This window comes from Hakea prostrata, chromosome 10 (assembly GCF_041222555.1).
Source record: "Hakea prostrata isolate BN-2017 chromosome 10, UWA_Hpros_2, whole genome shotgun sequence".
In the NCBI taxonomy this organism is placed as follows: Eukaryota; Viridiplantae; Streptophyta; class Magnoliopsida; order Proteales; family Proteaceae; genus Hakea; species Hakea prostrata.
In genome coordinates, this window is record NC_142609.1 from 17,775,451 (window position 1) to 17,847,539 (window position 72,089).

The 72,089-nt window shown below is 38.1% G+C and overlaps 3 non-coding genes and 1 pseudogene across 3 annotated transcripts; all 4 read right to left on the reverse strand.

The window, feature by feature from the left end:
• Positions 1-13,395: 13,395 nt before the first annotated feature.
• LOC149002201 (uncharacterized) lies at positions 13,396-31,981 on the reverse strand (annotated as a pseudogene).
• LOC149002202 (small nucleolar RNA R71) lies at positions 22,795-22,901 on the reverse strand. Its single transcript, XR_016170541.1, has one exon. It is a non-coding gene; the product is annotated as a small nucleolar RNA R71 (small nucleolar RNA).
• Positions 31,982-67,952: 35,971 nt separating the features above from the next.
• On the reverse strand, positions 67,953-68,148 carry LOC149002203 (U2 spliceosomal RNA). Its single transcript, XR_016170479.1, has one exon. It is a non-coding gene; the product is annotated as a U2 spliceosomal RNA (small nuclear RNA).
• Positions 68,149-69,487: 1,339 nt separating this feature from the next.
• LOC149002204 (U1 spliceosomal RNA) lies at positions 69,488-69,649 on the reverse strand. The gene has a single exon (XR_016170603.1). It is a non-coding gene; the product is annotated as a U1 spliceosomal RNA (small nuclear RNA).
• Positions 69,650-72,089: the final 2,440 nt, after the last annotated feature.

The following is a 72,089-nucleotide window of genomic DNA, read 5'->3' on the forward strand; positions in this document are numbered from 1 at the left end:
CGTGGACTGCTTTGTTGGAACAAGTGGGGCCCAACAAAATTTGAATGGAGTTAATCAGTTGGTTGAGAATCAAGTGGGACCATGTGGGGCCCAACAAAATTAGTTGGAGATAATGATCCGTTGGCCAAACAATTTTCGAATTGAATTCGAATTTGGATAAAGCTCCTTCAAGTAGCATGGACTGCTCTACTGGAACAAGTGGGGCCCAACAAAATTTCGGTTGGAGATAATGATTTGTTGGCCAAGAAAAATTTGGAATTGAACTTGAAGTTGGTTACAACTCTTTCAAGTAGCGTGGGTTGCTCTGCTGGAACAAGTGGGACCCAACGAAATTTAAATGGAGATAATGATCAGTTGGTTAAGCATCATGTGGGACCATGTGGGGCCCAGCAAAATTCGAATGGAATTAATGATCTGTTGGTCCAACAAAATTCGGGTAAGCTCTCCTTTCCTAGTCTTTCTTTCTCACTTGGAACGGGTTCTTTTCAAATTCAAAACTTTTTGAATAAAGAATTGAATTCGAAGTTAGTTACAACTCCTTTAAGTATGCTGGACTCCCAGCAAAAATTGATTGTAGATAATGATCCATTAGCCGTTTTGTAGCAAATAAATAATGACATAATAATAGTATGATGTACTTGTTTTGGTACAATAATTGGTATAAGATAAATTTATTCGATATTATAACATATCGTACCATACTGAATTAACAACTTTATTAAACACAGACAATTTTACCAAGACTGTAAATACTTTGATAACATATTTGCTTGTTTCTAGGTGGTTATGGAAAGCGGGAAAGACATGTAGTTTAACTAAGGGGAAAATATTAAAACACATGAATTTACTATGAGCAAATTTATCATGTGGTATGCATATATTTGTTTTATTATTCATTGTCCAAAACTTTTAATCCATTATTGTTATTTTGAGTTTTCTTTTGGTCACAAAAATAAAAGAAGCATGGTGACGAAATTTCAAATGATAAGATTGAGACATTGGGGTAAACCATTATGCGATTCATTCCAAACCCCGCTCTCAATGTAATTTAATCTAGTACAAAAGACAATTTACCTATAAGATGTTCACAGATTCCAATCAAAATTACAAAAATTCAAAAAAACACATCTTGGATCATGTATTAATATAAATTAAGAGAAGTAAATGAAGTATTAATCATTAGTTTTTTTTATAATTTTTATTTTATATTAATTAATTTTTTATATTCTTACCACTTTTATTTTATTGTCTATGCAACAGCACGAAAATATAACGATTTGTAAGGTAAAAAAAAAACGGTAGATCAGTCGGCGTATGATAACTCCTCTTTTATTTAGTTTGTGTATAGACTTTGTATTGATATTTTAGGGCATAATTTTTGTGCCATATGTAATTTTTTTTTTCGATCAGTAATTGTAAAATTTATTTCATTATTACTAAAGCAGAGGCATTGTCCTCTTTTCTAGTCCTCTTTCATATTTATGGGTGATGTAAAAGGTACTATCAAAAAAAAAAAAAAAGAGTAGAAGGGAATGGGGACACATTTGTCTAATTTGTATTTATGTTCTTTTTATACTAATTGTATTTACTTCTATTCGATTTCTAAAAAGGATTATTAATCATTAACTTTTCGAGGAATCCTTCATCACTGGTTGTGAATGACTGATTTTTTTCAATCTTTTCGACCTTGGTTTCATAGGAGCAAGTCAGAAAGATTGAGAAGTAGAACCATCTGATTTGATTTGTTCTCAATAGTCATGAGATGATCATCTTATGGTGATTATTTTGTCGACAGATGCTCCTATTACACTTGTAATCTCTGAATGATGAGAACCAACCATGTAGCATCTACATTGAGAATTCAAGTATTGTATACGTCATTAGTCTGATCCTTTATAGAAACCACCTGTAACAACGAACTTGCAAAATGGATACTGAAGCATTGTGGCATCTCTTTGATCTATGTTTCTGTTATATGGTTTCTTTCTGAAGTACTCTAGCACACAAAATGAATATATATAGAGCCCATGAGTCATCCAACATTCTTTCCTCCCCTCAGATTTTTACATTAATGCTAAAGATCCATTAATTCATTTATGTAGCTTCAAACCATTTTTTATCCCTTGGAACTTGGAACCACCAAGAAACACCAAATGAAATACTATGTGAGCAAAAATGAGGTAAAGGTAAAAAATATTGCTTGCATGGAAGTACAAACCTTGAATTATTGTGGCCATGCCTTGGGATCAAACCACCACTTCCTACTGATCCTCCAAACGCACATCCCCACAAATGAGAGTACATATCATGGAAACCAGAATAAAGAACAAATTTTCAACACAAAGAAAAATCCATAAATCAAGATTATGTCTTGTAAACCATCAATCTTTATGTTGTGCAGGCAGAAATTTCTCAAATCAAATGAGGAACTCTCCAATAGCCCTTAGAACAACTCGTAACAGACCTCTTTCTTACATTCATTGAGCTGCTGAAGACACAAAGGAAATAGTTCTTGTAAAATTGAGCTCTGTGATTGTTAAGCATAATAAGATCATCTTGATGTCAGGTCAAATAACTTAACTTTGATGAGGCCAGCAAACGATGAACCCAATACAAATGACAAATACAAATAAGCATTGTTAAGAGTCCTTGACAACTTTGTGTTAACAAAGATTTGTCAGTTGAATGTGTTGTTCCATTGGCCTAAAATGAAGGTGTTGTCATTGTTGGCAACTTAAGTGGGTTTTGATATGGTACAGCAACACACAAAAAGGTTCCGAGAGAAAGAATCCAATTCAAATAAAGAAAACTCTGAGTCCAGTTTTGATCAACCTCTTCATCGGATGGTCATCCAGTGTCCGAATGAGCCGATTTTTGGAAGAGAGCCTCACGACGTCTTGATCTTCAAATCCAACGGTGGGATTGTTCATTGGAGATCTCGAAGTTAGTCCGATTTGTATGTTAAGACACTCCTTGTTTAAGTCAGATAGGAACTCTGAGTTTGATTCAAACTCTGAGTTAAATTAATCTATAAAAGGAGAGCAAACTCCAGGAGAAGAGGTGGACGTTTTGAGGAGCTTGGGAATAGCGTGGAGGTCGAACCAGAAGACGTTGGTTGGCTATGGAGATCTGAAGCTTGGGAATAAGAAGTCTTTTGTTTTGCTGAACAAGAAAGAAAGTGAAAGAGAAGAAAAAAGAAGCAGCAAAAGAAAAGAAGGGAACATGGTTGTATGACTTTTTTAAAGAGAGAAAACTGAAAAAGATTGAAAAGAGAAAAAAAAGAGTTGGAGAAAAAGAGAAAGAAGTATTGTTACCATGCATCTTACACAAGTTGAGGTAACCCGTATTCACAAGTGATTGTCTATTATTTTCTAGGTTATGTTTAGTGATGAAGAATCTAGCTCATGAATGTAATTTGGGGAGCTTGAATTATTAGTTTACATTGTGACCTAGCAAGTTGGAGCTTGTCTAGGGGGTTGGGGTTGGTGCCCTTGTCTGAATTGCATTTTAGACTATAACAGAATTGGTGTTCCTGGACTGTTGTTGTCACATCCTCCCAGCCGGTACCCTAACTGGCATACCCGAGAGTGTGATCCACAGCCCGAAGATCAGGTATCGAGTAATCAACCTCCCACATAAACAATAACATAATCATGAACAATAATAATCGATGTGCGAAAGATAAACCATAGATCCAAATAAGGAAAGAATGAATCATATATAAATCAGAGTGTCTAAATCAAATGAGTAAAGTGAGGCGAAATCCCACTCTACAACCAGCGGAAATGTAGTTCTAAAAGAGAAGAAACAGAATAGAATCTAATCCCAATAGCAGGTACAATAGGTAACTAAATTGTTCTCAATCTTATAGACAATATCCCTGTAAGTATAAATCTCTGGGCGCTTCCACTCTATGGTCGGACTAAGCATCGTACGGAGCATAACCACTCGCGGAATCTTCAGTGTAATTGTCGTAACCGCAATCACTTTCCTGGAGATATGCCTCTTCTCCTTGCGCTTCTTCATACGAGCAGTCATGATACTCAGAACCTATAGAGTAGTCTAACAAACATTGTACAAAAGGAATGAGTTTCAAAGAAACTCAGTAAAGCAGTTAAATCCATAATAACATAAATGGCGGGATTACAAAACAAACATAAATGCAATATGGTATGAGACAAACAATGAATGTATGAATCTAACTCTATGTATGCTGGTCTCTAATGGCAGACATGCTTTAAGTCATAGCACCGTACTTCTTTAGGAAAGTCTCATTCACTCATCATCAATTGGTAATGGGTCCTTCATCCCTCAGGACATTCCATGGCTGGGGTATAGGTCACCACTCTCTCACATCACCATTGGTCTAAGTACCGGCGCATGTAGGGTTAAAGCCTAGCCAAATGAAAGTCTTCTACTTAGTTATATCAAGTCAGATCTAGATACGTCCATTCCTCGCCCCTGGCGATCCTTTCCGGTATCCTTCACACTAGAGTCCTCATAGTCCCTGACTACGGACTCATCAACCCTATTGGTCATCCACATATGGTAAACGGGAAGCTCTCATGTCCTCTCACGGGTTGGTTACCGGTCTTGAGCGCCCGTGAGCCCAAGTCTAACCATATGCAACCCTACCGATAAATGGCCCCCACAATGTGATTCCTGTCCTCTCACGGGTTGGTTACCGGTCTTGAGCGCCCATGAATCCCCATTGCTACCACGGGTTGTTCGGTCTCAATACCCCCTCCGATTAGGGTCTGACATAACGGGACATCCTAGCCAAACACTACTAGACAGTCCTAAATATGTCATCCAACAGTTTAGGAAGGTGTCCAGAGGGCATCTCTGGAAACATCCCATAATATTCCCGTAGTAGTCCTAGGACAGAAGTGTCAAAAGGACACCTCTCCTTCCCGAACCATACTTAATCAATCACATTCACAAATCAATCATATCATACACATTTACAGTATATAGAAAATATACCATAATAAGATTCATCTCATATACAGTTGACAAATAAAGACTTTCATAAACTAAAGAAAGCAAGTAAATAATGCTACTGTAATTGAAGTAAATACAGCAGTAATATATTCATAAAAGAATCTAATTATGGTAACAAATCTGAAAGATTCTAATATAGAAACTAAAATCACACAATCTATGCTATTATAGAAGTAACCATCCTTACCTTTTATAACTTGCAAAGGAATCTTAAGAAATCAAGTAAGATCTTGACAAACTTGAGAAGAAGGTCCTAAACAAGTGTATACAATATACTAGGAAAGATCCCTAACAGAAAAGATATCAAAACATCCAAAACAGAGCAAATCTGGAGTTGCTATACTCATTGGTCGATTGGATTGGTCTACTGTCCCAGTCGACCAATCAGTCGACCAATGGAGACAGTGGCCTACAAAATCAAAGTTTTAAGAATAAAGAACCGAATTTGGTGGTTCAAAAGGGTACTAAACAAGGGGTAAACTACATTGGTAGTATTCTAACATATAGAGGACCTCAAAACACTAATCGAATCAAGTTTTCAAGTTACAAATTAGGAAACAAAAAGTTACCATAATTAGATCAATCATGGTTCTTGAAGAATTCAAGATACAAATCATAGACAAGAACAATAGGAGAATGAATCATTGATTTTGATAAAGATATCATGGAAGGCATACTTAGATCTTCAAGAAAATAGATCTAAGAACATAAATCTAAATAAGGAAACAAAACCTACCATAGATGTATCAGTCATGATTCTTGAAGAAAGCATGGTATGGTAGAAGAGAAACAACTAGAGATTGATAGATCATGGATTATGTAAAGAAAACACAGCGATTGACTACTAATATGATCAATATAATAGATCTAAGAAGATCAGAATTTAAATCAAAAGATGAACAAAGACAAGATCATGATTTGATCATGATTCCTTCAAAAGCTTGCAATGATCATGGTTAAGATCATCGCATTAGCCATTAATCCTTAGGAAGATCATGAGAGATAAGTTCAGAGATGTTTGCAACAGAGAATGCAGCATCTCCTCTACTGTCTCAACTCAAAAAGGAAAGAAAACAAGGATGAAGAAGAAGAAGAGAGTGTAAACATACATTTTTGTGTAAGAACACGAGTTTTGACAAAGATCCGTCAAGATAAACACCAAGGACGCAAGGGAGATGACTTGTAGAGGTCTTTGGTTCGTTCCAAAGAGTTTGGAGGCAGAAAATACGAAGTAGACTCGAGATTGGACTTAAATAGAGCAAGCAAGACCTAATTACCAAAGACAGAACCCATTGGTCGATTGGATTGGTCGACTGGTCCAGTCGACCAATCAGTCGACCAATCAGTTCAGCAACTTCTAAACAGGGAATTGAAGGCCCAGATCAAATCCAACCCTAAAGGGGTTTTGCACACATACCAAGTGACTTACTTAATAGGTAGAAATGCCTTCAAACCATGATAGAGAGCACTCCAAGTCCATCAACTAATCCGATCTTCATCAAGATTCAGTTTCCATAAATAGAACCTCATCATCAACACTCATGGATTCAAAGCCAGACACCAAGTCCTCCACTGGGATGGCCCAAAGCTGACTTCTTGCTTTACTTCGGGTCACTGGACCTACAAATAACAAAGTTTCCGGGTCAAGGTTAGGGCTGGGTTTCACAGTTGTAGCAGTCAAAATATCTAAGAGTGTATTGAATAATATATGAAACCCTAGGTAGGGTATTATTCCGTGGATGTAGGCAATTTGGCCGAACCACGTAAACTCTGGTGCATTGCGTTTTTGTTTATTTTTCTTTGTTGCACATATTGGAGTGCCTTGATTGCAGAGTGGTGGTACACTGTCTGGTAGACCCAGCCACATTGTGGTGAATTTTTGAAGACACTGATTCACCCCCCCTCTCAGTGTCAATCTGGGAATAACAATTGGTATCAGAGCCAAGTTCCCGTGAAGAGAAGTGTAACCACTTCGGGATTTGATCAGAGAGTTTGTAAGAATGGCCACAAGTGAAGGCAGCTCCAAAGACTTTGGGAAAATTTCTATTTTTGATGGTACAGGATATGTTTTTTGGAAAAGAAGAATGCAGATATACATTGGATCTCTAGGGTATGATGTATGGCAGTCTGTGATTAATGGCTATGAGGAATCAGTAGCTCCGCTTATAGACAATGAGGCAAAAAGGGCTTATGCACACAATCTCAGGGCATTAAATGCTATCATGTCTGGGCTGAATGAAGAAGTCATGGCTAAAGTAATGGACTATGATACAGCTAAAGAAGTCTGGGACAGGTTGATAAGCATCTATGAAGGGGACATCAAAGTTAAGAAAGCCAAACTGCAAATCTTCAGAGCACAATTTGAAAGTCTTAAGATGACTGAAGAAGAAGACATAGACAGCTACATGGTCAAAGTAAATGAGGTTGTAAACTCCATCAGAGGAGTTGGGGAAAAAATTGAAAATTTTGTGATATGTCAGAAGATTCTCCGATCTGTGCTTCCCAAATATGACTCCAAAGTCTCGGCCATTGAAGAAGCCAAAGACTTGGATACAATCACTATTGATGAAGTACATGGAACACTTAAAACCTATGAGATGAGAACTGAAAAGGGCAAGTTCACAGAGAAGGAAGTAGCATTCAAAGCAATGAAGAAGCTAAGGGTCAAAGAAGAAAAAGAATCTGAAGACTCTGATGATGAACTTATAGCTTACTTAGCTAGAAAGTTTAAGAAAGGAACAGGTAAACACAAGGGAAAAGCACCTTTTAAGTGCTTCAGTTGTGGTGGAATAGGACACTTTGCCTCTAAATGTCCTAAGAGAGGAAACATAGATGAAGAGGAAGATGAAGAGGAAGAGAGAAATGATTTGAAGGGAAAGAAAAAATTCTTACCAAAGAAAAAGAAAAGCCATTTCAAAAGGAGAAGTCTTTTGACTAAAAATGAATGCTACTCCTCTGAAGAAGAATCAGATGAAGACAATGACTCAACTGATGAGGTTTTATTTATGGCTATTGAAGATGATGAATCACCTCAAACTAAAGAAAAGTCTGATGATAATGAAGACACTGAAGGTGAAATTGATTATGTTGGTGAGTTGTACTCTGCCTTGCTTGATCTCAAAAAGGAAAGGAAGAAAAATAGAGAAATGAAGAATCAACTTGAAAATTCTGAGACAACAATCAAGGAGTTGACTGTCACAATTAGTGAACTGGAACATGTTATAAATGACTCATCATCTTACCTCTCTCTCAAGTGTGAAGAGTGTGAAGAACTTGAGAAAGAAGTTGGAATGTTAAGATCAGAACTTGAAGGAGAACAAAAGAGGAGTTATATAGAAGCTACCACATCATCCACTCCAGTTACATTGAACTTGAAGGACAAGATAGTTGAAAATCAAGTGACACGGACTACTCACTTTACTTCTACTTGGGGAAGAGATAAGGTACTAGATGAGATCTTGAGTGTTCAGAGGTCACCTCATATTAAAACTGGTCTTGGATACTCAAAGGGGGAATGTTCAAATGTAAATAAGACCAATGGAAATAGAAATACAACAAATCCAATGAGTCTTGATGAGGAGCACCAAAAGAATCCATATATTGGGAAGACCAAGCCAAAGATGAGTAAAGAAGGCAATACTAGAGCTTATCATAAAACAATTAATGGTCAAGGCTTTAATGGGTATTGTTATGGATGCAATAACTTTGGACATAAAGTGGCAAACTGTAGAAGACAAAACAAGGTTGTGGCATTCAACAACATAAACAGATTTGCTCCATTGGATAAGGTTAAAATAGAATGCTTCAGGTGTTTCAAGTTGGGACATATTGCAAGGTATTGTTGGACTGCTCTTCCTTCACAGAAGGAGATAAACCTTCTCCAAAAGCTAGCTCAAAGACATACACAAACAATTCAAAGAAAATCGAGGGAACCTATTGATGTATCAGATAAAGCAGTTTGGGTTGAGAAAGGACAAAAAGGAAAAATGATAAATTCCTTGGTAGTTCAAACAGCTTTCAAGGCTCATAGTAGCGAGACACCTTGGATTCTTGATAGTGGGTGTTCCACACATATGACAGGTGATAAGAATAGGTTCTCAAGCCTTGATGTAGTGAAAGGTGGTTCAGTGAGATTTGGCGACAATGATGGGGCCAAGATTGAAGGTAGAGGCTCAGTTAAGCTAGATGAAGGAAAGTTAAAATCCAATAATGTTCTATATGTGAGTGGGCTCAAACACAATCTTCTTAGTGTGAGCCAAATCTGTGATGGTGGGTATGAAGTTCTTTTCACTAAAGAAGGTTGTGAAATCAAGAAGCCAAAAAAAATGGCAAAGCAGTGGCTTTAGGAACCAGAACAATCGGAAACTTATATGTCTTATCAAACACTAGTGAAGACAGGGGCATGGTGAGTCAAGAGGACGAAAGCATTATATGGTTTGAAACAAGCTCCAAGAGCTTGGTATTCACGACTTGACACTTGCTACAATTAGGTTTTAGGAAAGGAACCGTAGACAGCAACTTTTATGTCATGGCTGAAGATTGTAGTAAATTGGTAGTTGTTGTGTATGTGGATGACATCATCTTTGGAGGTCACTGTGATGAAGTCTGTCAAGGTTTTGCAAGGAAGATGAGTACAGAATTTGAAATGTCCATGCTTGGAGAGTTATCCTACTTCTTGGGTTTACAAGTAAATCAAATGGCAAGTGGCATATTCATATCTCAAATAAAGTATGTTAAGGAAATGTTAAAGAAATTCATGATGGAAGATTGCAAACCAGTGGGAACTCCTATGGTGGTTGGATGCAAGTTGAGCTCAAGTGATGAGTCCCCCTCAGTTGATCAAACTCACTATATATCTATGATTGGGAGTCTCTTATATCTAACAGCATCAAGACCAGACATTTTACAAGCAGTGTGTCTTGTGTCAAGGTTTCAAGCAAACCCAAAAGAGACTCATCAACAAGCAGTGAAAAGGATTTTCAGGTACTTAAAAGGGTCTATGGAATATGGGTTATGGTATCCTAAGTCTAAAGACTTCACACTTGCAGCCTTCTCAGATGCAGATTGGGCCGGAAGCATTGATGACAGAAAGAACACTAGTGGAGGTGCATTCTACTTGGGGAGAAGTTTGGTTGCTTGGCATAGTAAGAAGCAAGATTCTATATTTGAGAGATTAATAGTAAAGCTTGGGGTTGTGGCTCCAAGGGGGAGTAAGTGAGAAAATACATAGAACATCATCTCTCCATAGGATAGGAAGGTGCGGTGGGCACTCCTATGGAAGAGTCTATGTAGGGGGAGCTCTATGGTAGGGGGAGCTCTATGGTAGGGGGAGCACAAAGCACCCTTTGTACTTGTTGTCAAAGGGGGAGAGAAAAGAGAAAAGGAGGTTGAGTTGCCAACAATCCCAAAGGGGGAGATTGTTGTTCCATTGGCCTAAAATGAAGGTGTTGTCATTGTTGGCAACTTAAGTGGGTTTTGATATGGTACAGAAACACACAAAAAGGTTCCGAGAGAAAGAATCCAATTCAAATAAAGAAAACTCTGAGTCCAGTTTTGATCAACCTCTTCATCGGATGGTCATCCAGTGTCCGATTGAGCCGATTTTTGGAAGAGAGCTTCACCACTTCTTGATCTTCAAATCCAACGGTGGGATTGTTCATTGGAGATCTCGAAGTTAGTCCGATTTGTACGTTAAGACACTCCTTGTTTAAGTCAGATAGGAACTCTGAGTTTGATTCAAACTCTGAGTTAAATTAATCTATAAAAGGAGAGCAAACTCCAGCAGAAGAGGTGGACGTTTTGAGGAGCTTGGGAATAGCGTGGAGGTCGAACCAGAAGACGTTGGTTGGCTATGGAGATCTGAAGCTTGGGAATAAGAAGTCTTTTGTTTTGCTGAACAAGAAAGAAAGTGAAAGAGAAGAAAAAAGAAGCAGCAGAAGAAAAGAAGGGAACATGGTTGTATGGCTTTTTTAAAGAGAGAAAACTGAAAAAGATTGAAAAGAGAAAAAAAGGAGTTGGAGAAAAAGAGAAACAAGTATTGTTACCATGCATCTTACACAAGTTGAGGTAACCCGTATTCACAAGTGATTGTCTATTATTTTCTAGGTTATGTTTAGTGATGAAGAATCTAGCTCATGAATGTAATTTGGGGAGCTTGAATTATTGGTTTACATTGTGACCTAGCAAGTTGGAGCTTGTCTAGGGGGTTGGGGTTGGTGCCCTTGTCTGAATTGCATTTTAGACTATAGCAGGGATTGGTGTTCTTGAACTGTTGTAGCAGTCAAAATATCTAAGAGTGTATTGAGTAATATACGAAACCCTAGGTAGGGTATTATTCCGTGAATGTAGGCAATTTGGCCGAACCACGTAAACTCTGGTGCATTGCGTTTTTGTTTATTTTTCTTTGTTGCACATATTGGAGTGCCTTGATTGCAGAGTGGTGGTACACTGTCTGGTAGACCCAGCCACATTGTGGTGAATTTTTGAAGACACTGATTCACCCCCCCCCTTCTCAGTGTCAATCTGGGAATAACAGAATGCTTAAAACATGATTATTTAGGGTACGCAAAAATATCAGCTGATCTATTTTATTATGACCCATCCATCCTTATATTCAAGACCGTCTAGCCTGGCTTTCTAAAGTAACAATTAAAAGCTTCAGAATTCTATCCAAATTAGCATGCCTCACCTGGCTTGTTTGACAAAAAAGTATAGTTGAGGCAGCAAGACCAGACAACACATGTTTGGCAACATCTTTTCTGCTTGGTGAAGTGTGCTCAAAAGAGCATTTTATAATTTCAGGGCATAATCTTTGTGTCATATGTAATTTTTTTTTATGAGTAATTGTAAAACTTCTTTCATTATTAATAAAGTAGAGACATTGTCCTCTTTTCTAGTCCTCTTTCATATGATAACTTCTCTCTCTTTCTTTTTTTCTCCTATTTTTTCGGAAGTTTAACTTTAGGGATTTATTAGGTTCAATTCTTAGTTGGATTCTAATCATGACCCTTGGATAATTAACTGCCATGTGTCACAATTCAAAATAGGAATTACAAGGAATTGTAGGAGGTGAGAATCGTAGAGGATGTGAACCCAAATCTTGCTCACCAAACCTAACTACAGTTTTGAATACAAAGCCAAACAAGAGAAACGGCAACAAAACTACCGGTTTCAAACATATCCATAGAGAAAAGAAGTAAAAATCTTTTTATTTTTGGTTTTGGGATTTGAGTAAAGAACAATAGAAAGGGAAATTTTAGATTTACTCAGGAAGTTATTTTTTTTAAAACATTTTACTCAAATAGATTTTTTTTTAAATAATTATCAAACCTGAAATTTCTTGATAATTTTTCCCGCACAATTAATATTCTACAATAAACTACCCAAATTACTCTCAGGTCTTTTATATAAAAACTTGTGAGAAGTGCTTACAAATTCCTTCAATTTCTTGATAATTGAAAGGTTGACAATATTTTGTCTTTTGTAAATCACAATCTTCCTTCAGTTTCATTTGTTTGCAATGAAAGAGTTGATAAAAAAGATTTGGTAATTATTTAAAAAAAATCCAATTGGGTAAAATAAATTTAAAGGATATATAAATGATGATCATATCAGTAATCATAAGTTCGACTTTGCTTTTCCAATAAAAAAGAAAAGAAAACAGCGTGATTTTGTTTCCTATGAGACTAAGAATTTCTGGACATATAGATCCCAAAGATCCTCTATTCCCATGTAGGTTTCAAACATGGTTTTCCAACGTGGCAAAACAAGTTTCATTCTTCCAAATGGCAGAGTAGAGCCATGGGTAAAATGTTCCCTTGTATATGTGTTTGTCAGAGTCCTGATGCGAAGTGTTCTGAGCTTCATACATTGGAGAGGAACTGCTCATGATGCTCAAAAGGTTACTGCTGTTGTACAAACAGGACTTTCCATCCTCCCAAGTAACCTTATTTTTCGTTAAAAACATGGGTTGCAACAGGATCGGAGTAGTAATGAAGGTCTATGAAGAACATATAATTCATCCATTTCTGTATTGTTTGTCCATGCATGGTATAACCTCCATACTTGAAAGTTCCACCTCTCTTTAATCTTGTAAAGAAATGAGGATCTTGGTTACTGAACAAAATCTGGATTTTTTTTCTAAGTTTTTGTTTCAGGAGTAGGGATGGAGGAGGGTACACTTAGAAAACTTAACATATTACAAATCGCCTGCAGAACCATTCTTGCTTTCTTTTATGACTTTTTCTGTTTCCTTTTCTGTAGCAAGTCTTGGTTGAGCAACTAAATAATTAGTTTAGATTACCTCTTTTGTGTGTCTTTTGATGCTGCAATGTTCCATCATTCGGATGGTCTAATTTGACAAACCAATCAGTTACATTTGAACATTTTCTTTCAGCCTAGAAGACTTGCTCTCCTGATGCGTATAGATTTCGGAAGAGCTGCCGTTACATTCAAGAATGCCTGGAAAGATCCAAACCACTGGACAAAGTGCCCAGTTCCAATAGAGCTGATTATTGTTGCTACTGTACCAATTGAATTTGCAACTCCATGAAGCAATCCTGCATGCTCGGGAGCTATATCCTAATCAAAACAATCAATGAACATTATTTCAGTTGTTGATCAAAGTTCTATAATTCAGACTTGACTTAAGATCCATGATTTATTGAACAGAGGAGTATCTTGCCTCAAATGGGACCCAAAGAAATCTTATATGCTCTAACATTCTACTTCACTGTCATTTACGTCGCCCCGTCTATCTGTAAGCCCCTTCACCTCATATACTCCCCTTCACCTCGAATGCGGATTGAAAATCCAATCCAGCAAATTTACGTTTTTTTTTTTTTTTTTTCTTTTTTCTTGTGGAGTTTTGTTCTATGCGCATTTTGAAGAATTGCGATTTTGAAGTTTCTCTTTTTTATTGTGGATTCTCTTCTTTTAATTTCTTCTTCAGATCCTTTCTTAAAAGCTTATGATTTCTTCACCATGTTTTTTTTAGTCGTAGGTAAGATTAGATTTTAAGCGGCAGTGCAAAACAGCAAATGGTCTCAGACTAAAGGATAAGAAATAGTATTCTAATAGTCCGGAGTAATCAACTATTCAATTCATTTAATCTTTTTCTTTCTTTTATCATACGACTTTTCTCAATGCACTCAGAAACCCATCAGAGACACTTAGAATTGACCTCTCTTCGAATTTCATTTATTCGTTGTGTTTTTTTATATTTTTTGGCAGTTCGATTCTTTGTCTTCTCAAGAACTAACCTGATTCCTTCGTTTCAGTTCCTGTAGCTGAACTTTTCGTCCGTCCTTTTCAGTTTCGAACATTGTTTCTTTCTAGAAGAAAATCCTCTGACAGGTCTGTTATCGTTTCTCTATTTTTCTGGTTTATTTTTACAGTTCAATTCATTAACCACAAGAACTGACTATTGTTTTAACGCTTTAATTTTTCTGGATATCTCTTGTTTCAGTTCCTAAAACGTTTAGTTGGTTCATGTACTTTTCAGTTTCGATATTTTGCCTCTATCACACTCTTTATTGGTATCTTTATTCTACTGATTTCTCTTTTTTTCTTTCTCAGCTTTTTGCAAATTTTAAATAATGGAGAGGTTTGTTGAAGAAAGGGCTAGACTCCACTGAAATTTTATAAGGTTCTAATCTTCAACGTCTTTTATTTTGATCTGTCTTTTATTTTGATGGTAACATAACTGTTAATTTTTTACAGGAATTTATGAAGTCTTCCTAAACGCGTAGTGGGCTCTATCGATGCCCTTATTGCCGTGACTCTAAAGTTCGGCTAAGAAACGAATTCCTATTGCACGTAGAGCTTTTACATCGTCCCTAGTTTCGGCGCTGTAGGGATAATTTTGTCGAGTTGCAGGAACTAGATAGGCAACGTCAGGTACGAAGTGGCTGATCAAAGGAGGAATTTGATGATAATCTGAAAGATAACTTTGGAATTTTTAAGTGTCAAAAGAGTCGTTATGACTTTACTAACACTAACGTCCGAGAGTCGTTGTGACTTTACTAACATTGACGTCCGAATGTTTTGCGTTACACCTAAGAGATTTTCATGGGATGCTTATCGAAAACACTAGAATGAGTCGCATAGATTTAGAGGAACGCCGCAGAACTAATGAGGTTGTAATTGTAGTGACTTGGACAGCCACCTTACCTTTTTGAATGCGTAATCTTGCATAATTATCTTCCTGATTATGCAAGATAATGAAGTTTTCGACGCTTAGCTGTAGAACCCATCCTCTTTGCAAGGAGAAAAATCCCCCAATCTTTATATCCCATTGGAATGAATTCTGAAACTTAGATGCATTATAAAAATTCATTAGTTTTTTCCTTTTTGCTGGTAAAAAAAAATTGATCAGTGAGTGAGGAGTAATAAAATTATTGCATTGAGCATCATGAGGCAAATAAGTTTTAGAGCAAATTGAACTGGCAACTCAAAATGGAGGCCTTAAAGTACTGACACCTACTTTATGTTTAAAAAGCACAGAGACTCCAAAATTGAATTTTTATTGGATATATTTGTGAAATTTATCATTGAAAACAGATAATGTACTGTTCATTTTCAAAAATATCTTTATAATAAACAGGTGTCTAAAAGGTTTCAGTGACAAATTGGACAAATATATTTAATAAAAATTCAATTTTGGGGTCTTTGTACTTTTTAAACATAAAGTGGGTTGTCAGTACTTTAAAGGCTTCTATTTTGGGGTGCCAGTGCAATTTGCTCTAAATTGTATGGTAATGCTATCACTACGTCTCTCTTGGTTTTAAAAAATAGAATCTTTCAATTCCAACTTGGTCCAGATGTTTTGGAATCTATTCATTCAAATCGGTGATGAACAGTAAAACACGTTGATGACACAATATCCAAAAATGTCATTTTAATCTGAGTTTCCTTCCTTTTATTTAAACCCTTATCCAGCCAACGCCTCTCATAAAGAAAAAGGGAGAAAAAAGTTTGTATTTCAGGAATAGACAAAAATCTCCACTTCACTTCTTTTCTGTTTTCAACGTTTCTTTTGTATTCAAAAGAAATTTGGTCTCATTTTGTGAATTTAGAATTTGTAGGGTTGATAAATGTAATTTTCAAAACTTAAAAAGTTTTGGATGTTAATCTTAACCATTGAAAGACTGGGTTGACAAGTTTCGCATCTCCATCCACCCAGGTGCCCCGTTGTTTGTGATGCAAACTTTCTTGGATTTGCGAATGGAGGAGTAGTAGGATCTAGGATTGTTAGGCTTCTCAATGGAGACGTCATGGGTTCAACTCCTACCGGCGGCATATGTAATATCCCTATCGCTATATATAAAAAGCACCTTTGTAAAAAAAAATAATAATAATAATAAATAAATAAATAAAATAAAATCTTGGATTTGTCCATGTAAAATCAGTTAAATGCAACTATTCATTTAAAAAGATAGCCCAAAGCTTATTGATTACCATTATATATGGTCATGAAAAAGAATTACCACTGTCAAAGTCCAACAATTTCAAGGTGACTTGAATTCAAACATCTTATTTAAAGTACAAGAGGACTATGACATTGATCTCCTTGAATGACTTTGAAAACCCTTAGACCCCCCCCCCCCAAAAAAAAAAAAAAACTTTGGAAACTCCTTAATTATCCCTACTGAGCTGATCAAGAAAAAAGTTTTATTCTTATCTTTTCTCGGGGTTTTACGAAAAGAAGGTTTTTTTTTTGTCTAAATTAGCCTAACCCTTTTCAAGGTGAACTACTGCAACACTTCGATCCATTTTTTGATCATCTAATACAGCTGCTTATCAGGGTCTTATGTTTATTTTCTTTACGTGTCATTCTGAATTTTGTGTCAGTAGTTTTTTCTTGAACTGATTTTCGAACACTTTAGGCTCTTTTTGGTATCAATTCTAATTCTCAATGATGCCTATTTAAAAGAAATAAGTACAAGAATTCATTATTGGTCAAGAATGAAAAATTGATTTGGTGAATTTTGTCGAAAATAAATTATAGAATGAAAAATAAGTTTGGTGTCAAAATAATAGTGAGCAAATGATAAAAGAGAGAAAAATTATGGATTTTATAAATAAATTAAAAAAAAAAGTGTATTGACTATTTTACATTCATCTTAATCATAAAATTTTAAGTAAACTTGTGCATAAATGAAGAGAATGAAATTCTCATCATAATCCTTAATAGACAAAAAGTTCATTATGAATTTTGAAAATTCTTCTATTATTTTAAATAAAATTAAAACTGATAATAGATGTTAAACAACTTAAGTAATGAAAAAACCTCATAATTGAGAATGATAATTGATACCAAAAAGAGATTAGTTGATATTACATGAGCAATAGCCCAAACACATAAACCCAAAAATATTAGAGAAAGTTGATACAGAATTGAACTCATCCCACCATGAATTCTCAGGGACTAATATTCTATCCATTTCTTGTAGATGTGTGACATGTGTTCTAATATCATATTAAAAGATTGAGACTTATTTACAAATCACATCAATTTTTTAAAATTTAATCACAACTCTTTGATGTGACTTATAGGGATTCACCATTTGATGAGCTATTGGGCCACATGTTACACCTCCACAAGGAAATGGAAGGTGTCAGAAATGGACTTGATAAATTTTCAAATTCTCAACAGCTAACCGTCAACATGTAATATTGTCAACCTGCAAGCCTGCACGAGTCAAATGGTTATTCGGTTTATGAAAGCATTATATTGAGCTTATATTTGCCATATATCTAATTATGCAATTCTTCTTTTTTCTTTTTCTTTTCTTTTTTATATTTGTAAACAGCAAGAAGGGGATGGACCTCCAACAAGCTGGAGGCCTATAGTAGAACACGACCACTCAAGTCTTTCTTGCCAAAGTGAGGGCCTTCTGGGCTAAAGATTGGGCAATTCCATTATCCTCCCTAGAGAAAAAACAAGAAAGACTAAGACTTAAAATCCTTGTACAGCACCAAAATATCTTCCACAATGGAGGCAACTTCTAATGGAAGCTCAAGGGTAGCTTGACTACAGAGAAGATGAATTAGTTCCTCGCAATTATAGTAAACAGCAACATTGGATACATGATTCTAAAGGGCACTCCAAAGAGCAGCTCTCACTGCCAAAGCCTCACCTGTAAGAACATGTTCAAACACAACAGATTTTGAAAGGGCCTTCAAGATAGATCCTTGCTCATCAAAAATCATTTAATCAACACCACCATCAATGTTTTCTTGTGCCTAGAAAGCATCACAGCGAATTATAAAACCCCCCTTATTCTGCATACGTGGAGGAAACGAGCACCGCCGAATCTCCCTGTCAACTCCTTGATGATTCATTTCTTCCCTAGTAGCTTCTAACCCCCCCCCCCCCCCCCATTGCTGCAGCTTGAGCCCTTCCAATAACATCCTCTGTCTGCCACTTTTTTCTATTAAAAATAAGCTCATTCCTTCCAACCCATAGGCAAGGTTTAAAGTATCCCACGATACCATACGATACTAGCCGATATGTATCCATATTTGACCCAACTGATACGATACATCTCGATACGTCTCTCTATTGAATTACGCTAAAATACATTAGCCAGAGCGATACAATATACTCGATACAAGACGATACGTCTCTTAAAATCACCTGACCGATACGATACTCTATACCGATACTTTAAACCTTGCCCATAGGTACCAACAAATGAAGCTGCAATGCACCAACGCTTCCCTTTTTTCTTGTTTACTACTGAACTTAAATTCATGTCATTTATCAAGCCATTTACATAATAAAGGAACTTCATCCATTGTAAAACAATAGTACCTAACCAAGCTGCCTTTGCAAAAGGACACTCTAAAAGAACATGATCGATAGATTCAACCAACTTCCTACATCTTTTGCAAGAGGGGTCGACTTTCAATAGTCTATCCCTCATTGCTTTGCTCGTAACTAGGCCTTGTGCACACGCCCTCCATAAAAATGATTTCACCTTTGGAATAGTTTTGCAGTTCCAAATAAGCTTCGAGGCTCTGGAAGTAACCAATTCCCATTTATGTTCCCTAGAAGATGAAGGAAGAAAGTTCATTCTTTGGTCTCTGTTATTACTTAGCAAATGATAAGCAGACTTAGATGAAAAAATCCGATTCTTTGATGCCCCAAACTAGTTTGTTTGGAATTGACTAAGTTTGATACTTCTAATCCTCCTCACATCCACTTCATTAAAAAGCTGGACATGCTGATTATGCAACTTTACAGTACCATTCAACGTTGCCAAGTGGCTAAGTTTCGCAATTTGCCAATTTAGCATGTCTTCATTCATAAATAAATTAAGCTATTTATGGCGAGAATAAGGCTGCATCGTGTTGTGACCATGCCTAGATACTATAGTTTTGGGAGCCTTGTTTGACTGGGTAACACACCTGCTGTTTAGGTTGCCTTCAAGGGTCATGCCTTCCGTGTAAGAAGCTAAGCATCCAATTGAACCAATATTTGATTTGCGCAGTAGCCAAGTAAATGATCTCATTTCAGTTCTGCAAATTTATGTTTATGGTCTCCAATAGCCCATTTTCTTCGCTCACCAAATCACCCAAACACCCCCTCCCAAAAAAAGAAAAAAGGAAAAATAACTCATTGAGTGTGCAAACATAGTTTATCTGTTTAGATTATTGGAATCGGACATCCAGTGTTGATTTTGCAACCCAGGAGCAAAAAATGCAGTATCTAATTCCTATTCCAAGACTTACCATGTTTATAACGATCAAACCAAGTTTAGATTTTTGTTCCATCACAAAATCACTCAATTACCAGTAGATCTTCAAAGAAATTCTATATCTAGCAAAGATGATGCGTATTGCTTTATGGTATCAAGAGACTTGTGAATTTGCAGAAGAATAGGCCAAAGTGGGAACCTGATGAGAGGCAAATGTAAATAGATGCAGAAACAGAATGAGCAATATATCCAGCAATAGTGAAGAGAGACGCAGCTTTGTTCCAAGCATAAATTCCTCCAACATCACTGAAAGTGAAGTACCGGTATCTGGTGCTAAATACTGATGAAACCTAAATACAAATGTTCTAGCAACTACCACCAAAGCTGCCCATCTTCCAAGTAAGACTACAAATGAAATCGGTTTCTTCAAGGCTATACACGAGTGTTACACAACTCACCATCAGTGCAAAGGTTTACCAATGGTTACCAAAAAAAAATATATCAACTATTTTTTAGACAAGGCAAAACAGTGAAAAAGGCACCACCGTCATGCACACCTATTGATGAGCACATTTATGTGTGAAATCTTAGGGCATAAAGCATGCATTTTATACACTTAGAGTGGAGTTACCTTGGGTTTTATGTTGTTTTTGCAGATTTTAGGACTTTTCAAGATTTAAGCAAATACTTGGAGTTTTGGGCTTGAATCATGCTATTTTACACGTCAAGAAGTCCATTCAAATTCTCAAATACAAAAATGGGCCTGATCTGGAGCATGCTGGGCTAGAGATGTGTGACTATGGGCCAACTCCGAAATATTGAAGAGATAAAGAAGGCAAATTTGATCTACGGCTGAGATTTTAAATCAAATCTACAGAGATATTATTGAGAGAGTCCAAATGGAAAAGAGTCCTTACATACCTCAATATCTTATCTCATATCTTAGATTTAATTAAAGAAATAAAAAGAGGAAAAAGAATTATATTCAGAAAGAAAAAGAGGAAAAATCCCGTTTTTGAATGCCTCTGTCCAGTTTTGATCAAACCCTTCATCGAACGGTCATCCGATGACCGGTCGTGCTGATTTTTGGAGGAAAGCTTCACGACTACTTAAACCTCAAATCCAACGGTGGAATTATGCATCTGATCTCGCTAAGTCAGCGCGATTAGTATGTCAAAACCCTAATTGGCTGAGTCAGAAAGAAACCCTGAGTTTTATTCAAATTCAGTCGTGCTTCATATCTCATGTAGACTCTATAAAAGGAGAGCATACTCCATCAAAGGAGAACGTGTCTTAGAGCTTAGTAGAAGCATTCTTTCTTCTCTCATCACTTTATTTATGTTTTCTCTAGTTTTCTTTGCTTGCATTAGTGAGATTTAAATTTCTAGATTCAATTTTAGGTTTAATCTTTTTATGTAATGCAATTCAAGTTCAAGCTTCAAGCTTCAAGATTCAATTTTTTTTAGATTAGTTTTTCTCTGGGTCTAGCAATTGCAGATTTAGATCATTCTAGATCTAGATCTGGTTGTTAGGGTTGGTTGAGATTCGAATCGTTTGTTCAATTCGCAAGTAAGTAACCTTCTTTATTAATCTTCTCTCCTCCCTCCATTCCCGCTTCTATCTACCCCTCTATATTCTTAATTTAGGATTTCCTTTCAGCATTATTTATTGTTCTCCCTTCCCCTGGATCCTTGATCAGAGATGCCTACAGTTGTGCTTCTCTTTGGTTAAGGCTTCCTTTTCCTTTTATTGCTTTGTTTATTGCTTTGTTATTTACTTTTTGTTATTTACTTTCTGCCTATTCATTCATAATCTCGGACCACATAACCGGAGCAAGCCTATAGTCGTGCCTCTGCTTCTGGTGATGGGTGGTGTTGCATCTGCATTTTAACTATGAACTAAATTTTACTGACTGCTTTAACATACTAACTGGTTTTATTTTTTTCCTTTTTATTTTTATTGTTCACATTTTTTTCCTGTCTTTTATTTATGCATTGATTGTGTTTAATTTATTTTTCGTTTCAATTCGATTGCATTAGACGTATAGATTATGATTGTTTTGTTTAGTGAATTAGTTAACAAAAATTGAATCATTCCACTCTCGCATTACTATTAAGAAGTTGAATTATAAGTGACATATCTCCTTGAGATCGACCCGTTAGCTACACGATACCGTGCGTTTGCGGTTACTTTTAAAATTCAAAAACAAGTTTTTGGCGCCGTTTCCGGGGAGGTATTAGTTCACTTTTTTTTTTTCATTCTTAGGTAAATCGAAATGTTATAAAAAAATAAAAAAATAAAAAAAAAAAAAAAAAAAAAAAAAAAAGAAGAATTCAAAGATATTACTCTTAACTTGAGTAGAAACAAAAACGTATAGTAGTCCCCACTCTACTTGCGAAATCCCAGGATTCGATTGTATGTGGCTCCGAAGACTATACGAATTCCCTTGCTGTCAAACCTATACAGCGCTCAGCTATACGGCAACCGTACAGCTTTGGAATCATTGTTTCAATCTTTGTGGTGGGAAATTTTACTACTTTCCCTTCATTTTTTTTCTTTTCTTTTATTCTTTAGTTACTTTATTTATTTAAAAAAAAATCTCATTCTTTCATAAGAGACGTTAATTGCATTAGGTGGTTAGTGCATGTGTGTTTGGACTCGTGATTCTACAAATAGAATTGTCCGAGTGTCTAACTTGACCATGGAAGGTCTACCTCCACCACCTCCACCTAAGAGTCTTAGGGATAGATTTTATCCAACCCGATCTGCACAACCTTCCTGTATACGTTTACCTGAAGTGAGGGGTAATAATTTTGAGCTAAAATCTCATTATCTATCTATGTTACCCCAATTTCATGGGTTACTTGATCAAGATGCATATTTGTTCCTTAGGGAGTTTGAGGAGGTTTGTGTCCTTGTGAAGGTACAACAACTCACTGATGATGCCGTAAGACTACGGTTTATTACATTTGCATTAAAGGATCAAGCTAAAAAGTGGCTTTATAGTTTACCTAGGGATAGCATTGTCACATGGGAACAATTTACTGTCCTCTTCTTAAAAAAATTATTTCCTTTCTCTAAGACGAATAAAATAAGAAATGATATTCTTCAATTTCGTCAGAAACCCAGTGAGTCCTTTGCTAAGGTAATGGAGAGGTTCCAAAGCCTTCTCCAAAAATGCCCTCACCATGGTATAGAATTATGGCATTTATGCCAAATAATTTAAGAGGGTATCGATTACCAAACAAAGCAACTTTTGGAATCAATGTGCCCCACAGGATTTACATCATTCACCGATGATTCCGAAGCTTGGAATTTTCTTTTAGACCTAGCAGATAGAACTAGAGAATGGGAGTCAACCCAAGAGTCTGAAAGGACTAGTAGGGGATATTTGTTGATAGCCAAGTTCATAAGGAAGCACAAATAGATAATCTTTTGAAAAAGTTAGAGACTTTGGTAGTTAAGGCTGCACCACCATCACCTAGTCAAGCACATTTTATCGACAAATCTATTGCTATGTGTGCATGGTGTCAATCTCCTACACATGTAATTGAGGAATGTCCTAGCTATTCTGGAGGCCAACATGAAAATGTCAGTGCAATGTTTCCAAACCCGTACAGTAACACGTACAATCTTGGGTGGAAGAATCATCCTAACTATTCATGGTCTCAAGGGCAAAACCAAAATGGATTAATCAATTATTCCACACAAAATTACTTTGGTGCCCCTCAGCAACAAAGTGCACAATTTTCTTATAATCAAAATGTTCAGTTCCCTCAAGCCCCTAATTTTCAGAATCCCAATTTAGCTAGGACTATCAATTCTCCTATTGTGCCTCATATGCCTCTCATTTCACAAAATCAATCATCACTTGGTTTCAACAAAGGTAACAATTCGGAGTTTTCTCGTTTTTCTACCTTAGAGAAAAATATGGAAGTGTTTTCCAGCACCTTTATGGCTTCTATGCATAATATAAAAAAACAAATTTCCACTCTTGCAAATGCTTTGTCTGAGAGAGAAAGAGGTAAAATGCCTAGCCAACCTGAGTTAAATCCTAGGATTCAGATTCAACAAAGACCATCAAATTTACCAAATCAAGTCAATCAAGTTGAATCCTCCCCTTCTTCTTTAGCTTCAATTAATTCTGTGTCTGCATTGCGAAGTGGGAAAGGGTATTTAACAGGAGAATCACATATTAATGAAAAGAGCAAGATTAGTGACCACTATGATGAGGAAAATGTTCAAGTATCTCCTAATAAAGGTTTGTTTGAAAAACCCATAGAAGTTGAGAATGAGTCAATTACTGTAGTTGAGGAATCTTTTGATTTCCCTAATAATGTGATTACCAACTTTGAAATTGATTTTGATTATGAATTTCAAGAATGTATGGATATGTTGGATGATGATAGGGAAACTTTCTTTTCTGAAGTCTTAAATTTTCACACACCTTTGGAGCCTATTAAACCCCTATCCATCTCCATCTCCATTCCTAAGCCTTCAATAATTGAATCACCCAAGCTAGAATTGAAAGAATTGCTTTCTAATTTAAAGTATACTTTCCTAGGACAAGATAATCCTCTTCCTGTCATTGCTGTCTCTGATTTAACTTCTGACAAAGCAGAAGAGTTGATCACACTGTTGAAAAATAACAGAGAACCATTGGGTTGGTCTATCACAAATATCAAAGGTCTAAGCTCTTCCATTTTACAACATCATATTCATTTTATGAAGGATGCTAAACCGTCTAGAGAACCTCAACGTATGATGAGAATTTTCTTTTTCATGGTGAATGTTTTTCTTGAAGTCTTTAGGGATGACTTTTCTATTCATGGTTTTTCTTATTTGGAGTGCCTTCCCCATCATACATTGCTATTGAAGATACGACAAAAGCTTCCCATGATAAACACATCTTGACTGAAAGGTATACCCCTCTTTTGCCTTGCCTTTATTCTTCTTTTCATGCATGCATTGAGGACATTGCATTGTTTAAGTGTGGGGGGTATAGCTTTGTTGTAGATTTTAACTTTGACTTTTGGTTAGTATTCATATTCTTTCAATTGCTATGATGTGTGAAATGAGAGTGATTTTGGTACCCATCATGAACACATAAAAACCCTGTTGAGAGGAAGGTAACTTGTATGTATGTTGAGATGAGAATTTCCTTAGAAAAATAAATGGCCATTAACTTAAGGACCATCTATGAGTTTTGTGGGTCCTTGTTTCTTTGGCTAGAAGTTGAGATCAATTTTGTGTATGGCATGACAAAAAAAAAAAAAAAAAGGAAGAAGAGTAGAAAGTAAAAGTTGAATTCCTTGGAACTAGACAGGGCACTCCGACTCAGGAATCGAGGTGACTTGATCGAAACTCTTAGGAAGGAGATTATTGAAAAGAACTCTCGCATCACTGTCTATGTGGGCATATGCAAAGCAAAGCTACAAAGTAACTTGGGTTTCTGGTGTTTGCTCCACCATGTCATTCAAGCCAACCATAGTGGAGTAATGTAGAGTTCACTACTCAAAAGAAAAGAGAGAGATAAATACAAGTGTCATCAATGCCTTGGTAAAATTGTTTGGTCAAAAATATTTCAAAACCTTAGTACTTGGTCCCCTTACTTTATGAGTGGTTTTGCTTAAAGGAGAGGTGTACTTGAAAGATATAAGGTGAGTCTTTGATTGAGATATATGCTAAGTCTCAAGAATCAATATGGGGTAATAAAATTCAAGGGTGGGGGATCTTAAATCAATGGTGAGAAAAATTGTCATAGCTATTGATCTTGTATGAGTACTTACCAATTGTTAGAGTTGGAATTTGCAATGTTTTATTTTGAGCTAAAATTGGAATTTTGGATGTACATTCACTGGAAACATCCACGAGACAAAACTCGTCCTCTAGGGGTAACCTAGTGGTTTAAAGGCCTGTTGCACATGCTAAGTGTAACCGTGATTCCTACGAAAATGAGTTAGGATTTATTTTGTTGCACTAGTTTTTTACTTGCATTTGAATTTTCTTTAATTTTTGCTTGAGAACAAGCTTAATCTAAGTGTGGGGGAATCTGATGAGCACATTTATGTGTGAAATCTTAGGGCATAAAGCATGCATTTTATACACTTAGAGTGGAGTTACCTTGGGTTTTATGTTGTTTTTGCAGATTTTAGGACTTTTCAAGATTTAAGCAAATATTTGGAGTTTTGGGCTTGAATCATGCTATTTTACACATCAAGAAGTCCATTCAAATTCTCAAATGCGAAAATGGGCCTGATCTGGAGCATGCTGGGCTAGAGATGTGACTATGGGCCAACTCCGAAATATTGAAGAGATAAAGAAAGCAAATTTGATCTACGGCTGAGATTTTAAATCAAATCTACAGAGATATTATTGAGAGAGTCCAAATGGAAAAGAGTCTTTACATACCTCAATATCTTATCTCATATCTTGGATTTAATTAAAGAAAGAAAAAGAGGAAAAATCCCGTTTTTGAATGCCTCTGTCCAGTTTTGATCAAACCCTTCATCGAACGGTCATCCGATGTCCGATCGTGCTGATTTTTGGAGGAGAGCTTCATGACTACTTAAACCTCAAATCCAACGGTAGAATTATGCATCTGATCTAGCTAAGTCGGCGCGATTAGTATGTCAAAACCCTAATTGGCTGAGTCAGATAGAAACCCTGAGTTTTATTCAAATTCAGCCGTGCTTCATATCTCATGTAAACTCTATAAAAGGAGAGCATACTCCATCAAAGGAGAACGTGTCTTAGAGCTTAGTAGAAGCATTCTTTCTTTTCTCTTCAGTTTATTTATGTTTTCTCTAGTTTTCTTTGCTTGCATTAGTGAGATTTAAATTTCTAGATTCAATGTTTAGGTTTAATCTTTTTATGTAATGCAATTCAAGTTCAAGCTTCAAGCTTCAAGATTCAATTTTTTTAGATTTGTTTTTCTCTGGGTCTAGTAATTGTAGATTTAGATCATTCTAGATCTAGATCTGGTTGTTAGGGTTGGTTGAGATTCGAATCGTTTGTTCAATTCGCAAGTAAGTAACCTTCTTTATTAATCTTCTCTCTTCCCTCCATTCCCGCTTCTATCTACCCCTCTATATTCTTAATTTAAGATTTACTTTCAGCATTATTTATTGTTCTCCCTTCCCCTGGATCCTTGATCAGAGATGCCTACAGTTGTGCCTCTCTTTGGTTAAGGCTTCCTTTTCCTTTTATTGCTTTGTTTATTGTTTTGTTATTTACTTTCTTTTATTTACTTTCTGCCTATTCATTCATAATCTCGGACCACATAACCGGAGCAAGCCTACAGTTGTGCCTCTGGCTTCGGTGACGGGTGGTGTTGAATTTGCATTTTAACTATGAACTAAATTTTACTGACTGCTTTAGCATACTAACTATTTTTATTTTTTCCTTTTTATTTTTATTGTTCAAATTTTTTTCCTGTCTTTTATTTATGCATTGATTGTGTTTAATTTATTTTTCGTTTCAATTCGATTGCATTAGACGTATAGATTATGATTGTTTAGTTTAGTTAATTAGTTAACAAAAATTGAATCATTCCACTCTCGCATTACTATTAAGAAGTTGAATTATAAGTGGCATATCTCCTTGAGATCGACCCATTAGCTACACGATACCGTGCGCTTGCGGTTACTTTTAAAATTCACAAACAATTCATCTCCGCAGTCACCAATTACTTTTAGAAGGTTCTTTCCTATCTTTGATACTACTTGGATGCTATTTTCATCATCCTCGTCAAGAACTAATGAGAACACGGCATTTGCATCTTGGATATGCTCAGAGAGACCAAGCCGAACTCCAATCATCGACCCTGCCATGGATGGCTGGAAACACAAGCCAAACCATAAGTTATTAATGGAATGAATCATCAACGACCCATGTTCTAAACCAACCTAATGAAAATAAAAAGCAAATTTTACGTGATCTAGGATATATCTAACAGCAACCGTTGGAATTGAGACTCCATGTTTAGAGGCTACCTTCTTTAGCGTTTGAAGCAGGACTTGGAAGAGGCTCCACCCACCCAAGCATCCACCATCTTCCATATTTACCACAAAACCACATAGATCAGACCCTGTAATCTGATTATAAATTTTACGAGGAAAAAAATAGAGGCATGTTTCTTGATTCAAATTGGTTGAAAGTATGCCAACATATTGTCATGATCGTCAAACACTTGACATGATGGTAATGTTTTGGATGGTTACTTCCATAAAACAGACACAGAAACTAAGCCAAACCATGTCTGTTAATGCATTTACAAAGGAGAGCAACGTCTCCATGTAATACCCTTTTGTACTTCTGGAGGGAGGGAGTGTTTAATGGAGGCCCAGCGAAAGGAATTGCTAAATTGGCATCAAGGAACTTTTCAGACAAGAGATCACCCAACACTGTGCCATACCTGCATTTCAGAGTTTGCGAAAACTTGGAAATAGTGCAGGAATTATGCTTGTGATCATCTAGTAATATTGTCATGATAATACACCATGTAAGCAGTTTCAGTGATGGATCTTGAAGATTTAATCAATGGGTCACCTTTTGATAAACAAGAGCCAAAGAACCTTAAACAACCAACCTAATTTCTTTAGTCAAGAAGACACATGAACCAGAGACAGGAATTGCCCAAGATCTTCAACATGTGGTTTCAAGTTAGGATGGTAATGGCATCGTCATTGAACTAGGTGGCACCCAAACTACTAATCCAATTTCAAAATGGAATCTAAGAGGGGAGAGAGAGACGTTATCACTCAACATTTTTTGTTGAGGACGCATATCAACAATAGAAGTTGCACCTACACAAAGCTCCAAAACACATCAAAATATGAGTTATGCAAAACAAAAAAATAGAGTAATGACTAACAAATATTTAATCTTGGAAAACTTCTAATTCACCTGATTACTGACAACTGGAACCCCATTTTCCAGGATTATTTGTAACGTGTCAGTATCAAAATTTGTCAAGGCCACCGTCTTAATTTTACATGTATAGCTTTTTCTAGAATAATCCACTACACAAGCAGAGCATGTGGGTCTGCAACCTAAATGATAGAATGTTCATGGCAAACAAACCCACCCTTTTAGATCAGCAAGGTGCTTAAGTGCATCGAGGTAGCCCGGATTTGAATAATCCCACCTGATTCAAGGGCAAAAGAATTTAAAAGTAAGAAATAAGAGAACTTAAGATATCTTACAATGAGTAGACCAGTTTGTTACCAACCCCACCCCACCCCCTTCTTTCTCTGCAGCTCCAGCTTCAGCATCTTCTCCCTCTCCCTCCTCTATCCCCAAGACTCTCTGCTCCCCATCTTTGTCAATCTAACCCTCAATTTTGCAGATATCCCAAACCTAAATTCATCGGCTTAAGTTCTTCAATGCCAAAAGAAGACACCGTAATAAAGAATTCAATCCAAAACGTACAACGGTGAAGCTTCCTATTTTTAAACTCATATCAACAATGCTAATGTATAACCACAACTCCACAGCCAAACAGAATACCAAAAATGAATGAACGGTAACCCGATCGAAGGAAACCAACATGAGCAGAGCAAATGACCTTACATAAAGATCTATCCTCCAAGTGTGCACACAGTTATAGCAGGAAATTGAAGAATTCATGTGATAGAGACACCATTGGCTTGTCTTTTTATCTAAACATCAGCTGTACTCAATCCAGTAATTCATCTTTTATATTTATTGAAGAATATTTCTTCTTTCTAGAATGCTATAAATGGCTCGGAATTCAAGACAATGGTAAATATATGGCCAACCAGTGCCACGGAAAAGTCCCCCCAGTGTGGTATATAACTTCGCCCTAATTCCCCCTCGCCCCCCACACACAGACCCATTCTAAGGGGGGCCACCTTTGAACACTAACAAGGTGGACCTCCCCTATGAATGTATGGTGGGGGGAGGGGGGGGTGTGCGAGGACAATGTTGTACACTACTCTCTAGGGTTGACAAGCGGACTCTTTCCAACCAGCTCAGTTGCTGGTTGAACTCCCAATCACCTACTAGTTAAGAAGTCAAGAGACATACAACTGCCGATCTATGGCATGTCCCCTCAAAGAACGAAACAATGAAGAATCAAAAGCCAGGTTAGGAAATCGATACATCTCATGTTATGATGTTATCTATTAATGCGTATATCATCTTAACATTTACAATACTATGCTACCATGATTCATTACAAACACCCAAGGATATGGTATCTCATGAGTGTCTCTGCTCTACCTTAAACCTTCACAAATTAAGCAATTTTACAACTTTTAACTAGCCTACATTACAAAATTAAAAAATTAAAAAAATTATTGCAACAAGACAATTTGGTCTTAATAAAATATTTCTATTTCTCATAATTTCATATTAGAAACCAGCTATTTAAGTGGTAGCAGTATAAGCTCTGTTTACAGGAACTTGCATTGTTGAATTAAGGATGAGCATATTCCTGGTTATTATATACAATCAAACTGCTACTCGATTACCAAAAAAAAATGAAAAACTGCTACTCGGAAAGAATGTAACAAAAATGTCTGAAAATCCTACTCCGTCCAACCACTCCTTCATCTCCCTAAACCCTAGAAGTCATATCTCCTCATCCCTCTACCATAAGTCTTCCCCAGTTCTCATCAATCATCACCATCCACCAGGGTTAGTGCCATGCAAGATTGTTAATGCTGATTATATAGTTCATGGATCAACCCACTTGCCTTTTAGATGCTAAAGATACGAATTTAGGGCTTGGAGTTCATCATTCACTTGAGAAGATACAACTCAATTACCACTCATTATCTCTATTTGGTCGTGCTTATTTGTTATACATCAATATACTATTTTTATCTTTTGATCTTATTATCCAAACGGAATGGCCTTTGATGATCTGGAATTAGAAAGGGATGCAACAAGACAATAGCAATTTGAGTTTTGTTGAATTTTTTAGGATTTGGTCTTTCTAACTAAGTCTTGTATGGTTCCTTTTATGGTGTAATCTCTTTCTTCTTTTTTCCCTTTTTAAATTTAATACAATCGATTTTAATTTAAGAGAGAGAGAGAGAGAGAGAGAGAGAGAGAGAGAGAGAGAGAGAGAGAGAGAGAGAGAGAGAGAGAGAGAGAGAGAGAGAGAGAGAGAGAGATTATTGATTGTATAAAAGGTTGACAACCTAATTGATGCATTGTAATATATTCAGAGAATTGTTAAGAGAGAGAAGCTAGTGGCTAGTTGTTGATATATTCATGAATGTGGTCAAATTAATTACACTTGGCACTTCGTTAAGAGGCAGAGTTAAGCAGTGGGAATTTTCATTATTGATGAGTTTGATTCTGTTTGTCCAAATAAAACAATTTGATGAAATAAATGAACATTGTAAAAGTCTGGAAGCCAATCAAGGAAAGAATAAAAAGGAGCTAGTTCAATTGATAAAAACATAAAAAGTACAAAAAAAAAAAAAAAAAAAAAAAAAAAGCCCCACCTCAAAAGCTCTCTAAAAATCCGTTCTTTCTGCAAAAAAACCGGTGTGAACCATACAGGTGGAGACAAATATGAATGTGAAGCATTTGAGAAAATAGCCCCAATGCTATTATCTTTTAAGTGAAACACACCCAAATCATAACAAGCAGCTCTTTCACAGCTTGGTCGAAGCCACATGGCATCAAAATTGTGAAAGTAATCATCTGTAAAAAATATTAAGAACTTCCTTTAAATCCAGGATAGTCGAATGCCGAGACAAAAATGCCAGTACTTGTGCCAATAAATAACATTTAATCCAGCACTGGTGCCGTAGATCTAACTTATATACCTTGAACATAAAAGTTGTTGGAAGATAACCATCGCGAAGTTATTTAGAAGTTAAATCAACTGCAATGAATTTGGTCCATCTTGCAACCACTAGCAACTCTCCGCAACATTCCACCAAATAAAGTGAACTATATGTATGTTCATCCAATTGTACCATCTGTGGAGGGGCAATGTTACAACTTGTTTCCCTTGGTCGAGGAGATAACTCCAGAAGTATAAGATCAAAACTGAACTTAATCGCATACAATTTTCCTTGATAGACAATGAGGTCTTCATATCCAAGAGGTTTTGGTTCTATAAAGTTCTTTGTCAAGGGGGTCCATGCTCTATCTCCCAGTCTTTAGAAGGCTAAATGACGGCTCATATAAATAGCTACGACCCAACAATCATCACTTGCCACCGAATAAGGGTTTTCATTCAAATTGGAATCGTTAGCAGCAGAAGCAGTAGAAGGAGACGACGACAACATAACTTTACGAATTCGGATTGGGTTCATATATTGCAGATATAAGTAAAAAAGGATGAAGAGTAAATCTATGTGGAAGTTTAACATGGATAAGAGTAAACGGATTAAGAAGGAACATGCTTCCGTCGTTATTACCCAACATTATCAACCAACCCCAGTTTGACCCACAACAGCGAGCGTCATGGAATATTTTAGGCATCTTTAACCTAAAAACTTTGTCATGGAGGAGACTGAAAAACCCCCGATGATGATGATCATGATAATCATGATGATACACTGAATGATGATGATAATAAGGACACTCTGACTCCATGTAGGAAAGCATGAGCCATGGGAATTGAGGTTTGAGGAGAAATTGATGCCGTATTTTCTTGGCAGCAATGGCGATGGATTGCCATTGCCGACACACAGAACCAAAACGATGGAAGCCCACCAAGTCTAATTTGTTTATTATCAGAATCTAGAATCTGAATTTCATCTGGAAGTATGGCAATAAGATTAGTAGGGATACCATTATTCTGAACACTAGAATGGCAGTTTATGGTTGAAACCTTCAACCGCTTACTAGTATTTGAAGTGGAAGCCATGCATATAAGCTAAGTTACAAAGACTCAAAGAGAGAAAGAAGAAAAAAAAACTACTGAATTAGATAGAGTACCTGTATTCTGTATGGAGGGGATCGACTGATCCTCAATGGTCTGATATGCGATGTTGTTGAAGAAGAAGAAAGAGAAACACCGGCTCCGCTCCCTGGGCTCTATCGTATTTTATATTTCTTGGTTCCAGGTTTAGACTCTCTCTCTATATATATATATATATTAAATCTCTCCATTCCTTTTTTCGAGTAGGATTTAACTTCTTTAGTCTTTACCCATCTGGCTTTCCCACTTCTAATATGATTATTATTATTATTATTATTATTATTATTTCTTAATTTATCTAAGGATCATCCGGGCCAACTTGCGTTACAACTTACACGCTCCACATCTCGACCGATTGAGAACCAGAAACGTCCTAGACGGCTAGACCCGGATGTTTTAAGTTTTTACATAACAATACATTTTTCTTATTACCACCCATTCAGATATTATTAATCTAAACTATAATCAAAATCCAAACACCGTTTAGTTTTTTTTTTTTTTTTTTCTTCCAAAAAGAGTTACTTCTCTTTTTCTCAAAATTCTTATCATTTTTTTTCCGCCTAATCTTTTCAAGACGGTTCCATCACGGAAGAGTCATTTATCTCTACTTCTCTTTGGGTTCCACATTTTCACTTGCAATTCTCTGTCTAAGAGTGTCAATTCGGTACAATACTAGTAATTCGATATGGTATTAGTACCATACTGAATTTCAAAACTAGGTTTTGAAACTATACATACCAAATTTATACAATACGTATTTTGTATAACGGTACGTACAATTTCAATGCAAAATTTGTGCTTAAAAATAGTGTAAATACGGTATAATTTCGGAACGAAAGTAACCATTCTTTTCAGTAAGTATATATATATATATATATATATATATATATATAAAAAATATATATATATATATATATATATATATATATATATATATATATATATATATATATATATATATATATATATATATATATATATATATATATAGAGAGAGAGAGAGAGAGAGAGAGAGAGAGAGAGAGAGAGAGAGAGAGAATGAGTCCTTGCATGCTTCTATGTTTTATTTCCTATTTAGGATTTTATCAAAGGAGGGAAAAGAGGAAGAAGAATCCAATTCAAATAAGAAAGAAAGAAGAATCCCGTTTTTGAGTGTCTCTGTCCAGTTTTGATCAAGATCTTCATCGGATGGTCATATGGTGTCCGATCGAGCCGATTTTTGGAAGAGAGCTTCACGACGTCTTGGTCTTCAAATCCAACGGTGGGATTATGCATTGGAGATCTATAAGTTAGTCCGATTTATACATCAAAACACTCCTTGGTTAAGTCAGATAAGAACTCGGAGTTTGATTCAAACGCTGAGTTTAATTAATCTATAAAAGAATAGCAAAGCCAAGGAAGAGAAGGGAGGACGTTTTTGGGAGCTTTGGAACACCAGGGAGAACCTTCTTGGAGCTTTGGATAAGCGGAGAGATCGAACCAGGACACGTTGGTTGGCTTTGGAGATCTGAAGTTTGGGAATAAGTTTTTCTTCATCTTCTTTCAATGTTCTTGAACTCCTCTGTAATGTTTTTAATTTCGAGTATGAACTAATTTAGTTTTACTAGGGATCAGATGTAGCCTATCTTTGAATTCCCACTCTTGAATTCATCAATATAATTTTGAATATTGTTTCCTTTGATTGAGTTTTTACTTCTATTCTTCATGCTTTTGATTAATTGGCCACTAATCAACTGATTTGTTAATCATAATGAACTGAGAGGGGATTTATGTGTTTAGTTCATTGGAGTAAAAGCCATGAATTACATGTAGGATAGAGATATACTTACATGGTTTGTGTAGTTGTTACATGGGAATCCATAGAATTTTATGATTTCTCAGTTGTTGTAATCCACTATGCTCGGACTCAAAGTTGTAGAGCTGGTCATCTTTCATATCGAGCCATTGAAGCAGCGCGTCAGGCTACAATCGGACAATTCCATCGTGCTATGAGCGGACAATCCTGAAGAAATGGTAAGATATGGGTAAGAAGTCTCACAGATCTCCCTATTACCGGGTTGGATTGCTCGTGTGCCCACGGGACAAATCCCATTTGAAATGGATGGTGTGAGTTTGTCAAATGCTCGACAAGCCGCTACATTAGCGGCGCATAAACCATGTTCGTCAACCAAGTTTGTTCAGTGGTCGTAACGTAATTGGTTAGTGGGGAAAAACCGGGCTGGGACTCAAAAGAATTAGGCGAAGTCTTTGTTCCTGAATGACAGAAGTGGAAAGACACTAAGGGAGAGGGATATACTCCTTTATTTTTTTAATCGCCAAAATTGTACGACGTGGTATCTTGATACCTCCAGGTGTACTACCCTGAAACTATACGGTTTAGAATATCCGGCCCGGTTTGGAAAATGATAGTAGTAAGAATAAGAAAGAGAAGAGCTAAGATTCAAGAAAGGATAACATAAGGGGCGCAGCGGTTCCATTTTTGAAATGGGAGTCGTTTTTTTCTCTTGGAGCATCTCACTTTGAATGAAATGCATTCTTTTCGATACAGTAGGGTACACTGAACACCAACAAAATCTCGATGAACAAAAGCAAGAATCGGGGCCCCCCCTAATAAGCGAGGTGGGCAGTAAGGAAAGTAGGAAGGCGCCGAGATAAAGAGACAAGTCCAGCTACATAGTCAGCACCAAGGGAAAGACGAAGCGAGCACCGGGACCATTACCGAGATAGGGCAAGAAGGGGTAGATCGCAGTTTGAGAGGAACTCTAATAAACAAAATGGTTTTAGGGCTTGAAGTTTGATACTCTTTTGAACTATGACTCTAAGTTATTTCGTTATTAAAGCGACACAACGAGAAAACCTTCCTTTCCGTCAAGCACTTTAGTCAAATCAATCTCTTGCGGATCTTTATTCAGTCATCTATCCGAATCCATCTTTGTGTATCTTATGATCACTATTCCGTTTTGCCACTACTAGATCTATCTGGTGAATCGTCCGTTTCTTGTTGATAGAGAAGATCTCGATGTTGGTCCTACTCGCTTTCAACATTTCTCAAACTGTTGAAAGCGGGTAGGCCAGGAAGCGATCCAGCCCTGTTGTTGCTGCATCCCGATCGAATGTACAAAATTCCTGATGATAGAAAGACTCGTGGGCTATCTCGAATCATAATCCAGAGAAGAATCCGATGACGAATCCGTTCCATCTAGCTAGAGCGATTCATTCGCAAACGAGGGGACAGGGAGATAGAACATACGATCTGGTCTTTCTCTCATCAACGAAGATGTTCACTCTTATATGAAATTGAGAATAGCAGCGGGGAGTTCTTTCCTAGGAGTGGGAAATCCGGTAAAACTACCTCTTTGACTAGTAGGCAGTTTGACTCCTTCCGATCCAACCAACGAATAGGAGGCCCGGAATCCTTGATACATAATAAACAGGGCACTGATCTCTTATATACGTGACCACGACTTCCTGGATTCATAACCAACTATCTGATCCCTATGACACAACGCGTGCCCCTACTAATAATGAGAATAATTCGATCGAAAGGTTCTTCTCGTAGGTGGGCGTAACCGACATCGGGTACTTGTCGAAACGAGCAAATTCATCGGGGAAAGGGGTAAAGCACTAGGTTATTACTCAACCCAAGGGGGGTGGGAATGGTTCGAGTAGACCGCGGAAAAATGGATCGTTCGTGAAAAGGCTTTATTTTCTCTTCTTGTCTTAAAAGGATCTAGTTGGTCTTTCTACCACACCATCCAATTTGGATCCGCTTTCGAAGCGTTGATAATGGCAAGCAAGCGAAGAGATCTCTCCCCTCTTCCATTTGGATTAGGAAGTGTTCCAATGCGATATGATCCGAGGTCGGGTAGCAGGCGGGGAGTAGGCGTGTGGAAAGGGAATTTCCTGTATCGTCCGGGGTTACGGTCTCAGGTGCTAGGTGAGGCTGCCACTTCAGCTTCACGAGGTGGTTAATCAGTGAAGGTGTTCAACTCTTTTTCGATTCCATTGGAATCCTAGGTAACCAATCAGCATTGGTAGGCCTGAGCCACTACTCCTAACTGATTATCCATTCTCTGGAGCCTCGAACCATGCAAGAATGAGTGTGGATGGTGAATGGTATTTTCCTTCCTGGGAAGCGATCTCTATTCCCCCGAGTAAGGGAATATCTAACAGAAAAGAGCAAATATGGTGGAGATTCCGCTTAAGCATTTCTCATTAGGTGCTAATTTTCATGTGTCGAAGAGTCAATTCTTTCGATCGAATGGCTCTAATAGCTGAGGTGGGAATCCAGTTGTATCGAGGTTCAGTGATAGGGGTGAGTCCAAGCCTGAAGCATTGTTGAAAGCGGTAGGCATAAGGGCATGGTAACATCTGGTTGTTATGTTGGCTGGTCGGGTGTGGATGGAAAAGATCAAGCTTGACTGGGTCTAACAGATTGGCTCTTTCTATGTTCCCTGCATGTCCCTCCCATTCGGCCCTTATTGGTTTAGTATGGGGTGGATGCCCATAGCTAGCGGGTAATCCAGTTCCATATGGGCAACTATGATCACGGGGAGGCTGCCGCTTCAGCTTCACAAGCACCATTCCTCTTAAGCATTTCTCCCAAGTTCTGCCGTTGAATGTTTCATCAACGGTGGAGTCAGGAATCCAATCGGGTATAGCAGCTGTCGGAATTAGGTGGTAAATCAGTGTGGATGGAAATGGGCATGAGCGGGCGAGTGGGGAATGATCTGGTAGATAAGCATGTAATGAATGTGTCCTCCCATTCATTCCTCCTCGTGTTGGTGCTGGTTGTTCATCCTTGATTCCCCTATCCATTCGATTGCCCTCATTCTATATGTTGAAAGTTGGCTCTTCCCTTTGTGAATGGTGGAGCAAGCATTTCTGAGCAACCATTTATTCAAGGAGGTGAGCCTTCTCGATCAGCTGACCCGCTTTTCCTCTTCTCTTTCTCAAGCTTCGATAGTCGGTTGCGGACTCGACCCCTTTCTCTTATCTATCGCTGACCGGAGCCCGCCTGACTCTTCACTCTTTTCTCCTCTCCTTGCTTTGTTCGGAACCAGCAAGATCGGAACTGGAAAAATAGGATCTCCCCGCTTGGTTCGGAACTAGCAAGATCGGAACTCTTCTTGTTAGCGCGCCTCGCCCAGGTTCACTCCTTTATCAGCCCACTCGGAAGAAGAGTCACCCGACTCCTCAAACCTCAAGCAAAGAGTCTTGTTCGATCCATAGGGCACCGGCTAAATCAGAGTAAGCGGACCTTCTTCACTCGACTGCAAAAGTGTACCCCCACTTGCTTATTGAAAGGTGAAGTTTCCATGTAGATGAATAGGACTCATCAGTTTCGAAAGCTTGCTTCTCCGCTATTGAGGAGTAATCGCCTGTTCTTAATCAGCCCACCGAGAGGTTGGGTTCGGCCACCATTCGCTCTTCTCTACTTCGACTTTCTCCTTCCACTCGCTTACGAAAGCTTTCACGGGCTGAACATTTCTTGAAGGGTCGAGCAACCAGCCTCATTCCGCTAGAAGCGACTCTTCACTCCCTTTCGAATGGCCTTGTGAACCGGGTGGTGGAACATGGTAAGGGGCGGCAGAAAGAGGAAGCCTTGGGCAAACTAAACCTCCCCACTCGAATAGCATCGGCCCACCCACCCCCAAATGGATTGCTTTGGGGGGAGAGAAAAAGAGAACTATCTCAGTGGTCGAAGCCGGATGGGATCAAAAGCTGGTTCGGGGTGCTAAGCCTTCTCTCTTTCTTCGTAAGGATCTTGTACAGTTGGGAATGGTGAGGTTGGCCCCTTTCACGGGTCTCAGCCTTCTCTTCACTGGCGGGCTTTCTCAAGCTTCCTTTTTGATTCCGCGGCTCTTCTCTTCGTGTCCATGCCGAGGGGTAGCGCCCTTCTATCTAGTCAGCTATTTCATGAGCGTGAGCCTTTCATTCATAGTAGGGGTTGACCACTCAACCTTATTGAAGCGGTGGAGCAACAAAACCCAGTGGAGCACCTTCAACTAAGAAGCTGATCAGCCCCCAGGTCAACCCCTTTCTTTCTACGTAGATAAGGCGCGGCTCTGAACTCCCCTCATTTCACTTTAGCTCTGAACTAAGAAAGAATAGGGGGCATTAATGAAGGTTGGCCAGCAGAGGAAGCTTGAACGAGAAAGAAAGATTGAAGTGGGTCGGCCGATGTGGGAAATCAACTTCTTCTCCCACGGCTCAGCCTTCTCTCTTTCGGGTCCACTCGTTGTTCCGTTTCTGTTGGGTTCGGCCCCTATTAAAAAACTCATTCTTCAGATCACTCAGGTGGAGCAATGAGAGAGTCTACTGACGGTAGTTATTCAAAAGAAGAAGCGGGAGAAGTTGATGAAGCCCCCTCTCTTCTCCGAACTCTTTACCTACCCCTTTCCAGCCCTTATTAGGATGATTCTCTTGCTTGCTGCCTCGATGGAGGCTGGAGCCTCTCTCGAATTAGGAGCAAGGGGTCTACTGAACGGTGGTTATTCAGAAGTGCGGCCAACCGACCTGCGGAAATAGGGCTTCCCAGTCCTACTTGATCTTGAACAATGCGTTGAAGGGGGCGAATAAGCGAATGGAACCACCAGGCCAGGTTCACTCCTTTCTTGAGCGGTTGGAAGATCTGGCCAAAACGCACGCCTAGCTTTGGAAACCCTTCAAGAGGCTTAGGTTGGAAACCCAATACGGTTGGCTATTTCTCTCCCGGTGTAGAAGGGCGCTTCCAACCATCCTCAATTCAAGCACCCGGGGCAACCTTCTCGCAACCAATCTTTCTCCCACGTGAACTAGCTATTGGCCACGGAACCATGGTTTCGCTGAATCACCATTTCATCCAACCCTCTTGCGGTTTCGCCTGTTCTTAAGAAGCCCACCGCAACTGGGGATAGTCAAGGCCTAAATCAGCCCATTCCTCATGACCAGAAGAGAGTGAAGGAGGTCAGTTTCGGTAGCCATTCCGGGAGGAGTTAGTAGCTTGCGAAAAGTAGTAAGCCCAGCTGTTCTTGACTCTTTCTATCAAATAGGCTCCAGTTGAAGTTGTGATAAGTGACTACGATATTCTAGGGTCCTTTATTGGTAGCAAAGACAGTAAAGGCGGACACTGGCTCTGTGACGGAGATGTCGAGTCTTTGCGAAGGTGATGGCAGAAGTCTTTGCTCAGTACGCCCCTTCATAAAGAGGACTCAGCGTGCAGAGTCGCGCTTGGGAGGACGAAGTCCTATCTGAAGTTAGGGTCCAAGCTCAACAGAAAGAAAGTGCACTCGAGAAAGCACGGATCTAGTTCAGGGGAATGAATAAGTGAAAAAGGGGGCTCTACTGTGGTGGGTGGTATCCGCCTAGTTGGATAAATGAAGCTGGTGGTAGCAAATGACTCCAGGGGGCTGTGTAAAGAAAATTCCTTGGTTCTAGAAAGCCTTCTATCACTGGTGGGTGGAAGAATGAGCGAAGCCAGCAAGATCTAGTCAATGCTCGATCGCTTGAAAGAAGGACAAAAAGTACTAGGTGTGTGTGATCTAGAATCGGTCTTGAAGAATATAGTTCATCCACTCAAGCATCTTGGGGAATGGAAAGTCAACTAGTCGCAAGAAGAAGGGGGGGTTCTTTCTCCTGTACCTCTGACAATCTTGCTTTACATAAGTAATCCACTCTCTTTAGAAAGCGATTGATGGAAGTGAGAGAAAGACAGAAAGGGTAGGCAAGAGGGGAAGGAGCTTCAAGAAGTGTAGGGAACTACAGCCCCGTTGTTAACAGAACTACTTTCCGCTGTAATAGAATCCATCCATATAAATTGTTTCATAATCTATTCTATTGATGACACCTGTTGGATTACTTCCGAAAAGCAAGTCCTTAGGTGTAGGTATTTCCTTCCTCTCGAAAGGTTATCTAGCTCGACTTCTTGTCCAGTCTGCCTTTGAAGCTGCCGTTCCCATTTCCTTCGTGTAAGTGAAATCGGTCAACGTTGGATGAATAATCTAGTTCTTACTACGGTTAAGCGATGCTCTTCGCTGCGGGAAGAACTTGAGAATCACTTTCCTTTGCTGGTGCTTTAGGTTGACTGTATAGCCTTCGTCAGCCTTCAGTTCTTGCTCTTCCACTGGTTACCAGCTTATGACCTGCGGGTAACTAAGGTTCTACCCTTTCTGGGGGAATTGCTCCCTTTGATCGGAATTAGGCTGCCTTTCTTAGGTCTGATCATCGAAAGACGAAGGCATAGGCTACGACTGATTCTGGGCTAGGTAAATCTTCCATAAGGACTTTCTCTTGTTCTTATAATTGCTAATTTTACCTACTCGAGAAAGCTTTCTCAATCTTCAATCTCCTAAGATTCACCGTTCACTGGCCCACTAAAAGCCTTTCCTCCGACATGTTTTGCAGTTGCTTTAACCGCAATCGAGTTCTCGGTCTCACCTAGTGTAAAGTAAAAGAGAATCTAATCCCTTTCGTTAACCGTTGGAGAGGAATCATAAATCTGCTTTCAGGCGTGGAAAGGATGTTTCCGAGAAGCCCGGTTGAGGATAGAAGGTTTTGGGGGAAATGGGGTCCCGTGGAGTCTTTCCCGTTCTCTGGTTTTTAGGAAGGTGGATACCTCTGAGTCTGCGGCAAGCTCTCTAAAAGTTGTTATTGACCAGTATCCGGCTTCGATCGGTAAACTTTCATTTCACATAGCCACTTGATAGTTCGATAAGCCAAAGAAAGATAGGAATGCTTTCTCCCAGTTTAGTTTCTTTTATTTGAAGCATCGGGAAGTTCCCGGGCCTTATTAGGTGCGTCAGCTACTTTGTTCTTATGTTTAAGGGGGAGGGGGGGCTCCTTCTCAACTCTGAGTTTTTCAGTTTCTTGGGGAGATTTAGAGTGAAAAAAAATATTTAAAGAAAGGCTGAAACTATTCCTGCCTTCTCTTCCAATAATCTTGCCTCCCTTGCAGCATCAGTAAGATACGGCAAGCAACAGCTAACGTAATGCTCTATGTATATATAGGCAGGCCAGGCCTTTTCTTTTGTATCACGAAAGCCGCTTCCATTTTTTGGCGGAGCTGATATGGACGTCTTTGATTGGATGGAGACAGATATATAGAAAGTGTGCAGTGATGGATCTTTATAGGTACCCAGTCTTTACTTAACTCGGCCCAAGTGAGAACCAAGCAAGTCCTTCCACGAAGAAGTGTCGTCCTTCCGCCCAAAGTTACCACACCATTTTTCAATTTTGACAAAAAATAAATTCTTCTGATCATTTCTTTTAAATAGATAATGAGAATTGATATACGCCCTAAGAAATGAATTTTCTTGTCCTTTTGAAATCTTACATAACTTACTTGATTACTTAAGTGTGATTCACCATGGATGGGGTCTTGTTGATATAATTTCACCCAATAGGGAGTATATTTTGATTTGTTTGAGTTGATATTGAATTTTTGATAGTAATACAGGTAAATGTGTCAATTTAGGCCGTGCACCATCTATTGAAACTGAATTCATGCCGCTTATACTACACCATACTGTACTAAATAACTATGGTACAACAATAGTATGAGGTGAATTTATTCATTACTATACCAAAAATCGGTTCATATCGAATTAACACCTTAAACTCAAGGAATGACATTGAAATTTTCCCTCTATGTCTCATGCATGATCCATGTCTACTTCTTAAATACGCATATTTTATGTCATATTCATCAATCTCATACCTTGGACTCATAAACCAAGTATACATAACTACTGTTACTTGAAATTTATTTGTGTCTTTTAGTTAATTTGAGGTGGATAGAAGCTGGTAGGAACTGTTAATAGCTAGTTTTAGGTACAGTTGTAGCTTTCCTACACTTGGTATGAACTTGTATGTTTTAAATTTTTTACCAGAGGAAACATGAGAAATAGTGAATGTTGTTTTCCAAGGGAAAGAGTGAATATTGGTTTTGCGTTTAGGAATTCAGGAATTCAGGAATCCTAGCTAACTCTATTATTGGATCTCAGATCAGTTTCAACATTCTTTTCATGTTTCTTTCCATCCGATGCAGGTGATATTTTTATTTCATAGTCTAGTTATGAGAAGTGATTCTTCATGGATTAGATCAATGGTTCAATGGAGTATCGGGTTTTGTAATCCTATCTCTAAATTACCTTAATTTTACTTGCTTGCATCAGATGCATCGTTGAATTACTAGAAATTTGTTGTTCCATTGGCCTAAAATGAAGGTGTTGTCATTGTTGGCAACTTAAGTGGGTTTTGATATGGTACAGCAACACACAAAAAGGTTTCGAGAGAAAGAATCCAATTCAAATAAAGAAAACTCAAGAATCCCGTTTTTGAGGGTCTCTGTCCAGTTTTGATCAACCTCTTCATCGGATGGTCATCCAGTGTCCGATTGAGCCGATTTTTGGAGGAGAGCTTCACGACTTCTTGATCTTCAAATCCAACGGTGGGATTGTTCATTGTAGATCTCTAAGTTAGTCCGATTGGTTCGTCAAAACACTCCTTGTTTAAGTCAGATAGGAACTCTGAGTTTGATTCAAACTCTGAGTCCAGTTTTGATCAACCTCTTCATCGGATGGTCATCCAGTGTCCGATTGAGCCGATTTTTGGAGGAGAGCTTCACGACTTCTTGATATTCAAATCCAACGGTGGGTTTGTTCATTGGAGATCTCGAAGTTAGTCCGATTTGTACGTTAAAACACTCCTTGTTTAAGTCAGATAGGAACTCTGAGTTTGATTCAAACTCTGAGTTAAATTAATCTATAAAAGGAGAGCAAACTCCAGCAGAAGAAAAGGACGTTTTTGAGGAGCTTGGGAATAGCGTGGAGGTCGCACCAGAAGACGTTGGTTGGCTATGGAGATCTGAAGCTTGGGAATAAGAAGTCTTTTGTTTTGCTGAACAAGAAAGAAAGTGAAAGAGAAGAAAAGAGAAGCAGCAGAAGAAAAGAAGGGAACATGGTTGTATGGCTTTTTTAAAGAGAGAAAATTAAAAAAGATTGAAAAGAGAAACAAAAAAGGAGTTGGAGAAAAAGAGAAACAAGTATTGTTACCATGCATCTTACACAAGTTGAGGTAACCCGTATTCACAAGTGATTGTCTATTATTTTCTAGGTTATGTTTAGTGATGAAGAATCTAGCTCATGAATGTAATTTGGGGAACTTGAATTATTGGTTTACATTGTGACCTAGCAAGTTGGAGCTTGTCTAGGGGGTTGGGGTTGGTGCCCTTGTCTGAATTGCATTTTAGACTATAGCAGGGATTGGTGTTCCTGGACTGTTGTAGCAATCAAAATAATGTGACCTAGCAAGTTGGAGCTTGTCTAGGGGGTTGGGGTTGGTGCCCTTGTCTGAATTGCATTTTAGACTATAACAGGGATTGGTGTTCCTGGACTGTTGTAGCAGTCAAAATATCTAAGAGTGTATTGAGTAATATACGAAACCCTAGGTAGGGTATTATTCCGTGGATGTAGGCAATTTGGCCGAACCACGTAAACTCTGGTGCATTGCGTTTTTGTTTATTTTTCTTTGTTGCACATATTGGAGTGCCTTGATTGCAGAGTGGTGGTACACTGTCTGGTAGACCCAGCCACATTGTGGTGAATTTTTGAAGACACTGATTCACCCCCCCTCTCAGTGTCAATCTGGGAATAACAAAATTTATGTATGGACAAAAGCGAAACACAGACGCGTAGAGGAAATTAAATATCTCCAGAACGAGTTTGATGAGGTTGCTTTAGATGCAACTTCATGGATGTTGATGCCGTCATTGAAGCCATAATGGCCACATACAGCTTCAGCTTTACTAGACTTTTAAACTCTGCGTTGAAAATTGAATGTTCTCTTTCATCTTTGATGTATCAATAATTTTTTATTTCTTGAGTGTTGATATCAAATGTTTTTTGGGTTCTTGTTACATAACCATCTTTTACTGGTTTAAATCTTCAAAGGTTCTATTTTACTTATTGGCTACTTGTCTCGAACACTTGCTGCTATTTTTCTGTTACTAATCATGAAATTGGTTGCTTCTTGTGTTCTCGGGCAAGCACAATGTTAATGGGTTTGTGCTTTGCCACCACTACCTTGATGACTCTTATTCTCCGGTGGCTAGGGTATATCGAGTCATCTCATCTATCTTGCCTAAGTGGAGGTGTCCTCATGACCCAACCCCCAAGTGGAGGACATTCAAAATCCTTCACATAGGTGTAATATGCGGACCAAAATCACGGATATAACACATCAAGTCAGCCAGCGGTTTAGTCATTTATTAGTATTGGGTTACGTGTAATGCTAGATTAAATCATGACCAGCAAATGAGAACTAAATATCCGACGGATTAGATGAAACCAAGACAGGATCCAATGTCTATAAATACAAGAAAAATGAACGCAGAGGTAAAGACACTTCATTATATACAAACTAGCCTGCAACTTTCCCGCTTTCTAGTCTTTTGAACTTAAGGTTCCTAGGAACTCTGGTTCTCTTTCCTCCAACATTCAACTAACTTGATCGTCGGAGACAGATCAGTTGATCACGCAGATCGGCTCCGTTTCTAACAATCTTCTTCAAAATTATGCAAAATAAAACAGAAGAAAACAAAAGTGTATGATAAGCGAAGTTGTCAAGGGGTCGAGAACCGGGCTTTTCTTGGGGTCAAGAGCATTGTAGCTTCTTGTTGGTTTTCGTTGATTTCTATTGCCTCACCTTATGGTATTGGCAAATATAATTAGAAGTTTGATCTAAATTTATTTAAAAATTATTTTCCTATAATATCGATAATAACCGGTTGAGGGATTTTGGGAATCAGCATGATAGAATATTAGTTTAGATAATCACTGATAATCAGTTGCACATACTCAGGCAAAATTAGGCTAATTGGTCTGACCATTTTGAACCAACCATTTAGACTATCATTACTTTTGCTTGGGTTGTTGGTTAGCTTTGCTATTATTTCTTTTTTAAATATATTTATACTTCACACTCTATTGTACTTTAGAATTGTGACATAATTATCTAATTTTAAAAAATAAATTATATAGTTTTTAGTTTTATTAATTTATTAATACGTTGAAGGACCAAAAAAACAAAGAAAAAGGACCAAATCGGTCGGATTAGAAGCAGGATAAATCGGAAATGAATTTACAAATTTGCCGTTGTTTTTATTCTGTCGGATTTGTATTTTTGAATTTTGCTGTCTTAACTTTATACCATTGGATGAGAATATTTGTCTATGTGAAGTGGGGATCTTAGTCTCTCAAACGATGGAGGAGTCCATTTTATCAAAAACTCTAATCTTATTTTTGTATTTTTGAATTTTGCTGTCTTAACTTTATACCATTGGATGAGAATATTTTTCTATGTTAAGTGGGGATCTTAGTCCCTCAAACTATGGAAGAGTCCATTTTATCAAAAACTCTAATCTAAATTCAAATGCTAAATTCCTCTGAAGACAAGTGCGCAAGAAAGAACCGGCAAGAAAGGCTTATAAATATAAGATTGCGGGAAAGAACAACAACGGTAATGAAGCTCTGTGAACTGTAAGAGAACAGTTAACCTAATTTCTTCTTTAGTTTCCATTTCGGTTTAACTTTTCTTTTAGCGTCAGAAAATATTTCTTTGTCTGTTTAGCTTAGTATGGTGTCTCATGGTTATGATTTACTAATTTCATCATGTGTACGTCGTTTCTTGGATCATCTTGTACTTTAGAATTACCTGAGACGTTGTTGTTTCTTGGATCATCTTGTTGTTTCTGTGGTTTGTTTTGGCTTTCCTCTGGGTTGTTTTCTGAGCTCTCTCTGTTTTCTTTGATGTTGACTCCTGATGATCTGTTAGAAGTAGTCGTATTCACCATTTGGTTTCTTTTCTTTCTTATTTCCAGCGAAACGAAACAAGAAGATTTTAGGTTTTAGATTGAATGAACAGAAGAGAATTTAGTATGACGACTTCTAGGATGAGCACCAGTAGCGTGATTTCTCCGATGATGGATCCACTCAACGGTGGTGGGTGCCTTGCCGATGCATCTTCTCTCATAATGGACAACAACATTAATACGTTCCTTGCTTCACATTATAATTCTGGTATTAACATTGAGGAAATCGGTTCGGCGGTGATCAATTGTCCAAACCAAGGAGGAGATGATTGTAATAATGGAAGAGTCGTCAGTAGTACTCTTACTGAACTTGATCAACACCCAATAATAGAAGCTCTGCCAGAAGAAGAACTTGAGATTATGAATTCTTTTCCTCCGACAACCAACAATGAAACACTCTCTCTTTCAGTTTATGATTATGGCATAAGCCTTGAGGAAATCGATTCGTGGGAGAATTATCCAAACGAAGAAGAAGATGAATGCTACATCAGTACTAGCGCTGAAACCGTATCAAATCTTACTGAACCGCAAGAAAACGATTGCAACATGGAGCTAGTTGCACCTGAACCATCAGTATCTACAACGCTGCCAATCATATTTGAAGGAGAGATGGGATGCCCATGTGGGTTTCGTTTCAATCCAACTGACCAAGAACTGCTCCTGTGTTATCTGGCTGGTAGATTGAGTGGCAGAATGCTCCCATCTGATGCAGTTAGGGATTGTGACGTCTATGCCATGGAACCATGGTTACTGCCTGGTACTAAATATTATTTTTTCTTCTACCATCGGTAGCCACTGCTTATATTTTTATTTACGGGATTATTAACTTAATCATTTGGGTTTTCTTTGATTAGGTGCTGAAAATATTAAGAAATCTCTCTACTTCTTTGTGCATCCCAAAAAGCTATCGGAAAAGTGTAGTAGGCCAGATCGTCGAGCTGGAAATGGAATTTGGCGGATGAGCACCTCGAAGGTGGATATATGGGACAACAATAAGAGGATCATTGGTTACCAGCGACAACTTGTCTATAAGATGTTCACTGATTCTACTAGGAATTATAAAACTGCCAAAAACACCAATTGGATCATGTACGAATACAAATTGAGAGAGGTAAAAATGAAGTATTAATCATTAGTTTTTTTATAATTTTTATTTTATATTAATTAACTTTTTATATTCTTACCACTTGCTTTTATTGTCTATGCAACAACACGAAGAACTAACTATTTGTAAGGTAAAAAAAAACAGCAGATCAGTCGGCGTTTGATAACTTCTCTTTTATTTAGTTTGTGTATAGACTTTGTATTGATATATTAGGGCATAATCTTTGTGCCATATGTAATTTTTTTTTTTGGATCAGTAATTGTAAATTTTATTTCATTATTAATAAAGTAGAGGCATTGTCCTCTTTCTAGTCCTCTTTCATATTTATGGGTGATGTAAAAGGTACTATCAGAAGAAGAACAAAAAATTAAAAAAATTAAAAAAAAAAAAAGAGTAAAAGGGAATGGGGGCACATTTGTCTAATTTTTATTTATGTTCTTTTTATAACTCATTGTATTTTGTTAATATATTTGTCCCATTAAAAATCTATTCGATTTCTAAAAAGGATTACTAATCATTAACTTTTCGAGGAATCCTTCATCACTGGTTGTGAATGACTGATTTTTTTCAATCTTTTCGACCTTGGTTTCATAGGAGCAAGTCAAAAAGATTGAGAAGTAGAACTATCTGATTTGATTTGTTCTCAATAGTCATGATATGATCATCTTATGGTGATTCTTTTGTCGACAGATACTCCTATTACACTTGTAATCTCTGAAGGATGAGAACCAACCATGTAGCATCTACATTGAGAATTCAAGTATTGTATACGTCATTGGTCTGATCCTTTATAGAAACCACCTGTAACGACGAACTTGCAAAATGGATATTGAAGCATAGTGGCATCTCTTTGATCTATGTTTCTGTTATATGGTTTCTTTCTGAATTACTCTAGCACACAAAATGAATATATATAGAGCCCATGAGTCATCCAACATTCCTTCCTCCCCTCAGATTCTTACATTAATGCTAAAGATCCATTAATTCCTTTACGTAGCTTCAAACCATTTTTTATCTCTTGGAACTTGGAACCACCAAGAAACACCAAATGAAATACTATGTGAGCAAAAATGAGGTAAAGGTAAAAAATGTTGCTTGCATGGAAGTACAAACCTTGAATTATTGTGGCCATGCCTTGGGATCAAACCACCACTTCCTACTGATCCTCCAAACGCACATCCCCACAAATGAGACCACAAATGAGAGTACATATCATGGAAACCAGAATAAAGAACAAATTTTCAACACAAAGAAAAATCCATAAATCAAATTATGTCTTGTAAAAACCATCAATCTTTATGTTGTGCAGGCAGAAATTTCTCAAATCATATGAGGAACTCTCCCATAGCCCTTAGAACAACTCGTAATAGACCTCTTTATTGCATTCATTGAGCTGCTGAAGACACAAAGGAAATAGTTCTTGTAAAATCAAGCTCTGTGATTGTTAGCATAATAAGATCATCTTGATGTCAGGTCAAATAACTTAACTTTGATGAGGCCAGCAAACGATGAACCCAATACAAATGACAAATACAAATAAGCATTGTTAAGAGTCCTTGATAACTTTGTGTTAACAAAGATTTGTCAGTTGAATGCTTAAAACATGAATATTTAGGGTACGCAAAAGTATCAGCTGATCTATTTTATTATGACCCATCCATCCTTATATTCAAGACCGTCTGGCCTGGCTTTCTAAAGTAACAATTAAAAGCTTCAGAATTCTATCCAAATTAGCATGCCTCACCTGGCTTGTTTGACAAAAGAGTATAGTTGAGGCAGCAAGACCAGACAACACATGTCTAGCAACATCTTTTCTGCTTGGTGAAGTGTGCTCAAAAGAGCATTTTATATTTTCCTTCCCTGTTATCCTCCTGTGACTTAGGGGGAGGAAAGAAGAAAAAAAGAGGAAGAAGACAAGATAAAATAATCAAGAGAAACAGTACCTCACACTCTTATCCATAATCCATGTCTGGAGAATAAAAAATGCAGATAGTTGTTTGTCAATAACTGCAATTCAAGGGAAGTTGTTTGGCGAATTATTACCTCAGAAGGTGAATAGGGCGAATCACATAACAAAGGCAAGAAAAGAATGAAAAAAAAAAAAGATACTTCGTTTAAAGCAGTATCAGTATTAAATCATAACAAAACTTATCAAGAAGTTAACTGAAAGATGGATCCAATTGTGTTTTTTTTTATTAGAAGAGAACTCTGCACAACTAAGGAAGAACTTGTAAGAATAAAAATGGAGCAAGACGGGGGTGGGGGGAACTAATAGGTATTAGAAAGAAATAAAGGAAGAACTTGTAAGATTGAAAACAGAGGAAGACGGCGAAAACTAATAGGTAATCTCACCTGTGTTCTTCTTACGTCCAAGGAATCCTTTGTTTCTCTCCGTTTCCGAGTGCTTCAACTTCTGTTGTCCGAACGAGATCTGACTCGACCGACACGCAGAACCCCAATTTGAAGTATTCGAATCATCTTTGTATTCTAGTAAATGTACCTTTCCAGAATCGATATCTGATGAAACCCTAGAGCCGTTCCTCCTAGACCTCCTACTCTGAGTACTTGATGGGGTTGGAGTCACATCCATGGCACCAAATCGAGAGGGCAGGGGAGAAAGTGTGAGAGATGCGCGCTTCTGCCATTAGGGTTGCCGCCGGAAGATGAGAAAGTGTTACCTCGTAAATTGATGTAGGTGCTTTTGGCGTGAGGAATTCTCATAATCAAACTCACAATTGAGCATTCTCATGATGTTTCAGAATTTGGAACAGTTGAAACTCACAATGGAGTGCGGTAACTGTTTCTAATTCACAATCTTCATGATCTTTTAGAATTTGCTTTTAGTTCATATATATTAATTTACCATTATGGACATAATTTACAATTAATACAAAGAAATACAAAAATTCAATTATCAGAATTCAGAGGGATATTAGTGAAAAACTAAATGTAGCTATCTCCATTTGAGTTCGTGCTTTTATAATAGTAGTATGATAGTATGATATCATATCCATTGCTAAAACATGGAACAGATACTAAACTATTATGTAAATTTGTAACTTTCAGCAAGTAATGTTGCCATTAGAAACTTGACATCAAATGGATACGAACCCCAAATTGCCCTGATTACCACTATCAAGGATTTCACTAGAGTCACAATCTAGAAATTTGTTAAAAGTGAAATGAAATATAGTAAATATATAACTTTCAGAGGCAAATTGAAGTACAATGGAATTCAAACAAAAAGTATAAAAGACTATCAACGGAGTCTATTGATTTTGTTCTCCTTTGCATATTATGACCTATTTTGCATTGAGTTATCCTACTACACCAATGAAAATTTTATTTTTCTTTCCCACAGATCTAACAAACAGAGTCTAATATGAGTACTTATTGGGCATCCTTGTCTATGAATGAACAATGCAAAGTGCACCATGGAAGTTTAGACTGTCAAGTTATTAATCCCAATCCCATGTTACCTTTGTCTGAAAAAAGTTTATAGCTATGCAGGATGGTAATCTGGTTGAGAGGCGGCTGCATCAAAGGAAGTGGGGATAGATAGTTCATGGAAGTCCAATTTACCACCACTTGACATCCATCACGACAGTTGCACAAGATGATGATTTAAGTGAGAAGATATTCTCATTGTTCTTAAGATTCATTTCCCCAGGTGGGGCTTAAGGTTTATAATTTAGTCAGATAACATGTCGATTAGTTTGAATGAGTCATGGGCAGCCAAGGTTTATAATTTGTAACTCTCGGTCGGAAAAAAAAAGGCAGATCAGTCGGCAAATAAAACAGCAGATCGGTCGGCAAAAAAAAAACGGCAAATCGGTTGGCAAAAAAAAGGGCAGATCGGTCGGCGTATGATAACTTCTCTTTTATTTGGTTTGTGTATAGACTTTGAATTGATATTTTAGGGCATAATCTTTGTGCCATATGTAATTTTTTTTTAATACTATTAATAAAGTAGAGGCATTGTCCTCTTTTCTAGTCCTCTTTCATATTTATGGGTGATGTAAAAGAAAATATATAATTAGTGTTTATGTTCTTTTTATAAATAGTTGTATTATGTTAGTATATTTGTCCCATTAAACATCTACCGATTAGATCTTTTGTCGTATAATTAGATATCTTGTGCCCCCATCCAAAGGGACTGGTTGTTCAGCCATCCATAGTAAGCGTGTGAATGTGAGATAGCTGCACCTGAGCCCGATAAAGAAGCTAGAGAGGGATTTTTTCTGCCAATGGATCAGCGAGCCTCTCTTAAAGTCTATGCAAAGGAATTCAACAACATCTCACAAGATTATCTTTTCCATTTGGAGAAAGAGTGAGCAGGTTTAGATCCGCCACCCATATGAAGAAAAAAATTCTACACATATTTAGATTTATGACACGTGTCTAGTCTAAAAACAAAGTCATCTTCTTTAGAAAAATCCCAAAAGTGTGAATTCAAATCTTCTCTCTTCTTCACTTAAAATAAGAATTTTGTTTTTACATTGAACACATTTCATGAATCCAATAATATAAGTTGATAAATTTTCTCTCCATGTGAATAGAAGATCTAGACTCAGAGTTGAGAGGGCAAGGCATAGCTAATGAAGTTGGTAACAATGAGTTCATTTTTTTAAAAAAAGTTTTCATATGTTCTTTCTCAATGGATTGGTGAGCCTCCCTTACAATCTACGAAAAAGAATTCAACAAGATCTCACGGGATCATCTTTTCTGTCTGGAGAAAGAGTAAGCGAGTCCAGATCCTCCACCCATATGGAGAGAAAAAATAATTCAAACCATATTTTTAAATTTATGACACGTGTTTAGTCTAAAAATAAAATCATCTTCTTTAAAAAAAATCCCAAAAGTATAAATCCAGATTACTATTCAATCTATCTTTCTTCTATTAATTCTATTACAAATGGAAATATGGAATCTAGAAATAAATCTTCCTCAAGTAAACTTTCTTGAATCTCTGGTTCACATCACTTTTCACTTCTTAAACCTTGGGAATTAGTTATTCGAAGTTCAGTAGATGCCGAAGCAAAAGACTCTTAGATATGTGATATGGAGAAAATATGATCGAACCGGGTTCATACTTGGTTTGATCCTCGACCCCGGTCGAGACAGAAGGAATCGACTCGCTCCCGAGCGAACTGGACCCGTAAGATGGCTTGCTGAGGAAGAAAACTTATTCAGCTACAAGCACGCCCTAATCCGACTTATGGATTAGGTTAATTACCCTAATGATGGCAGACTCAAATTGACGGCTGCTGCTAATCATTATCGAAGGGATAATCATCGCATAACCTGAAGGTTATCTCAGGAGTCCTCTACTAGTCCAAACTAGTAGAAGTCTATCGCAATGGATCTAACTGTTAAGATCCAACGACTACCCGAAGAAGGCTCAAGTGCATCCAACGAAGGAGATTCGAAGGTACACTCTATATAAACCTCACTGCCATACGAGGTGAGGGACTCAGACTCATATTCACATACACACTGGTAGACGTAAACTATCGATCAAAGGCTTACGATCTAGATCACCTTTCCCAGTTCTTCATTCCTTAGTTCTGTGCTTCTAGCAGAGTCGTTTGTGATTAAGTTCATCAACTGACTTAGCCTTCGGAGGTGGACTCCCGACCCCCGCGGTCGGGCCACGTTTGACGCTTTCGTTTTGCAGGTCATCACGAGGAGATCTAAGGGCTGAGCAGATTTGGGACGCATCATTTGGCACCGTCTGTGGGAAAGACTTGTAAAGCCATGGTGACTAGATCAGCAGCAGCCGCGGCACAACGCAATTCCGATGTTCAAATCCCTGGAGTGAATAATCCAGACGTTCCCTAGGGAAGCCAACATCCTATTGAAGTAGATGGTGGTCAGGGAGGACATAATCCTCCAGATACATTCCAAGATCAATTGAATCAGGTAAAGATTCAACTCTTGGAGGTGAGTCAAGCACTCCGCGTGCTCACCAGACGAGTGGTATTACCACAAGAACCTGATCATCGCGATTCAGGGAGGCGTGCATTGCCACGTGATCAAAGGTTGGCTGAAGATCGGAATATCGGTCAGAACTTTCGTGAAGGTGACCGAGGGCTTAGGAGAATTGACGATCAACCTAGGCAGGACGATCGGTTCGAAAGACCGCAGGAAAGTACAACCGATTCAAATACAAGGTTGGATACGGGGGTTAGAACTCACTCACCAACTGTCAGAAGAACCGTTCGTGATGATCGAGAAGTTCACGATGAGCGGAATGTTCGTGATGGATGGGCCGTTCGTGATGATCGAATAGCTCGTGAGGATCGTGTTAATCGAGGTCGTGATCATATTGCTGAAGATCACCCGACCCAAATTGGTCAGGAATTGGCCAACATCAATCAGAAATTAGGGCAGTAGGCTAAGGGAAGGATAACTGAGGATATTTACTTAGTCATTCGGAAAACCCCCTTTACCGAGCCAATTGCGGGATATCAGTTTCCCCATAACTTTCGTTTGCCTACCTTTTCTACATTCGATGGCTCCGGAGATCCAACGGCCCACATTGGCTATTACCAACAGACCATGGCAGTTTCAGGTAATTCTGATGAAATTCTATGCAGGGTTTTTGGTTCATCTTTAACCGGAGCAGCACAAAAGTGGTTTTCGAACCTCCCATCTGGGAGGATCGTAAACTTTGATGAGCTGGCACGCAAATTCATAGGGCAATTCTAGAGTGGAATACAGGTCAAGAAAACGGAAGAAACCTTGTTTACTGTCAGACAAGGAAAAAGCGAATCGATCAGAGAGTTTCTGAAAGGATTCAACAAAGTAACGATGGAGATAGAAAATTTGGATGAGCAAGTAGCCAAAACTGCTCTATTCATTGGACTCACTAACCGAAAACTCCTGGAGTTATTACTACAGGATATGCCTGCATCTTATGCTGAGTTGGTATAGAGATGCCAGAAGCAGGCTGAAGTCATGGAGATCTTAGATGCGCGCCAAGGAGACAATAAAGTCTCCACTAAGGAACAGAAGGCTCCTGAGCAGAAGCAGAAGCCAAAGAAGAATGTCCGCGATCGGGTTGGAAAATCTCAGGCTTGGCGCCAGAGGTCTCCCGGTAAAAGTGAGTATACTCCATTGAATGCTCCTCGGGCTGATATTTTAAACATCATCAAAAGGAGAAATATTTTGAAGTGGCCACCTAAAATTCCTTTGAAGCCTGGAGAGCAGCAGGATCGAGAAAAGTATTGCCGATTCAACAAGGACTATGGTCATTATACAAATGACTGTCGTCATCTAAAAGCGGATACTGAGAGATTAATATCTCAGGGACACTTGTCCAATTTTGTTAGCAGAAGAAGGGAGGAGCCAAGTGAGCCACGCGCGGCTGCCCCTAAAAGGGATCGTCCGGTTAGTTCAGAACGATCAAGGGAGGCTCCGAAGTCTAAGAAGGGCAAGGAGGTGATTGAAGCTACTCGGTCACCGATCCTTACAATTTTCGGAGGACCAGAGCCCGAATCACTCCGAAGTTTGAAGACAAAATCCAAATTTGTCGGAACCGGAGAGACGCAGAAGCGGAAGAAGCCAAACGGTGAAGATTCTATCACCTTTGGCGAGGAGGATGAAAGGGGCGTTTGTCTACCTCATGATGATGCCATAGTCATCAAGGTAGAGATTGCACGCCGAGAAGTGCATAGAGTTTTGGTTGATACAGGGTTTGCAGCTGACTTAATTTCTTATGAAGTGTATCAAAAGCTGAAGGTGGATGAGGACTTGATGGAGCCTTCATCCACGCATTTATATGGTTTTGCAGGATCATCTGCGGTGGCGGAAGGATCTGTCCAGTTGGACTTATCTATTGGAAGTTTTCCTAAGGAAACAACCGTCCGAATCAATTTTTTGGTGGTTCGGGAACTGCCAGCTTATAATGTTATCCTCGGGCGACCATCTTTATCCAAGATAGGTGCTATTGTTTCGACAAAAAACACCGAAGATAAAATTCCTGACTGATATGGGAATTGGTCAAGTTTCCTCTGACCAGAGGATCTCTCGGCAATGTTGCGTTGCCTATTTAAAAGACAAGGAGGGCCTGAGGAAGGTGACTGCCCTACCTATAGAAGTTCAAGATGATCGGGAAGAGGCGGAAATGCAAAGGCTCGAACCAGTGGAGGAGCTGGAACAAATCCAACTGTGTACCGAGGACAAGAAAAAGATTACTTATATCGGGTCTGGGCAGCTGGAGGAATTCAAAGATGAGTTGAAGTTATTTCTTCAACAGAATAATGACGTATTTGCATGGTCTGCCGAAGACATGCTAGGAATCGATCGGGCTGTCGCAGAGCACAAACTCTGGATAGATCCAAAGGTGAAACCAGTGATACAGAAAAGGAGAAATTTCTCCATTGAAAAGTATGAAGCCGTTCGGGGCGAAGTTGAAAAACTGAAGAATTCTGGTTTCATAGAACCAATTGAATGCCCAACATGGTTAGCTAATGTGGTAATGGTAAAAAAGGCGAATGGGAAGTGGAGGATGTGTACAGACTACACAGATCTCAACAAGGCTTGCCCTAAAGATTGTTATCCATTACCTCGGATTGACCTCTTGATAGATGCGACTGCAGGATATGAAACTCTAAGTTTCATGGATGCCTACTCAGGGTATAATCAGATCCTTATGAATAAGGAGGATGAGAAGTTCACGGCTTTCATGACTGATCGTGAAAGCTACTATTACAAAGTCATGCCATTTGGCCTGAAGAATGCAGGAGCTACATATCAAAGGGCCGTCAACAAGATTTTCAAAGATTTGATAGGGAAGAATGTTGAAGCTTATGTTGACGACATGCTTGTGAAGATCTTTACAAAAGCGAATCATATTGCAGATTTGACTGAGGTATTCTCAATACTGCGAAAATATCAAATGAAGCTGAATCCAGAAAAGTGCGCCTTTGGAGTTTCTTCAGGCAAATTTTTGGGCTTCATGGTGTCACAGAGAGGTATTGAGGCTAATCCTGCCAAAATACAGGCTCTGATTGACATGGAGGCTCCCAAAACTGTTCGTGATGTGCAGTGTTTAACAGGGAGAATTGCTGCTTTGAATCGATTCATCTCCAAGTCTGGAGAGAAGTGTTTGCCATTCTTCAAGGCACTTAAAGATTTGAGGGGCAGCAAGGAAGCAAAATGGACTGAAGAATGCCAGAAAGCTTTAGAGGAGTTAAAGGAGGCACTAGGACAACCACCAATTTTGTCCGGACCAGAGAAGGGGGAAATATTACAGCTATATCTAGCGACGTCCCTTTCAGCGGTCAATGCAGTACTTGTTCGTGAAAAAGATAAAAAACAGTGGCCGATTTACTATGTAAGCCACGTGTTGCTAGATGCGGAGACAAGATATTCGGAGATTGAGAAGCAGGCTCTGGCTCTCATGATGGCCGCCAGGAAGCTAAGGCCATATTTTCAGGCTCATCCAATTGAGGTATTTATAACTTTTCCTCTCAGTAAAGTTCTTAATAAACCTGATTTGTCTGGAAGGATGGTGGCTTGGTCGGTTGAACTCAGTGAGTTCCAAGTGAGCTTTAAGCCCAGAACCAAAATCAAAGCTCATGCACTAGCCGATTTTGTAGTAGAAACTACTGCACTAGTGGAGACCACCATTGAAGATCCCATTATACCAACCATTTGGGAGGTATATGTGGATGGTTCGAGTAATAAAGATGGAGCAGGAGCTGGAATTCTATTGAAAAGTCCAGCAGGATTTATTATTCGATATGCTTTGAGATTTGCATTTGAAGCAAGTAATAACGAAGCAGAATATGAAGCTCCGATAGCTGGACTTCAGTTGTCAAAAGCATTGTCCATTGCAGATGTTACTATTTATAGTGACTCTCAACTTATAGTCAACCAAGTCCAGGGGGAGTATGGTATTAAAGAACCACGCTTGCAGAAATATCAAGAGATAGTGCAGGCATTTCAAAGGCAATCTCGGAATTTGAAGATATCTCAGATTCCGAGGACTGAAAATACAGTGGCAGATGAGCTATCCAGATTAGCCAATGCCAAAGAAAAAAATCTAGACCCTTCGGTCTATATTGAAGAGATAACATTTCCAAGTTATCATGAGAAAGAAATTTATTATATTGAAGCAGAGCGTTGCTGGATGGATCCGATAATTGAGTATCTGAGAGATGACAAATTACCTGAGGATCCAAAAGAGGCGAGATTGATCAAAATACGATCAGCAAGATTTGTCATCCAGAATGGGAGACTATACAAAAGATCTTATTTAGGACCCCTTATGAGATGTATAGGTCCCGAAGGAGCAAAATCAGCTTTGGCTGAGGTTCATGAAGGAATTTGTGGAGCTCACATGGGTGGACGAGCCCTGGCACACAAAATTCTAAGACTTGGGTTATATTGGCCTAAGATCCAAGAGGCTGCTATTGAGTATGTTCGTCGATGTAGCAACTGTCAAATTCATGCTACAATATCGAAGCGCCCAGCGGAAACCATGACTTCAATTCTAGATCCCATTCCCTTTGCGATGTGGGGAATTGATATCATGGGCAAATTCACCAAGGCATCGGGCGGACGGGAATATCTGATAGTAACAATTGATTACTTCATGAAATGGGTTGAAGCCAGCGCCCTGGCAACAATTACTGAGAAAAAAGTGGAGAAATTCGTACTTGAGTCAATCATATATCGCTTTGGGATTCCAAAGATTATCGTCACTGACCATGGTACTCAGTTCGACTGTCCACAATTCGAGCAATTTTGTGGAACTTATATGATTGAGCATCGTATGTCCTCAGTGGCATACCCCCAGAGCAATGGACAAGTAGAAGTTACTAACCGAATGCTACTGGAAGGGATAAAGAGAAGACTCGAAGCTGACAAGGCTTTATGGGTCAAAGAACTTCATAATGTACTATGGGCCTATAGAACTACGGTTCGAACACCCACAGGAGAAACTCCATTCAGGTTAGCATATGGGTCCGAAGCATTGGCACCTGTGGAGATAATGGCAGAGACAATACGGGATCGAGAGTTCGAGGAAAAAGCGAACGAGCAAGGACTGCTTGATAGTCTTGATCTGTTGGACGAAATTCGGGCAAAGGCAATAGCACGAACTCAACATTATCAAAGAAGGATAGCGTCTCATTATAATACCCGAGTGAAGAATCGTCGGTACTTAGCCGAAGATTTGGTGTTGAGAAACACCTTAGCTTCCGACACACGCCACCAAAGAAAATTGGACCCTTCTTGGGAATGACCTTATATGGTTGTAAAACCAGTTGGTTCAGGAGCTTACAGGCTAAAGAACATCAACACTCAGAAAAAGTTGGATCGTTCGTGGAATGCCAGGCATCTCAAAAATTTTTATCCTTGATGACGATTTCAATTTTGTTCGTGATGTAAACATTTTCAACTCAATCAATGCAATTATTGGCTTTCAACAAATTATCTTTTGATTGGGGGGCATCATACACCACATTCAAGAACAAGATCCAACTATAAGGCATCGGATGAAAATCCATGTGGGTCCTTCAACACTTATGGAATTTTTTCGGAATTTCTTAAGTCGAGGCATTGGATGAAAATCCGAGTGAGTTCCTTCCGCAAGGCGTCGGTTTGAAACCCGAGTAAGTTCCTTCAAGACTTATTGAATTTTCGAATTATCCTTAAGTAAAGGCATCGGTTTAAAACCCGAGTGAGTTCCTTCTCAAACTTATTGTATTTCTCCGAAAATCTTTAAGTAAAGGCATTGTTCTAAACAACTAAGACCTAGTGCAACAGCGATTCAAATGACTAGCAAAGTTCAAGATGAAGTTAACGTATTATTTCTTCAAAAGACCAAAAGAGGCCAGTCTCTATATCAAAACATAAGATTACAAGAGCTGGATACAATCTTCGGTCAAAAAAGAAAGTCATCATCGATGATCATTAAGAAGTCATACAAGATCGGCACAACTTTGCTAGAACAAACACAGAAGTCAACCATTGGCATGGATTCAAGGAAAAGAAAAGGAGAAATGAGGATTACAAAAAACATTTCAGTATGTATAAAATCCTCCGCAATTTCATACTCTTTGTCCAGCTTGTCCAGGAGAAGTATGGTCCTCGACCAAACTTGCATTCAAGGCGAGCTCGTCATAATTGAATCATTCCAAGGGAGAATAAACAGGAGAATCTTCCAGATAATGCATAATATCTGGATCGGAAGGCGGAGGATCAATCTTATTTTTGGTCCAGTCAGGAGAAGGAAGGCCCAGGTTGGTAAATACTTCAGGATGGCAAACAACACTATAGGGAGTCGTATCAAAATGAGGATCCTTCCTTAGTATTGATTCCCATACTTCGTTCTCACAATCCCGGTACGCTTGCAAGTTATAAGAATTCAGCATATCAACAAAGGGCTTACTGTGTAAATACTTGAAGACGCAGGCCTCGCGAACATCAGTTGGAAGGGATTTGGGCAAAGGAACGACAGCTTGCCTTTGATGTAACGTTTCAGATCCTTTGGCTCCTGACTTTCCAAATCCTCGCTCCAGTTGCCAGATCTTCTCCCTGGCGTCATCCAAGTCTGACCGGAGACGATCGATCACCGAATTCTTTTCTCCTGCAACCTCCCAAGCTAATTTTTTAAGGCGAGCAATCTCAGCATCTTTAGCTTCAGAGATTTCCCGAAGCCTGGAAACCTCATTGCTCAACCTATTGAGCCTAGAGGCTGCTTCCACTTGGTTGTGGAAGTTACCCAGTAAGACTCCTGCAAACAACTTCCGAGTTAAAAAGGAGCAGAAGAGAAATATTCAGAATCAAAAGATAATGAAGAAAGACTTACATCACCATTGACTTCTTAAAGACCTCATCTGGAAGTTTGGAAAGAACTGCACTCTCAGAAGCCATTCGAGCAGCAGTGCACCATTCCAACGCTCTGTCAAACTCGTTTGACACTAATTCGGGTGAAGGATGAGAAGGATGAGCTACATCAAGAGGAGGATGAGCTACATCACTTGTCAACCGACAACGCTTCCTGGTGGCAAAATCCTCCAACTCAAAGGAGAGAAGGAGGATGCCAAACAAGCACTAGAATTGGAAATAGGAGCAGCACCTGCTGGGACCGCACCTTCATCAGATGCCAACATAGTTGCCTCAGATGCCCGAAGAGTCTCCTTCGGGGGTGCACGAACGGTCTCTGCAGCAGGGGCGTCAGCAGCGCCATCAATAGTGGAGTGATCAAGATCTTCCTGGGAAAAACGAGCGATCACTTCAGGCAGAAGAGGCGTAGGGGCGGCATCAATAGAAACTGTGGGAATCTGACTTGAAGATTCACCAACAGCAGTCGCCTTACGCTTAGAGGATTCACTAGCTGAAGCCATCTCACTGGCCCCTAACACTGGATACCAGAGAAACCCTATTATTCGCCATTACTTGTTTCAGTAAGGTACAAAAAGAAAAAGACCAGTAAACTTACTGATTCAGTGAGGAAAAAGCTCGAGAGCAAGAAGGCGCGAAGCAGACGACGAAGGTTCAAATTCCAGACAAGAAGAATGAAACCTACGAAGACCACGAACCGCTTTTAAAACACCCGCAAGAGCGTTCGGGAATCTGAACGATCGAGATTGATTCAACATCAACGATCGAGATTAGAAGACGTTTTGAAAGTTTGAACTCACGAATCAGGGCGTTCGAAACCGTCGCTTGGGTTACGTGAGCCACGACAGATCGACTGCAAGGAGACACGTGGCATTACCATCACAACGCTCGAGGAAAAGTGACCACCGCATTAAATGTGATATGACATTTAATGAAACACGCAGAGACTATTGCCTGACGAAGAACCCAGTTAAAAACCAAGCCCTCGGGATCGACCGAACGCTTGGTCTGGGGGGGCTCGTGATATGGAGAAAATATGATCGAACCGGGTTCATACTTGGTTTGATCCTCGACCCCGGTCGAGACAGAAGGAATCGACTCGCTCCCGAGCGAACCAGACCCATAAGATGGCTTGCTGAGGAAGAAAACTTATTCAGCTACAAGCACGCCATAATCCAACTTATGGATTAGGTTAATTACCCTAATGATGGCAGACTCAAATTGACGGCTGCTGCTAATCATTATCGAAGGGATAATCATCGCATAACCTGGAGGTTATCTCAGGAGTCCTCTACTAGTCCAAACTAGTAGAAGTCTATCGCTCAACGGATCTAACTGTTAAGATCCAACGACTACCCGAAGAAGGCTCAAGTGCATCCAACGAAGGAGATTCGAAGGTACACTCTATATAAACCTCACTGCCATACGAGGTGAGGGACTCAGACTCAGATTCACATACACACTGGTAGACGTAAACTATCAAAGGCTTATGATCTAGATCACCTTTCCCAGTTCTTCATTCCTTAGCTCTGTGCTTCTAGCAGAGCCGTTTGTGATTAAGTTCATCAACTGACTTAGCCTTCGGATAGGGGTGTCAACGGTGCGGTTTGGAGCGGTTTCGGGCCGGGCCTAACGGTTTCGGGCTGAAAAACCCCAGCCCAAACCAGCCCATTTAAAAGATAACGGTTTCGGTGCAGTTTCGGTTTGGTGCGGTTTGGGTTCGGGTTGACTAACGGTTTGGAAATGAAACGGTGAAAATGAAATTTGAAACCCTGATGCCTGATTTCACAAAAGCGAAAATGTTAAAGACTGAAAGTCTGAAACTGAAACAACGTTAACGATTAAGATTAAGACTTAAGAGTTAAGAGTTATCAATTAAGACTTTTAAATTTTAAAATAATAAAACTAAATGAAATTTGAAAATTAAAAAGTTAACGATTAATATTAAGAGTTAAGAGTTAAGAGTTATCAATTAAGACTTTTAAATTTTAAAATAATAAAACTAAATGAAATTTGAAAATTTAAGACTTATGAGTTAAGAGTTATCAATTAAGACTTTTAAATTTTAAAATAATAAAACTAAATGAAATTTGAAAATTAAAAAGTTAAAACTTAAAACTTAAGCAACTCTCAACTACTCAAACTCGAGTCTCAACGTCTCAAACACCGAAATTCATGGATCATTAATTACATTTAAACAATTCCAAAAAAAATTTAATTACATTTAATATTTTAATTTTATTTATGTAACGACTAACGGGCTGACGGGCCACACACGGGTTGGGCCAGGCCAGCCCGAAACCGTTCGGGCTGAGGACCCTCAGCCCAATTACGGCCCATTAAGGATCGGTTCGGGCCGGTTCGGGCTATAACAGGCTGGTTCGATCCGGTTTTAACGGTTTGGGTTGAAAATTGACACCCCTACCTTCGGAGGTGGACTCCCGACCCCCGCGGTCGGGCCACGTCTGACGCTTTCGTTTTGCAGGTCATCACGAGGAGATCTAAGGGCTGAGCAGATTTGGGACGCATCAATATGATTCTTAAAATTAAATCGTATACAAATGATATGCCCATGAAAAATTCAGCAATTCTTAGAGGAATCCAACAAATAGAGTATGATGAAATATGATCATTGAATGTCACAATGTTCCAAATCAAATTCTTGACATAAGTGAAGTTCTTCCCCACGGGGTCGGTGGTTGGAGGAGCCCAAAAAAAAAAAGACATTGTATACTAATTAGCCAACCCAATCTAAATCTACAATGGAATGGAACTCTAACCTCAATAAAACATTACAAGATAAATCAAATATACTAATATCCTACTTAATCAATATCATATTTCTAACCTGGTTTTTATTGGAACCCTTGAACAGGTTTGATCTGCATCACTAAGACCATGCTGATTGTATAATGGACCTTTTTCTTCCTGCCACCAATTTTAATGTATACCGAATAAAATTCCACCTGAAGAAGATCATCAGGGTAGGACTGGAAGGTCCACTTTGATGAAGGAAAAGTAAACGACATGCCCTTGATCTACATGACAGAACTTCAAGGGAATCCCATTGCACTTTTTCTCAGTGTCATCAATCTCTCTTCTTAGTGGTGGTTGACCACTACAAAAGAAACCAAGCTTTAAGATGGTATTGCAATAGTACAACACAGACATATTGTCTCTCGAAAAAAAACAAAAATGAAAATGGTAAGGCATTACAGGCATTACAATGGAGATCTCATGAGAACACTCAAAGTATGGCATTACAGGCTCTCACACAAAACCCTAAGTTAAAAACACCAAATCTTAATAGTTTCTTACATGAAGATGGTAAGGCAAGTAAATAATAAACCAAACAGGCAATCAGGTTGATCCATGGTCAGGGTCATATCATAACATCGAGCACTCATAAAAGAATTCATCCAAGTCACCACCAAAGTATGTCGATACGGGTCAATCTTTGAAGCAATACAAGATTTTAAGACACAAATAATACAGATTCTAATATAATATTCCAGCAAAGTTCCAGCAGGTAAGCTTCACACCAACTCCAAGTCCAATAGAAGGAAGACCTGTGGTTAACCCCACAACAATAACGGAAGTAGCAAAACCTACAAGTAATTTAAATTTTTGCTTGAGCACTTATTTATGCATGCTTCTGTTGGAGCCAGGCCTGCCTTAGCAGATGTTCCATAGAATCAAGAAAAACCTGCTATATCATCACACAGGGGCGGACCCAGGATTCAAAAGTGGGGGGGGGGGGGCGAAGAATAAAAGTCCAGATAACCTTCCCGTTGGGAAGCACTAATGCTTATTTGTAGGGCCCATCATTGATAATAATTTTTTTTGACAAATATAGATAAATTAAAGCCAAAAAAAAAAAAAAAAAAAAAAAAAAAAAAAACATGAATTAAACCCTAGAAAGTCATACGCAAACCAAAATTTTCTTTGTTAGTAGATGCAAACCAATGGTAGTTTACCTTAATAACTATAGACATTTTATTTACAGTATAAAATCAAATAACAAAAATTGTAGAAGAAATAAAGAAACAAATAATATAAAATCAAATAAAAATAATAAAAAAATAGAAACGATAAATAAATTGAGAAAGAGAAAGAATACCTAATTGTGGAGAAGATTTTTTTTCAATTTTTCCTTAACCCATACTTATAGAAAGGGAAGAGAATAAATAGAAAGAGAATATGAGTGAGGAGAGAATAAATGAGGATTGATGAGTTAATTTTTAATTAGGAATGAAATTTTGAATACCTAATAAGATTTTTTTTCAAAAATTTTCCTTAACCCACGTTTATAAAAAGATAAGAGAATAATTAGGAAGAAAACATGAGAGAGAAGAAATGGGAGAATAAATAGGGATTGAGGAACTAGTTTTTAATTTGGAATGACATTTATATCCATTATATTACCTTTAAAAATGGTTCTCAATATTGGGGGGGGGGGGCAAATAGTGACATTTCACATGTAGAAAGAGAAAAAGCTGAAGAAAAATAAAGGAATTAGCATAAAAACCAGAAAATTAAGGAATTTATAACAAATTTTAAAAAATCCGGCCCCAATGCAGGTCCGCCCCTGTCATCACACCAGGCCACCTCTCAAAGCAGTCAAATCCCACAACCTTGCTGAGGTTTTGGGATGGAATTGTGATCTACATCAGACCTCCATTTAAGATGAGAAGCAATTCCCTATCGGGCTAACTGTTATCCATTGAGTGGGAAACTAATAATTAAGATTAAGAAGCAGAAGATTATGCTCACTCTTTGAAGAGTAGGCTAGCAGGGTTTCACCTAGCCAAGTTTCATAATTAAATTTAGGGAAATTTTCAGCCCCACCTCCTGAGCCTAAAATTTATGCCACTACCTACAGTATACAATTTATCAATCAGATCCCTATAGGTGAAAATATATCACAGACCCCACTGCCATTAAGAAATCACAGTTAAGTGATGATGTAAGCAAGTTAAGTATTTCAGAAGGACAAGAATAACCTTGAATGAAAACCCTATGCTCTGACTCATTTCTTTTTCTCTTTCTACTATCTGTGACTTCTATCCCAATCATAAATTCTCACAACCTTTGGGAGATATGGGTCATGGATAGTGTTTAGAAACTTAGGATGTGGGCATAATATTTAGAATAGATAAATAAAAACTAACTCGGACTAACGGGGTTAGTGATAGGGTTTCTAACTGATAAATTGGGTGATGGGGCCAGCTTTAATATTATAGAGTAACACAGTGGGCCAGCATTAATATTATAGGGTAACTCAGGGGGGAGGTCTGATAATTTCCCTTAAAATTTAATGATTCATTGGGAGGAGTGGCAGAATGAACCAGGAACCAACTCACTTGTTCTAGAAGCTGGTGGACTGGACCTAAAAATGAAACACGTATGGAAACGGCCTAATGGAGAAAAAGGATCCACGTAGCTGACCCCAATAGTTGGGATAAGGCAGAGTTGAGTAATTTTGGATCTGTAAACTCAAAACTGCAGCAGAACTTCAGAGAGACATGAATAACAACAAACCGTATTACTAAAGCAGCAGTGGAGTCTTAACAATCTAACCATGAAGTGAGAAGAGGAAGCCTAAAAATACTGACATGAAATGATATATGAAAAAAGAAGGATATGGACCAAGCTTCTCATCTGGAACTAGACTGAAATCACATAAGCCATTATTATGTTTCACCAACATAACACTGCTTCTCACAGAAGATCTGAATCTTACAGAATAAAGTTAAGGCACAAGTCAAAACCTCACAAATCAATTTCAGCTACAAAGTTGCACTTGGACCCTCTTACAAAGTGGTATACAAGACTTAAAAACAAACTTATAACAGAAGGCCAAAATCAATCGTTCACTAACAAGATAACTGAATTGGAAACTCACCGAAAATAAAACAGGACTCACAGAATCCTATACAGCCTAACAAAAAAACTTAAGTAATCCCACATATCTAGCCTTTACCCATGTCTTTTGGGCCCATTGAAGTGACTTATTACAACGAAAACAGTCAAAGACATCTGGTCAAAGGCCCAACAGAGACAACCAAACTCAAGATTCAGTAACATTACAAGAGAGAAAAAAATTCCTAGGGCAGGAACAAATTAATATTGCCTTAACTGGATTAATTAATTTTGGCAAAAAGAAAAATCAAATTAATAAATTAATGGAACGTAGCAAGGTAAAGGAAGAACCATACTCACCAAACCCAACTATAACTTTGAATACAAAGCCAAACACGAGAAAAGGCAAGAAAAATTACTAATTCGAAATGTATCCATAGAAAAAGAAAATAAAAATCTTTTTATTTTTTATGCTGGGATTTGAAATAAGGCGCAATAGAAATAAAAGAAGAGGAAATGAGAGAATTAAAAAGAAAACCATTGAGAAAAGAAAATCATGAGAAATGCTCCAATCCCCCGTGGTCCATCAATCTTGGTCTTGTAACAAGTTCCACACAACTTATTAAACCTGGTATAACAGATGAACATTTGCTAACCTCTTTCAAAGATCCATTTCCAGATGCATAAGAAGTTATCAGTGCATTACCTTGTTTTGTCTTCCATGATTGCGTGCATAGGCATTACCTTGCTTTGTCTTCCATAATTGCTTGCATAGGTATGCCTTATTCGAACCTACAAAAATGTAGCTACAATAATCATGCTCCATTAGTTTTATTCTCATATTGTGATGGTTATTCAACAATCTATTATTCACTGTCAACCAAATGAAGAAGTGAATACGATAGGGAATTTAAAGATTCTCTACATGCCAAGAGAATCAAACTCAGTGGCCGATTGGATTGCAAAGAGGCCTACTTCAACTGAAAGCCCTTCACAGTTCTTTCAAGAGGCTCCCCTAGGCATAGAGCATCTCCTTCAAGCTAATGAAAATGTTCATTTCCATTAGTGTTTTTTGCTTTGGGTTTTGTTAATCCAGCCGATGTAACCCAACCCAAAAAAAAAAAAAAAAAACTCTCCACAATAGAGTTGTTGAACTGAATTCATTTCTCCCCCAACCATGAAAAAAAAGACCAAGTCCTATAGTGATCATTATCCTATTCTAAGTCTTTGGCTTCAAGATTCCAATCTTCAACATCTTAATGGCATGCGTCTGCTGCATTAATGTTGATATTGGATTTATTTCTTCTTGTACATTAATGTTGATATTGAATTATTTTATCTTGTCCATTCGTAAGTTTCTTGAAATAATAATAGTACTCACGTTCTCCACTTGAATACATTAATTTGTTGTTTTAATTATAGTGTATACCATGATTGTTTTCATGGTTAGAATATGTAGTATGTCCTTAGAAAGGAGTAGGGCTAATTTTGGAAATAATTTTGAATGGTGAGTAGCTTGATGCATGATACCATTGTATTGGAATCGATGAATCTAAAAGATCACAACTGTCGGATACGCATCTTGGGATGTGATAAACTTATGAAATTGATTTGCCCTAAACAAGGAAATATAATAATAAAATTTAGAATTAGCATTGGTAGGGGTGCGCCAGGCCCGTGCAGTAGTGCAACGCATGGGCAACGCGCAAGGACCCCAGTAGCAAGCTACTGTAGTGGGCCCTCCCCCAAGAAAAATTAATTTAATATCATGTGGATCGATGATCCACGTATCAGATATTAAACTGATAAGAACAGATACTACACTTGATCTTAGCCAAAAGGCCGAGAAAGGTATGCTTACAAACGGGTTTCTGTTTCTCTTTTGTAGAGAGGTTTCACCTTGTACCTTGTCTCTCTCCAACCGATGTGGGACTATGGAGCATTGTCTTCTCTTGCTCTGAGTCTCTATTGTTTACTTCTTTTTTTGGGTAGAAATTTATATTGTTTACTTACATGGGCTGAGACTGAGAGTGCGTTCGCATATATGTACCAAGAGACGACCCCATCTTGCCATAACCCATAAATAAGGTTGACTGGGTTTACTAAGAGAGGATTTTTATTTGTAGTACTAGCTACTGGCTGCTGCCAACGGTCGTGATCACGCTACGTAATTGAAATAAGATTGAATGGTTGAAAATCAAATTACAGGAGGTTACTTGTAAATATCAGTAGAATATGAGTAGCCATTCACATCAAGGTTATCTTAGAGAGTTGAGACCAGCCACCCACGGTAGAATATCAGTAGCCGTCAATCAAGAAAGCCACTAGAAGAAAGTTTGCCATCAAGCAGGAAAATCTGAAGAAATATCAAGGTACTGCAAGCCAGAGAGGTTTCCTAGGTTGTGAGGAACAGAACCACTATAACCTTTCACAGGTTTGGATGAACCAAGAAAATCCATCCATTTTTTAGAATTCCAGAAAAAATCGGCCCGAATCTCCTACAGGCTGGGGCTGAGCCAAGATTAAATATCAAGGGGCTGAATGATAAGTCAGGATTAACTCCCCTTCGGACGAGCATTAATGCCACCACATGTATTGTGTGGGCTCATATAAGACCCATTGCTGAATTATTTTATTATATTTTTGTTCAATTACTTCAACAATTTTTTTTTTCTTTTAGTAGAACAATTAATTCAATACAACATCCAATGTACAATGTTTGGAAAAAATTAATTCAATTTGTTAAATAATTAAATTAAAAAATTTAAATTAAGTCGTTTTCAAGAAAGAATTACAGAAGAAAAAAAATAGACAGAGAAATTGAGAAAGAAAGAAAAAGGAGTACCTATTACTTAAATAATTATTTCAATATAATGTTAGAAAAAATAATTAGCACAGCAATTAAATTGAAAAAAATTCAATTGATTCATGCATTCGTGTTTTCTACGGTTTTGTGAAAAGAATACGTGAAAATTTGAGAGAGAGAGAGAGTGTGAATAGGAGAAGTATGAGGAAATAAGAGAGAAAACAGGGAATAAAAGAGGGACTTAAGAGAGGATAAATAAAAATAGAAACATGAAAGAATAGATATAGGGAAGTTTATGAATATATAGTGAGTTAATTTTTAATTAAGATTTAATTTTTTGTCTCTTAAAAGTAAATCAAGCACTTGTAAAACATTGTATAAGAAATTGGTAGGGGCCGCGCGAACGCGTACCCCCCTCTTCCACAAATTATGACGTACACTCTCTCACTTGGGGAGATGTTAGGCGGGCACCCCTCCCAAGTGCAATGGAAGTCACCAACCTAGGCCATGACCCTTCTTGATCAGCCATTGACCCTGTCCAGGTAAGTATGTTTTTCTGTTTTTCTTTTACATATTTATATTCTACTCTCCTTTCTCTTTTCTAATACTTGGTCGATGTGGGATTAAAAGATATGTGCTCATCTTAGAGTCTCTTTCCGCCTGCCTAGCCTCAAACCCTTGAGTATAGCATGAGACTGGAGGTTCATTTATTCAGAAGCCCAGCCTTTTCTTTCCACTGAACTTGTGATCTTAATAAATAAAAGTTCTGCATAAATTTTAATCACCGACCAGTTCACCAGTGGGTTATCTCTCTTTCATGCCTTCCAACTTCCATTCACATCCAAAAACTAACTAAAATAATGAAGCTGAAGTCTCAAAGCACTCTCAATTCCCATATGCAGAACCCAATAATAAACCCTTCTCTCTTGGGTATTTTCTTGTTAATTATATCTTCTCCCTCGTCTTCTCTTCTAACCCAGGTAGCTTTCAAAAAGAGAAAGATTGATTGCAATCTGCAACTTGCGCCTTGCGGGCAGAGAGAGAATTTGCAGTGGCAGAAGCACACAACTCAAAAAACAGTGATTCACAAATAGAAGAAGGTTCCCTAAGTTTGGGGGTTTTCATTTTTTTCCCCTACTAATGTTGAAAACCCAAGATTAATTTTGGGTGTTAAGTCGGTCCCTAGGCAACTTAGCAGTCCAGAATGGTCAGAACTATTAAAATTGCATTTCTAAAATTAATACAGAACAAAAAACAGGGGAGTCGCAACTCACAAGACTTAAAATGATAGAATAATATCAACGGGGTTGGTCCAAGTGGTAAACAGCTTGGTTCGCTTAAGCAAGGTTCAGGTATCGAATCCTTGTGGATGCAAAAATCCCCGTTGGGAGCCCTCTCTCGGCTGGATGTTGGTCTAGCCTACTAGCGAAAATCGAACGGATAGAGCAGATGGTCCAACTATAGAACTTCTTGTTTTTCATTACTTCCATGGTCGTGCCTGGTGGCTTGTAGCGATTGAAGTGGCGCAGTTACGGGGAGTTTCGAGGGAAGTCTCATCCACCACAGCCAGGTGTGCGACGCGAGTCAAACACCGGTCTACAAACCGAGGTTGGCAAACAAAAAAAAAATCATAGAATAGTAAAGCTGTTAATCCTTGCTAGCGGAGAAAAATTAGAGTAAATTATTCAAACAGATCTGAGAAACATAAAAAAAGAATAAATTGCACTGCCACCCCAAAATAAAAGTCTTAAAGCACTGACACCCCACTTTATATTTAAAAAGCACAGAGACCCCAAAATTGAATTTTTCATTAGATATATTTATCAAAATTTTCAATGAAAACAATTAAATCACTGTTTATTTTCAAAAATATCTATATAATAAATAGTGTTTGAAAGGTTTTTAATAACAAATTGGTCAAATATATCCAATGAAAATCAAATTTTTGGGTCTTTGTGCTTTTTAAACATAAAGTAGGTGTCAGTGTTTTAAGGCATCTATTTTGGGGTGCCAGTGCAATTTGTTCTATATATGGTAAAAAACTGAGAAATGTAAAGCATATGATTCCTCTTGAGAATGACGAATCTGTTGTATAGCAGCGGTTCTAACATTAGGGTTTGAGAGTGAGTATGTGAGAAAAGAGGGAAAATTATGGTTTTTATAAAAGAATATATATTGACTATTTTAAATAATCCTGCAAATAAATGAAGAGAATGAAATTCTCTCACCAGTATCCATTATAGACAAAAATTCTATTATGAATTTTAGAGGTTTTTTTTTTTTTTAATTTTAAACAAAAATAAAACTGATAATAGATGTCCAACTATTTAAATTAATGAAAAAATCTCATAATTAAGAATGATAATTGATACCAAAAAGAGCCTAAGAACAAACACTAATAACAACTACATTTACTAAAGTTAACTTCTCTAATTGTAATTTTCTATTCAATTCCTAAGTCGTTAGTAATAATATAAAAAACTATATTTCATTCATAAGTATAATAATAATTATTATTATTAATAGATAATATTTACTTCAAATATAATAATTGATAAGCGTAAGACACCAAAAGAGGCCAAGAAAATCTCTTTATTGAATTCCCGGTTTATAATTTCAACAATATTATATTAATGACAGTCGTACATTTTCAACACAATTTGTTAATAGAATTAATAAATATAATTTGTTCATGAAATTGAAACCATTTTCCAACATCATTCATACTACTATTTGTTAAAAATAAATAAATAAATAAATAACCGTTATCCAATGGAGAAAATTTGAAAGGCTTGAAAAAATCCTTTACTCTCTACCTAATTAAATTAATTAACCTCGAGGGGTGACTCAGTTGGTAAAAGACCAACGCTTCCACATAGGAGGTCAGAGTTCGAATCTCCTCGGGACCAAGGGCGAAGCCGCCTATATTAATCATATCATATTAAAACCTCCAACACTTGTGGCACGTATTTCTGTAGACCAAAATACCC